Source organism: Chaetodon trifascialis, chromosome 7 (genome assembly GCF_039877785.1).
Source record: "Chaetodon trifascialis isolate fChaTrf1 chromosome 7, fChaTrf1.hap1, whole genome shotgun sequence".
Taxonomy (NCBI): domain Eukaryota; kingdom Metazoa; phylum Chordata; class Actinopteri; order Chaetodontiformes; family Chaetodontidae; genus Chaetodon; species Chaetodon trifascialis.
In genome coordinates, this window is record NC_092062.1 from 11,368,389 (window position 1) to 11,439,098 (window position 70,710).

Sequence of the window (70,710 nt, forward strand, 5' to 3'; positions counted from 1 at the left end):
TACAAGTGTGCGGGATAGTCTGGTTCTGATCATCTAATGTTGCTCCCGTACATTTCAGCACTGCGTCAACATCAACCTCACGCAGGATGGATGAGTTCGCCAGAAGCTAGCGGCACACTGTGTGCATTTACTTGACATATGATTTCATTTATTTTACAAGGATTTATCACTTTTCTATTTTAATCATAGTAGGCCATGAAGCATTATCATGTCATCACTGCACAAACACATACAAGCACAGGCACATACAAACTAAAGCTGCGGTTTAAGTGGAAAGAATTAGAGCCCTCAGAACTCTATTTCCCAGAGGGCCGACTGACTCAGAAGAACTGCAGACTCCTGCACACACTCAAATGACAAGAGACAAGACAGGCTGAGAGATGGGAGGGGAGTGCGATGGACAGAAAGCGAAACCAGACCCACACCGACATAATGAATGGAAGATGCTTCCAGTAAAGACTCAGATGAGGATGAGGACGTCGATTTACTTTCGTTTTCGGAAGTGCTTTGTCTTCAGTATTTGGCTTTGGCGCAATGGAAATGTGTGCCACGGTTGCATGTTATTACAAGAATGTGATTATGTTTGGAAATACGAGAACGCAGTCACAACAGAGCAGAAAGGCCAGCTTCTGTTTACACTTTGTACAGGCTGGATTTACAGTCACCCAGTGCAAACATACTCTGGCAGATGTGGAGCGGTGGGATTTTGGGTCACAATAAGTTATGGAATGAGCTTCTGCCACTTGTCTCTGTATGGACCATAAACCAACCTTCTCCTCTACGGACAGTGAGCCTCCATGTGAGAGAGGAAAGATGTTCAGGGAGAGTGAGACGAGCCTGCCAACAGAAATAAAGATGGAGGACGGGGAGCTCTCTGTAGAAATGTGGAAGCTTTCGAATTATAGAAAGAATAAGATCTGCGCTCCGCTGTGAGTCATCAATCAGTTCAGAGGCCTCTCTCTTTATGCTAGAAGAACAAATGATAATATTTTGATCAGAATAAATTTGATGCTGCACATTACAGACAGCTCTGTTCCTTCCCAGTGACAAACTTGACAGTAAATCTCACAAAATATTTCTGGATAGATCTGCACTTAATCTGGCCTCAAAAAGTCTAGAAGATCCACATCAGAGAGTAAAATAAATTATTGGCTGTGTACAATTTCTCTTTTGCTTCATTGTGTTCCTTATGGGAATCAAAACATCATTTGACATTTTATGTATTATTTTAACAGATTAATTAACAGATTCAAGTGAGTCTCATACAAGTAATCCCTTCATATGTTTTTTTGGACAGTAAAACATTTAATGTAACTTGGAGCAGGAAGATTGAGGCAGCAGAAAAGTCACCGGTGTTTCATCACATAACAGTTAGACACTTTTCAAAGATTAAAACAGTTAAGCAATATAAAGCAAAATTACAATACAATACTTAAAGCATGAGTTTTACGCGTTGTATTTGTCTGCTCACAAACAGGGTTTGAAACCTCCAGAAATTATGGTCTCACAGTTTCAGGGGGAATTACATAGTGCCAGCGTATTTTGAGGAACAACAATTTATCCACATGCCCGGCACTTATGTGGCCACCAACCTTATGGCGATGGCAAAACTCCAGGAAGCCATTGTGCTCAGCCATTTTTCAACACCATGTAGTTACAGCAATTCTCTGTGAAAACCACACGTTTTTACATTTCTGTTTGTGTGCAAATTAAGAAAATGTGATAATTTGTTAATTACTGAGTTTTGATGTGTGGGTAGGAGTATTTTTGAACTTTTAGGGCAAGTGTCCAACTATTATGCTAACTAAGCTAATTCCTGGTGCAAGCTCCTTATTAACACTGTCCTGTCATGTGAACTCAGCAAAAGTGAGAAGTATTACTGAAAAAGTAACTATTCCTTTAATAGCAAGCACAGAGGACTAAGGTGGATTGGTATAGGCCTATAAGCATTTGGTTCTCAGACATTTTTGATAAATCAATTGTTTTAGTTGCCCAACTCCACTCATGACCTATAAAAGCCATTTGCGGGACAGAACTCAGTAGTTTGAGTTGACTTGCAGGCGTTGGTGCAGGATTATCACTGAGGTTTCACAGTGTAGGCTGCTAACAGTTCAAAACAACAACAAGCTGAAAGTGGAAACCGTAGTGGAGGAAAGTTTGTCGTGGGATCCTTCTGGGAACAAATTGGCCGTGTTAGGGGAGTTTCTGCTAAGTGTTTGAGAGTTAAATATACTGTTTAGTGGCAACTGCAGCTGGCTGGTTGTTCTGGAAACAAAGTGAGCGATGCATGACGCGTTTTTTTATCAGCACAATATGTGGTTGAGACAGCAGTTTTTCTACAACAAAAACGGCACATGTGAGCATGGCCGAAGTGCACAGTTACTGTGGGTCAGCCGTGATTTCAGGGAAAGTGCTGATGTATGTTTCTTTGTTTGTTTTGGAAAGCACTTTGTTTTTGCTTTTTGAGTCTTGGCATATAACTACGTGCTACACAATACCTGTACAGCATGTATCAGGAAAGATGCCAGTTTCTGATTTAAAGCCAGTCTAAACCTTTCTAGCCTTTATTTGTGCCTCCAGCAGTAGTGTTCCTGAGGGTGTTGATACTGATTTTCCACATTACTCCTGATATTCTTTATATCTAATTCTGTCATGTCGAGTAGGGAAATGGTGCAAAGGGATCTTGAGGAGGACTTCTGGAGCTCTGCTGTTTTTTTTATGGTGCTGTTCAATGGGACCAGTGCCAAATCTAAACCAGGTTCCTCCCTGTTAAGCTTCTTCTCACATCTAATCCAAAGCGTTTGTCCTGATTGCATCCAACGTTAGATAATCGGTCGCCACCTTTACAGGTGAATAGACATACAGAATAATGTCATGTCAAGCTTGCATGTATGGACAGCTAAAATGCTGATGCCAGGTTCAATTGAACTACAGTTACTACAGCAATGGATTGCATCTGTTTAAAATAAAAAGTGTTCAGGAAAATTCTTTGCTTTGACTGATTGAATGTGATGATTGTTTCCACTCATTATTTTCCCTCAAGGTACATAACTGTAGCACTGAGGTAGTGTAACTTTTACTCTGTACTTCTCCCCGTGTCAGCTCCCAGGCCTGTATTCCTTTCAGCCTTTATTTTTAATCCAAGGCCATATTGTTGCTTTCTCAGTTATCACCAATTATGCTGATCCACAAATCTCCCCGCTACATTTAACTGTGATGTCTAATAGCTTAAACTAACTGCAACAAACTATCCATTTCTCCCTTTGAGGTTGGTTTCAATCGTGAAATATGAAGTTGGAGCATATTTAGTGATGGAAACCACCAGAAGTGCTAAAAATACCTCTGCCAGTCTGGTAGCCACGAGGCTCCATCACACACTCATTACCACACGACCTGAGGTTGGGAGGAGAGGAGAGAAGCGGGGATGTGGTCAGGAGAGAGAGGCACATAGCGTGCGTGTGTGTGTGTGTGTGTGTGTGTGTGTGTGTGTGTGTGTGTGTGTGTGTGTGTGTGTGTGTGTGTGTGTGTGTGTGTGTGTTGAAAGGGTTAGCAGCAGAAAGGAAAGGAGAGAGAAAGTAAGGGATGTGGTAAAAGAGAAGTGGAGAATGAAAGAAAGGAAGAGGGAGAGAGGGCTATGAGGTGTGTGTGTGTGTGTGTGTGTGTGTGTGTGTGTGTGTGTGTGTCTGTCTGTCTGTCTGTCTGTCTGTCTGCGTCTGCACAGAGTCAAGAATGGTTGTGGTCAGATACATTAGTATTATATGATATTTCCTATGGTCTCCTGGCATTTCTGAATGACGGCACATACTGAAGCCTACTGGGCTATTACTGAAATCTTGCATCACATCATTTCTGAAGAATTTGCAGTTTGTTTGTCTGGACAAACCTCTTTTTCTGTGATCCCCCCCCTTCCTCCTCCTCCTCCTCCTCCTCCTCTCCCCTCTCCCTTTCTCTCCGTCCTCCACACTTCCAGCCACCTTCCTTTTCTCCTCTATTTCTCTGATTTATTCCCCTGTTTCTCTCCATCCGTCCGTCCGTCTGTCTGGTGTTCTCTGTTCCAGCTGCCGAGTCCCTCCAGGACCATCAATCCTTCTCCTCAACCCATACCTGGCCCTCATTCAGCACACACACTCTCGCACATGCAAGCGCACGCACACACGCTAGATATCAACACACATGTACAAATACAAAGTTATATGCACGCATGAAGACATGTAGTCGAACAAGCGCTAAAAAACACACGTGTATACACAGATACACACACACATCAGGAAGCCAGAGGGGCAACCTGATCCTTCAGTCAACCTTGAAGTGAATCACACAGATGGAACTTCCAGGTTTGGGTCAGAATCTGAAATCAAGACTAACAAGGTGATCTGTGGCTCAGCGGGCCGAGGCCATGTGCTGGCAACAACGTAAATTTGAGCTCGGCTCATGACCGCTTACTTCGCTGTCCTCTTTCACAGACTAACACTGTTAATGCTGGACAGCAGATAGGAAGATGACAACATTTGGATGAGTAAAAGAAGAGATAGAAACTCAAAGTTCATAAAGTTAAATGGAGCCGTTCCACATTCATTTAATTTCATATATCAATAGACTGGAAAGTAAAATAAAATATGTAAGGATATGAATATAAGTCTGAAGTTAGACCTCTGTTTTATTTTGGGGGGAGTAACTTTTACACAATGTATACATATATTTCCAAATTGATCGTAACTACCAGAAGTGCAGAGTACACACTACGGTCCAAATTGTTGGGGGCCCACTAATTACTGTCCTCCCCCTGGTTCAGGGACCAAACCATACACTTCTTAATTATACAAGCAATTTTAATCAGGCTAGTTGAAGAAATTCACATCATCAGGTTTGTTATTGTTGGTGGTTTAGTGGTAGAAGTCTACACTGGTGGTCAAGGTCTGATTCCTGTCTGACATGACAACCTTGTCAACCTCCATCGTACCAAAGCAGATTGATTTGGTGTGTTTGATGGACGAGGGGAGGCGCATGTCTAAACATGATGGAGAGGAGGCCCCAAGACGCATGACTAATGTGATCGGTTACCATATTTGCCCATGAAAATCAGTTTCTTTGTTGAACATAGATCAGCGGCAGCAGCTGCGCTGAGGAAGCAGCCCTCGTGTGAATTCAAAGCCCTTTGCTGCTCGTGTGCAGCAGTGCAGGATACAGCTGGGAATATGCACGTATACAGGAGGGAAGGAGGTGCGCATCTCTACTCCATCTTCAGAGGTTAAAGGTAACACAAAGGAGGTGGCAGATAATTGTGAATTTGTCGGTTGCTTCAAACAATGCTGCTTCAAGGGCAGAGGGCCGTCTCAGTAGCCACATCTTAGTCTCTGATGCACGTGCTCAGTCCACCAGTCCCGTTCCTCAGGAATTTCAAATTGTGAATTATTGTATTTGGACATTTAAACAGCCAATTAAGGGATATGTCTGGGTAAACATTATCACATGTTTCGGTCCATATATATGGCAGAGAGTGCACAGCAGCCCAATGCAAACACATGACATCAGCTTCGAGAAAGAGAGAGAGACACATAGATATACAGAAACCGGTGTTGAGAGAGACTGAGAGATGAAGTGTGAGGCAAAATGGGCAGAGAGAGAGAGGCAGTAACAATAAATAGGCTGAATTAAGTGAAACAGAAGAAGAGGAGTTGGAAAAGGCGAAAAGAGACAATAATGAGAAAGAGTTAAAAAAAACACACATTTGGAAAACAGGGACAGTATACGGATACATTTCTTGGGTGGCCAACCACTGGACGATGTGTTTAATACACTTAGCAGTCCCTGATTTACTAACTGGCAGACGTGATAGTGACGAGAGCGAGGGAAAGATGAGGAGTGAAACAAAGGAGAGAGGTCACATGCAGGACTGGGTGTTGATGCATGAAGGCGAGGGGAGAAACGAGAGGAGAATAGGATAATAAAGTCAAGGTGTTAAAACTGGAGGTGTTATGGTAGATCCCGATATTGGAAAAAGAGAAGAGACAAAAAGGGCACAAAAAAAGAAAATACAGGGGAGAGAAAAGGAGAAAGTGTAGAGGAAAGGAAAGAGGAGAAGACAGGAACTGCGTTCTGGAGAAAGACTTGACGTAGCAGCTGTTTAAACATCATAGTAGTTCATAGTTTATTGTGTGCATGTATGTGCGTCACTATTCATAACATTTAGTGAATACATTATGACAGATTTATGTCGGTCTTTCTCCAAAATATCTGATGAAATAAAACTTTGTTGATCATCCGAGATGAAGATTAAAATAGGTGCATTTCGTCTTCCACTCAGTCTGAATTAAACGTGTGTTTCATGTTATTAATAGAGATTAAGGGGCAGTTTAAAGATTCGAGAGACTGACCCAATCCAAGAGAAAAACAGAGAACAGAGAATCAATACTACTGTCAAAATCAGTGAAAGCTTGTTGGAGCAGCCCACAGCACAGCAGGACAAAAGAAAAACTGTGATTATGTTTCAATGTGGTGTTGGTAGTTTCCATTATCATCATACAGTATACAGCCCTTGCTTCCATATATATTTGTGGTCTGTAACATGTCATTTGTTTTTACAATATTTTATAATAAGTTTCTATATAACTTTTACTGTTTTCAGCTAAAATAATGCCTAGAAATCAAACGACAGCTCTTCAGGGGAAGATGGGTTGTGCAGAGTGCCTGCTTTTCTTCCTGAGATGGTTTCTTTTATGGAAAAATACAGTAATGCATTTTCCTTGTTTTCAAACAAGCGTTGTTGCATGCAACATTTTAAGAATAAAAGAGAATGCATGATGATGACAACATAGTGTATGGAGTAATTTTAGGGTTTAAGGATCTTAACATAAATGACTTCTAGATGTATGAAACCCTGAAGAAGCGGAGACAAATAACTTTTTTACCAACGTAAAGGCCCAATCTAACATGCTGTTAGAAGTTATATATGGCTTTCACAGGAAAATGTGTATTCTGCATGCCTCTCATTATATGTCAATGAAAGTATGGGGCTGCGTGTAAACAGTATGATAAAACACTAATGAAAATATCAATATTAATTATTAATGCTTCAAACTTTGTTATTGTGTAGCATTAGTCCCTGTTTCAATGGTTTGAGTGGCGATGTTGTATTCACTGTTATGAAACGCTGTAGTTTGGAGCAGGTTATTACTGTCAAATAGTTTTATCTTTAAGGCTGCTACTGCGCTCTGACCAGCTGGTGCCTTACCCTAAATATCCATGTATAAAGAAGGGAGTGAGGCACTCAGTAATGTATGTCGTTTCATAAGTTCTCCGTCTGGCAATACACAAAAGGCTTTCAGTCATCCGGCCTTCATCAGTGTGTGCAGATGCAGGGATACAGTGTCTTCTTAAGGGTGCTGCGTGACTAAACAGGTGACATTTAATATCTGACATAACAAAGCTTTTATGATTGTTATTATTCCAACAATTTTCTTAATTCCTTGCAAATGTCTTATTGCAGTAAGCTCCAGATGTTTTCCTCAAAACATCTGCTTCTCTAAAAGCATCTGGAGGCGTAGCAAGAAATTAAGAGAATTGTTCAAAAAGCTTTGTTATGTTGGTTATTAAATGTGGCTTGGGTTACAAATAAGATGCATTTTGGAAGTTATACTGATCCTTTGTTGGTTCCCAGAATATTTGTGTACCAACTTCTTGTCTGATCTGCTTTATGAACGGTGAGAAACAGTTTATGTATTTTTTGATGCTTGTCATTCAAAATGTCTGAGTGATCAATGGGCTTCAGATGAAAAGAGTTTTAATGTGTAGCAGTGAGTCACGTTGAGGTCGCATTTCCATTTTGGGTGGAGTTACAGTGATCGATGGTCAGGCTCATCTGTCTATGTGAAATCATAGTGAATGATTGATTCCATTCACCTGTTTACTCGCCCGGCACCTTTAAATAAAGACTGTATCCCTGCATTCGCGCACACTGATGAAGGCCGGGTGGCTGAAAACATTTTGCATTTTGCCAGACAGATGACTGAGTGAACAAAGCATCGCTGAGCGCAGCCCGCTCTTCAAGCAGTTTTTACACCTGTTCAGAAATATCTATTAAAGAATTTGCTTTTGTTTCTGTCTCATTAGTAATATGTTGGTTTTGGTCGGCGCTACTCTGGCAAAGAGCGTGTCTGCTGAGCTGATTCCATTTTCTGCGGAGCTGTAAGCTGCTGCTTACTTCTCAGTTTAAAATTAGCAGTTTGAGAGGAGCAGAGTCATTATTTATTGTGGTAAGCGCTTGCTCATCTCTCTGTTTTCTCTTTCTGTGACTCGTTCCCTGCCCCTCTCTCTACCTCGCTCTCTGTTCCTCCAAGAAGGTTTGCTCATCTCTCCGGAGACCCACCTGATGTTTTTGACAGAAGGTGAGCAAAAGAGAAGAGACACGTTGTACTCTCAAGAATGTCATCTTAACCTTGCCATACCACGTCTTACACACACACACGCACACACACTCATCATATTTCTCTCTCTCTCTCTCTCTCTCTCTCTCTCTCACACACACACACACACACACACACACACACACACACACACACACACACACACACATTTGTGAGGACATTCCACTGACTTGCTTCATTCTTTAAATCTTAACACTGACATTCACCCAAACCACCAGATGACTGAACTTTTGCTCTTGTGCTCAATCAAACCGCAACAAGTGGCTGAACACACACACACACACATACACACACACACACACACACACACACACACACACACACACACACACAAAAGACAAAACATAAACTATGTGTAAGCACACGACCTACCCAACTGGAAAACTAGTTAGGTGTTGAACAGGCACTGAAATGCACATCACATATCACACACACACATTTTACCTACAGTGTGTGTGTTTTACCTACAGTGTCTTTGTTGTTAAGCACTTAGAGCTGCAGTTCCCATATGAAAGGTACTATACAAATACAGTTAAATAAAAGTATGCAAACACCGTAGATGACCATCTTCATGCCACAGTTAAATACTGGAGTGGTACCGCTGACTCTACCTGACATAGTCAAAACTGTCTGAATGTCAATGAACAGCATGAAATTGAGTTTCATGGAAGTATAGACAGGAGGAAACTACAGAAAACTGAAGTAGAGCAATATTAAATAGAGATAAAGATGGAAAGAAAGGAAATAGATGCAAGAATCCTAGAGATAAAGAACTGCTTTTATCAAACTATCTTAAGTCTGAACAGCCAAGGCATTGTACTCCTATAACACCATCAGCCTCTCCAGAGGCACTTTTTTACAAAAAGGATCTAAATCAATGCAGCAGAAGCACAGATATTGTCTTGTTTATTCCCGGCATTCTCATTCTTCAGCAAAACCTGGCGCCTACATTAACCACGATGCAACTTGACCCAACAGTACACTCCGAGATTTGAGCATGCTGTGCTAGTGGCAGCTAATGTAGCCTGGAGCTGTTGGCCTGCAGCAGAGATGAGGAGCGGGCTGCAGAGGTCCCATAAGCTCACGTCTCTCTAACTCCAACATCACAACAGGGCATTTGTCAGCTTTCACACAACTTCTCTCACATGCAGTGGTGCTCTGGAGAACCTGGAAACAGTCTTAATGTGTAATATTCCCTTTAATTTCAGTCAGCTCAGGTCACCTCAGTTTAAATCACTGTCCTCATCTCTAGGTACAGCATTCGTACGTCAGAAATTCATAATGAAACCAGAAGAGGGGAAATAAAATGTTGGCACCGAGGGAAGAGATTTTTCAGCTCCATCGTTTTAGCAGAATTATTTTGTAATAAATTTGAATGAACAGTAGACTTTTTTGGCTCAAACGTTCATATTGTGGTTTTGACACTGGAGAGTGTTGTTGCTGCAGTGATTTCTCATACTGTACACCTGCATCTGACCAGCTCCTGACACGCAGCCTAATTCCTGTGCAGGATAAACATTCTTTTCCCACTGCGTATGATTGATAAATTGCTCATTCATGTTCTTTTTATCAGACTGCCAGAATGTCAAATACGTGGCTGTGGCAGCTCGGTGGAATTTGAGAACAGTTTATTGCACAATACCGTGTTTGCCTGCACAGTAAAACCCAGCCAGTGTAAGGAAAGGTTAAAAACTGGCACAGTCCCACACACACTGAGGCTGATTGTAGAGTTATTACAGGCAGTCTATCTCTCAGATAGACAACGCTGTAAGAGGGACTTCATAGTTCAACGTTTCAAAGCCAACAGTGTTTGTAGGAAGCTGCCAAATCCAGGTTGAGGGTTTCAGATCAGATTAACAGACATCCTACTGCAGCCTCCAAGGGAAACAAAACTCTGCAGTGATGAGGTGACACTTCCAGCCCCTCAGTGCCAGGCCAAAGAAAACATGGTGCAGAGGGAGTGGCTGGAGAGGAAGTGGAAGAGATATACAAACGGAGGGGAGACAGGCAGGTAGGAACAGGGGCACGTCCAGGGAGTGGCTAAATGACCGGTTAGGGGTGGGGTAAGAATACCAGAGTCAGCCAATCACAGGCAGAGGAGAAGGGGTCATCTGTTCAGCATCGTAGGGTTTGTAAAGCATTTGCAGCACAGGGTGCCAGCCATTGATTGAAATCTGATTGGCCACCCCATTATCCTATAGTATGATTGGTCATGTACCCAGCGAGAGGCGGGACAAGCACTAAGAATTAAGACTGGAAGCTCTATATTAGATTTGCTTGCTGCCACTCTGTTGTGTATCTGTGCTGTAATTGGTTGGACTATTTATTTTTTTAAATAAAAAAATTAAACTCAAGAATTTCAGAATTGAAGTAGGCTTAAGAAATGATAAATGAATGTTATTCTGAGATCTGTCTGTAAGCTTACTGTGTCATCATAAGAGCACCTCAGACCTATTTGACAGCACTTCACAAACATAATAATTGTGTTAAACACTCATGTTAGCTCTTGATGTTACATGTATTTACTTCACTTTCCAGGATGCCCAAAGATGCTTTACGTGATGAAAATAAGACAGACATTTTTTTTCCAAAGAGACACAAGAATACACAGTATGAGCACAGAGACAAACACTGGAATTCTTAATGAAGAATGACAGATTTGAATGTCAGTGTTTTTTGTACTTAATTCAATCAGGTTTTCCAAACTCAGTTTGAACATTTGGTACTGCTAAAATTACAGGGAAATGTCCTGCCATGTGACATTATAATATTCTTCTAATTTAGTTTAAACGAACATGATATTTGCATTATAATTCAACCTGAGGTCAGCTTTTCACATACTCTTCCCCCCCTCATAACAGGAAACTGATTTAATATGAAAAGCTGCTGTGGTTGCCATCAGCTCACATGAATGCCAACAAGCTCCACCCATGCGCCCATCCCCAAAGCTTTGATTGATTTTCACTTTGGCATCGATGACGCATCCTCCTCTGAAAAACGAATCTTGCACTTCTTCATTCAAACTAACGGCATTACTCTGTAGATCTCTTTGCTGGACATCACAGAAATGTGGCGGCCGTTTGATTTTAATGTGGCCTGGAAAATTCATGTCAGTGAAAAATAGTTCCTCATATTAAAAACTCAATAATTAGAACTGAGTATGAGACAATAAGTGCATAGTGACTAAAAAGCAAAAACAAATAACAATGTCATAATGTATTTCACTTGACTTAAGTGTTTTGTTTTCTTTGAGGCACTTAAAATCTTCCATAAACTGGAGGTAAAACTCCGTCTTCAAGTGCATCTTGATGTTAGCTGTGCAGAGGGGGGCTCATTCACTTCCCTCAGCCAGCCAGGAGCCGTACCTTCAAGCCTTTGGCTATCATTGTCTTCCACCGCTTTCCAGCTATGCCAGGAAGTTTGTAAAAGTATGGAAATGCTGCAGTCCCGGACACACGCTACGTCTCAGTGGTGTCAAGGGTTTCAATCTGACAAAGGATGGCTTTGCTGTATTTTATCCCCTATCCTTCCCATCCTTCCTTTTATTTTCCACTGTATACTTTCTTAAAAGACACATACGCCATAAAAAATAATTGTTCTAATGAATGTTTTAACTTTGGCTAAAACCTGGCGCTCTAGGCCCTCTATCCAGACTTTGTGGTTTACTGATGCTAAGCAGCTCTTTTGGCATGAGTGTAACTCTGCGATTAGTGCCCCTTTAAACACTTATAATTCACAGCCTATGAAAATATTATCAGAGAGGGCCAGCTCTCTGCCTGAGGGGGTCAGGAGGTTGTTTTAATGGTACCATGGGCTCAGTGTGTTGAACTGTTCAAGCTCACAGCATTAGGGTTGTCTTAAATCACTTTCTGTGGATTGAGAATGTGAAGAAAAACTATACGAGATATAATCATACATGTATGGAGTAATGTAAATGTGAAAATTAGGCCTAATGCTCTGGCTATTAAAACCTTGACATGACTGGAACATGTGGAAATTATTTTTAAAGTTTGGATTATAATGACAAATGGTTGTTTTTCCAGTGTTGTGGACGAGGGAAAGGCTGAATTCTCATATGTTCACATCTGCACACACCCCCACACACCTCTGCTCAGACCTAAATTTCCTGTTAAGTAGTAGTAGGAGGTGTATATGAACGTTTTGTCATTTGGCTAGTGGCTCGTTTCAGCTGACAGTTTATATAAGGAAGTTTCAATATCAATAAATACTTTGTTCTGCTGCAAAGGTGCTTTCCGTTCCCAGACATAATCTATGGTGTGGAGCAGAGAAATAATGAAAAAACAAGAAAGGAATAGACTGAAAATATAAGGTTTGCTTTATAACAGATGAGCAAATAAACTAGACGCTGTCTGCAAATGTACTGGCTAAAATTTGACAGAATGGTTACATAACCAACCAGATCATGATGGTTCAATTGTGCAGACTGTGATCTTTTTCTTTTGTCATTTAATGGTAATTCCTCATTGTTCATTGTAATGGATTGTCTGTCCAGGGTGTTTTGTTAATACAGGATGTTTTTCAGCCTGCACACGATGCAGAGACACATAATTCGTCTCTCAAAGCTGAGGTCAAGGTTGCTGCTAAAACAAGACAAACATAATATGCAGAGTTGTAAATGTGGATTAAAAGTCTTTAATACTAAAAAATGTTATGGAAAGGTTGTGATATTGTTATCTGTTAATCTATTTTTTTAAGATTTCCCGACAAACATATTCAATATCCAATACTTTTTGATGACAGTAATTTTCAAAATTTCTAAACTTTGTTCTAAGTAGACCAAACAAAGCACACATGGTTTTACAGGATTTACAGTTTATTCAAATTCATAGATGAGATTAGTCAGTACAGTTAGTTAATACGCTGATTACCTTGACACCTGATAGTTACGTGCATTCATTACGCACTGCTTTATCATCTATATATTCTCATATTTTTTTCAGATAGCAGAAACATTCATTGGATTTAACTGAGAGTGATTAGACACCGACACTGACCCTCAACTGACGCTGCCTCGTCAAACCCTGTTATTGCAAAGGCAAGATCGCCCCCTGATGCACAACAAAGAAACTACAGGGGTCTTGTAATTAAATGATTAAAAATGAATCAGTCTTCAGTTTCATCCTACTGAAATGCCACAGTGCCAGTGATTATGTTGTCATTTGAAAATAAAGAAGACAGAAATGTGGAATATTCTTAAAAATAGATGGACAGATGGACAGACAGTCTTTAAGTGCTGCCTGTCCTGTCCTTTTCAATTTTTCAAAGCTGCTTCACTTTAATCAAGGAAAATGTTTGCTAAGTATAGCTCAACAAGGCTAAAGGCAATAGACAAAGTGATTCTTCTGACCTAACAGCACCCTGGGCCGCCACGGGACATTATGCACATCTGTACGGTCATTGTATCCAATCCAGCATTTACAGTTAACTGTCCCTGCCCTGCTGCCTTTCCACACTTCCCTGCACCATTGCATCTATGACCTTTTCACCTTCCCTCACCTTGTACTGAGCTGTTTAACAACAGGGCCTCGCCATAGTGGTGAGTCCCAGTGAGAGGTCAGACCAAACATAATGATAGGTTTACTGTCCCAACTGCTTTCGCAACAACTTGCCAATTTGAAGACTGTCCACAATTTTTCATGGACAAAATAACGTATTTCCACTGTAGTAAGCACCACAGACACAAGAATTGCACTCCTCCTGAAAACCATCCTAAACCCTCCTGCGTGCTGCATGTAGTTTATTGTCAAAGCTAATCTGAGAGTTAGCAGAAATGTTGGTGTCAAAGAGTGTTAGGACCGTTCGGGAGCTGCCTATGAAACCACCCTGCTCAACATTTCAGCATTTACTTATCTTGATTTTAAATCTAATGTAAACATGATTGCGCAGCACAATGGTGTGCAGAGTACTGGTTTGTCCGGTAGATGGCGCCATAGTTTAACTCCTGTTCCTGAGTGGAACTGACAGACTTCGAAAAATTTGCTCCATCAGAATTGCTACATGCTGTGATTTTATTTTCTGTTGTGGACAACTTTCACAGAACAAGAAAAGAAGAAAGCTAACGCGCAAAAAAAAAAAAAAAAAAAACACACATTTCAATCCAGCATAGGGCACTCAACAAATCATGACCATGACCTGAACTTGATCACGGTGTCTATAAGTGTGTGTATATAGATGTTGTGCATTGATTCTTATGATCAATCTGATAATAATCTATGGAACTACTCATGATTATCTATTATTTACGTGTTATATACGCATAGATAGATAGATAGATAGATAGATAGATAGATAGATAGATAGATAGATAGATAGATAGATAGATAGATAGATAGATAGATAGATAGATAGATAGATAGATAGATAGATAGATAGATAGATACCTCTGAGAAGTTTCTGATAAGTAAATGATATATGTATATATATATATGAGATATCAGATGAAAAGGATTTAATGAAACTATGTGAATGATATCTCGAGATTTTGCACGATCAATGCGAGCAGGGCCATCCTTTTAAAATGTATAATCTAATCTTGCTTTGCAATGCGGAAATCAAACGCCAACCAGAGCTGACGAAACGCAATGTGTGTGTGCTAATCATGTTGGTCAACGAGCATTTCTTCCTCCTTACACTGCAGGGATTTCCCATGTTTCTCTACTGTGCGCACCCTCCCTCACGTAGCCTTATTCTCAGCCTGACACGTGCTGTGACACAAGGAGAGGAGAGGAGAGGAGAGGAGAGGAGAGGAGAGGAGAGGAGAGGAGAAAAACGAGGTCATAAGGATGGATAGAATACAAAGTAATACACTAGAACAATTCAACTTTGGTCTAATTTAAATAAATTCTTATGTTTATTTGAGTCTTCATGTTGTGGTACATGCAAGCATACAATTCATTGACCCAGTCTACAGAAGAACATCCTGTCTCCATGGGATCTTTTCATGTTAGTTTCATGACTTCTTACATAACGGTGTAGCATCTATCCATATGGGAATACACACAACACACACACACACACACACACACACACACACACACACACACACACACACACACACACACACACACACACACTGCATCCATAGGCGACCCAGTGTGCAGTCCTTTGCACATCAATGTGCAGTGGAGGCCTGGTTATAAAACGTTTGCCTGTATAGACCATTCTGTCCAGCAGGACCCTGCCATATGCAAAGCGTGACCAGCCTTAAAGTCAGGTTAATAGTGAGCTATTTGGACTATCTGGCTAGTTTCCTGTCTCGGCCTGTTACATAAAAAGGCTATGTACGTATCAAGCTACGTTTCCCTAGTATTTGGTCACATGCACGTGACCAGCTCTGTAACATGGTGGGAATGAGACAAAAATGCTTCATCATTCCTCACCAGTTCCACGTTGACATGCTGCTGCTCTCTGGCTCTAGCTCTCCTATGTCTTTGTATGTCTTTCTCTCTGATATAAATAATCTTCCATCGTCGACACAGCCCTCGGGCCTATGATATGAGTAAGCTGTGTAAAGAAGACGTTATAAAGACCAGTGTTTCATCACTTCTGCTTGCTGTGGCGGCCGCTCAGAGACCGTGACCAGCCCCTCGTTCCGAATGGATCCCAGCAGCAAAGGATGACATGACGTCACGTCGCTAGGGCGACCGGGCTCCCCGAGGCACGTGTCTTGTATAAAAGCGGAAGGCGGCACTGTGAACTGCGCACACAGACTCAAGAAGCATCGGCCGTGAGGTAAGCTGCAAGACTGATTTACCCTTCGGTGTGTAGAGGCCTGTGTAACAGCTAGACTACATTACTTTCCCTAAGTTATCTAAGTTAAGTACATTTTAAGTATCTATCGTTTCAGCCTTCATCACGGTTTCAAATGTTAGCTTATCTGTCGTTGCACAAATATCGGCTGGCCATACATCAACTTGGTCAAATAGCCTACTTAGTGCAGTTTTAAATGACAAATTTTATTCTTCAACGTTAAATATGTCCTATATTTATCAGAGTCTACTAAAAACTGTAAACGACTTGCGGAAGCCAGTGGCCAGCCTGAAGCCTGTGGGGTGCTTTTTGTGTACCAGCTTTATTTTAATCAGCCACGTATCCGTTCAACGTGGCGCAAATGCACGAGAGGATGCGAGAGCGTTATAGCGCAAATCTCATTTAGCGTTAGGATGTTTAACGCAGCCTCTTTCTCAGGATGCACGCGGTATTGATACAGGAAGAGAAAAGCGAGGATGGGAGGGGATGCGGCCATGGCCTTGTAGTGTGGAGAGAGGCAGGTCGTTGTGTAATGCATTCGTTTTCACACCTAACACATAGCCAAAATCCACTGGAGCTGAAAACAAGCACTGAAATGACAAGGAATATTGCCTTCTTGATAAGAAAATCTGCATATGTATATTATAGTCCATTCATAATGTGTAATTCATTCATCTGAAGTTAAAATGTCCTACTGAGCGGATAACGTGACATTGGCAGCTCCCATTGCTGCATCTTTGCGGAAGTGGATTAGTCTCCATGTTATGTAACCCGATTCAAAAAAAAAAAAAAAAGAAAAGAAAAGAAAAGTACTTAGCGATAGCCTGTATTGAGAAATACTGGAATTGGTTCCCTCTAAAACCTAATGACGTGCCCCGTGTAACGTTACGGGGTGAATGGCTGTACGTGAACGGAGGTGAAGCTACGTGCCTCCCCTGGTCTTCATCATGAAGTCTGTCGTCGTTGCGCAATTAGATTTCACAGATGAATGGTACTCTCGAAATGACGGGAGGCAGAGGTCGTAGTGATGCAATGACCGAAACGAGACCGATGAAAACCCATCGCAGCATTTCACGTCGAAAGATGGGAGTCGTGCAGAAAACCTTCCTGTGATGCGTTTGAAGGGCAGAGAGGCGGTGTGGTGGTGTCGCATGATTCTGCCGCAGTTTGACTCCAACACTCGACAGACCTGTTGATGCGGTTTGCACAGAGGCCTGCGTTTTTAAAGTAACAGCACGACACAGTTAAAGCTCATGTCCCCGTATTATGCTGTCTGACCACCCATACAGTGTACAATTGCAACAAGGGTTTAATAAGAAAACTGAACAGCTGAATTAATCAAGCTCGTTCAGTGGAGGGAAATAATAAGGACAAGGATTTTTGTAAATCCAGCAAAATCAGATATGTGAAAGCCACACAGTCCCATTGTGCAAAAATTGGGGATGCTCATGTCTATTATCTCTTTTAGTATTCACTGTTATTTAGTAATAATACCGTAGGTAATACTGTTATTAATTCTGGCAATCACTGCTTTCTTGCAGTTAATTTAATTCATCTCATGTAGGTCTGGTACATGCAGATGCAGCAGTGTCTGGCCTGGTCTCACTGTTCAAGGTCATCACTCCAGCTGAGGAAGGTCACAATAGGCCCAGAGATGCTGTAGTGGTGTTGACCTGCCGCTAATCTCTATTCCCAAACTTCTCAGCAACTTAAGCATGGCTATTCACATTGTATTAGTGGAGAGGGAGCCACACCTCTTAGCTCAGGCTATGGATGACTGAAGGTCACTCAGAACAGGCCTGGTGCTTGGGCCAGGGAGATGCTAAGTATTGTAGTCAGAGCTGTACATGTTGCCAAACCTCAGGTGCTATGATCATAATTTTAGAGGAGCATTAGCAGCCTTTTGCCATGCATCAGCAGACAATAGTTTGCAGTATATTTAATTAACATGACTTATGATTAGAACCTCCCTCTAGATTAATTGTCCAATGTAATTTTAAAGCGCATCCAGTATTTAACCTTCTTTAGAGCAGGTTCGTGCACAATAGTCAGTATATTAAAAATAACAGTGACTGTGACAAGATCTCAAAACAAAATTAGTGGACTAGCTTCATCAGTGCCTTTGAGGTGGCTATATGCTACACTTAAACATCATAACAAGCCACTATTGGCCAAAGATGTCCCTGTTTTGGGTTATATCATTACTTTATATTTGAGACACATAAAGATTCATTGCATATGAGGAACAAGACTTATTTGCTTGTCATGTAATTACTTAGACATTCATTATGCTCTTGTAGGTGTTGCAGATGAGACAGACAAGTGTCTGAAATGTAAATGTCAGTGACTGCATGACCAACATGTTGCCCCTTGCTGAGCAAGGACTAAATTAATAGCCAGTGAGATTAGCACAACAGCAACACACAGGATGTGTTATGCCAGCCGAAGGTCTGCAGCCATGTTATTAAGCAGATGTACACAACCCACACAAACTGCTCGTGGTGTGTGAAAGTGAGAGTCTGTGGGGTCTCTATGACATGGGTCATAGATGTGGACTGGATTCTCAGGTGTTTGCTTTGAGTACCAACACCTTAGTTTAGTGCATCCTGTGGTTAGTGAATAGTCACTGCTGCTACAGGTCAGTTTTGACGTGAGGCTGATTTACATGCAGCCTTGATTCCATTCTTCACTTTTTTTGCCTTTTTTTTTGTTCCTAAGCAAGTTTTCCACTTAAAGGTTGCATGATCTTGTCTAGCCTGAGGTTAGCATGAGTATCCCTCTTGATTATTCTCTGCAGCTGACTTGTCAACCAGCCATCTTGTCCAGGATGTGTGTAAGAGAGGAGGGACTCTGGAGTGACTCAGCACTCTGCACCTAACCGTTGCCAGTTTGAGGAAATAAACCCGTAGGGAAGGTTATACACAACTGCCAAATAAAAGGTCCTTGTTTTGTTTTATAATGCAGTTATTCAGAGGTGAAGGTATTTGTCTCACTTGCAGAATAGGAGAAAAGTAGCAAACGCAGCATATAACTGTACTACTGTACTGCAGCTTGTGAGAGAGGAGAGGAGGTGAGTGACAGGTCCTGCGCCTTAGGAAGGATATCTGCCTGATGACACAAGCTCATACATTAGGGCTATGGGCAGTGTGTCTGTGTCTGTGTGGTCCAGCATTACGCCTGCTGAGTAGTCATGTTCTCTCCTATTGAATCCTCTGCAGGTTGACACAGAACACCTTTTACTAATTCATGGTGGTTGCTGTGTGCGTGTACATGTGTACTATTGCAGTTCGACACATTCGTGCACACAGCAGTGTTGAACTCTAACAGTGAGTTACTGGATATAAAACCACCATTTTTGCTTAAATGTCTGAGAGAAACAGTGATCTCATTATGTGTCCGTCACCGTCAGCAGGAGACCGCATCTGCTGAGTTGGACACACAGTCTGTGATGTTGTGTGTGCACGTGTCTGACAGGTGATGTGATAGTGTCTACAACACCAAAGTGGCATTGCCTATGTGATGAGACTATAATAAGCAGGTATAGTGCTAAAGAAAAGATGACGAGAAGATAAGTTCAAAAGTTACAGACGACATAGAAAGTTTTACTTTGTTAGTGTGTGCACATGAGGGTGTATGACTGGCATTTATTGTTTAGTCTTTAATGTATTTGATTTATTTGATTCACAGAGAGGCGGGCAAGAAGACGAAACATTACCTAATTGGATAGTCTGACTGGCCTCTAGCCAATCAACGCACTGCAGTGGAAAAATACTGGAGAGAGAGAGAGAGTGTGTGACAGAGGGGTAGAAAGCTGGAGGAAGGCTTGAATAGGCAAGAGACACTGAAAGAAGGGCAGCTGAAGGAGGGAGGCTCGGGGGGAGTGGCATAGTGGGCAGGAAAAGGAAGAGAGAGTCAGTGAGTTCATGCACTCACAGACAAATTTCCAAAAAACTCACAAATGAAGGCAACCAAAACAGCTAGTCTGTACCAAATAAGTAACCCAGTCATCTCGTACCATAGGGAATTATGTGAATGGGTTATTTAGCACATGTTCTGTCTGTATGTGTACCATAATACTGTTGAAAAGATAGTCTATCTGTGCTCCTCCAAACTCAGGTCCATATAAGGCCTAACAGCACGAGTCCACATGCTGTCCACATGCTCTACTCAGAGTGCTGACATATTACAGAGAAAAGAAGAATCAGTGTTTGTTTGGTGAAGTGTTGGTGCTTGACATCAGAGGAGGTGTCATGCCCTCTCCTCTCCCTTGCTCTTTCATTCATCCATCAGTTTTTGCCTAGGTTTTGAGATTTTATCACCTGATGCAGCCTGTTGTCTTTGTTCATCTCTGGTCCACTGGTTATGAGTCATCTTTCCCCTAGCAGTCCCTGTGGTGCACACACCCCCACCACCCGATTAAAATCTGGGTTTGTGCAAAGAAAGTGGGTCGCAGCTTAGAGGGAGGGTAGGGGTGTGCTAAATGAGGGGACTAGACAGACAAAGAGTGGCGAGGGCAGACAAATGGGGAAGTGGAGGGAGAGTGTTGAATTTTAATGATTAGTTTGGGTGGTGGGGAAAAGGGGAGGGGAAATATAATACTCATGGAGCCAAAAACAACGGAGAGACAGAAGTAGAGGGGAGTAGGTGTACAACAAAAGAAGGTGAATAAGCCAAACTGAAGAAAGAAGTGTTAGGATGGAGGACAGATAGATGAAGAGACAGAAAGAGAAGTACTGTAGGTAGACAGTGAGCAGCTGGATGTACTCCCTCATTAAGTAAGATTGAACACTGAAAGCCTCTCTGAGTGGTTGGTTCTTGCCTTTGTCTAACCAATCAGAAGAGGAGGTGGTTGCACCACCCTTGCGTGGTGATTCACTCTCTAGCGGTTTGGTCTGATCTCAAGGAGATGTGAGATTTATGCAGCAGAGAGGTGAGACAGAAATGAAGATGAAGGAAGGAAGGTTGATTTACCTTCTTACTCGCACACAGTGAAGTGTCTCTGATTGGTCTCAGTCCTGCTCTCTGGCCAGCCAATCAACAGAGGAGGAGGGTGCACTGCAAAAATCTGAATCATGTATTTTACCCACATCAGTGTAAGTAGTATAGATAAATCAATTCAGATGCCACTGAAGAGAGCTCACTATGACCACAGTAATATTCACTGTGGTACGCTGCATGACCAACCCTGTTACGGGTTTTTAGTACTTGACTCTGCTAGTCAGTCTGTTTCAGATGTTAATAGAGCTCTTCCTCAGTAACCTTGTGAAACTGCAGTGTTGTAAATCTGCAATGGGCAGTAAGTAGTCAGAAAAATGTTGAAGGAAACGTTCTACATGTTATATGTCTGGCTGTCTGCCTGCCTCCTCTTCCTATGTTTTAACGAGTGTCAGCAGATTGCAAGCTGTAGCTAACATGTAACTTCTTGCTCTGCTCTGCACAATACTGCCTCTGTGAGCTGGGACGTGTCTGTGTGAGGGTTGAAGACCAGATCAGGGCTGATTTATCAACAGTGAAAAGAGGGAGGGCTGTGTGGTGGAGACCTGGGAAGAGCTGCTGGCTATGGAGGAGTTTGGAGATTTTAGTTTAGGATTTTGCCTGGTTATAAATGCTTTGATATGTTGTGTTACAGCATTTTGAGCAAATTTTATGCTAAAACTGTGTGACAATACATAGCTAACACTAAATTTGGGAGCAGAGCAGTGGTGCTACAGGAGGCCATGATGGTGCAGCGTGAGCATTTTCATTGCATTTATTCATTAAATAAAGCTCTATCAAGCAAGAGTATTTCTTAAAAATAAACATGATATTATAAATTTGTTACTACAGACAATGGCTTATGAAGGCTTTTTTGCTGTATAATAAGATCTTAAAAGCGGCACTCACCACTGAGCAGCAAGGGCACCAGAATTAAAGACTGTGTCTGTGTCTCTTTAACCAAACGACAACCCTTACGCACAATCTGGTAACTTTGACTTTTTCCATCAGACTAAAATTTTTTCAACTGTGACTCAGTGGTGAGAATTCACATCCATCTTAAGTAGGTTGGTCTTTTATTGTAGGGCAATGGTGCTGTAACCCCTCCCTCCTCTCCCACACAGTTGCTAGGCAACAGTAACGGACATAGAGGGGGGAGTGTCACAAAGTGTACAGGCAGACTGACAATCACACACTCACACATACCTGCACCATATTTAACTCTACGTCACGTTATTCAGACATACTCACATTTTCATGTTTCATCAAAAGCAACAAATTAAAAACTGAAAATTTTAATGCACATCAAAGACATGTCCACATTTAGAGTCAGACTGATGAGTTTGAGCTCTACCGGATCTTTCTTATGTGGCTCCACTAGTCTTTGTCCAGTCCCATTTCCCAAACTGAATAGCCCACTCTAATAAAAAGTGGCATCATTTGTCAGTAGTGCAGCCATTTTATGTTGGAAAGCCCAAATGGAGATGTTAGTGTAGACAGAGTGAAAGCCAACAAGTGGGACAATTTGTTAAAAAGTGCACAGGCGACAGGGGGAAGCAGAGTTCAAAAGGGAGGAAAGAGTTGTGAATGCACAATGGGGTAATGTTGAGAAGCAAGTATAAAGGAGCGGAAAGACAGAAATGTGAGAACAGCGTGGTCATATTATATGAGCCTCTGTCTCCCTTTTGTCTCTCTCCTTTGGTGACCTTGGATTATAGATCCCAGCAGCAGAACGCAAAATGGCTGCTCTACCCTGAAAGAAAGGTACATAAGCAAACAAGTATAAAGGTGACGTCTGAAAGTGGCAGATCTGAGTTGATCTACCATTGTTCATCTTCGAGAGCGTGTGGGAGAGTGCAACGAGATCATTTATCCTAATCTTGTTGCTCCTTTAGTCTATTTAAAGTCCTCCCACAATGCATTTCACCAGATCATCAGCCTTCCCCACATCCACGCCACTGTGACACACACATGCGCTCGTGCAGATAGAGACACACACATACACACACAAAACAGATTAGGAGATTACAGTAGTCTAAAATGACAACCAACCAGTTTCAAGGACAGTCCGCTTTGCCCTTACGTACTCTACCTGCACCTGTCTCACACACACACACACACACACACACACACACACACACACACACACACACACACACACACACATTGATTTAGCATTTCTGTTCACCTGTATGTGTATCTGTATCTACTGAGTGTGTGTTTGGATGCAGGTTATAGACAGAGATCTCTGTAAATCTGTAGAGCTTTAATAAACCCTAAATGAGCCCATCAAAAACTTCAGGTTTTCAGATTATGAAACATTTCTTCAATCATCGTGTGGGTGTTAAAACATTATGCTAAATTTAGACATTTTAGACCACCTTTAATCCTATATGAACAATATAGTGATTTGGACTACAGTAAATGAACTAAATATGATATTAGGGTTTGTTTTTAGTATAGATGGACCAAGGACAGTAAAAGAGAGGAAGAGACAGAGGTAGTGAGAAAATGACCAGGTGAAGGGGGTGCAACTGGTAGAAAATATGTGGGCCAGGAAAGTGAGAGGGGAGGACAGAGGAGGCGTGCTGAGGAGAGACGGGCAGATGAGTGTGTAGTATGAAAAGGAGCGGAAGTAGAAGAGGTCACATAGTTGAGTCAAGGCCTGAAAGTAGACACCACGTCTCTGTTTCTTGCGTTGCATAAAGTATGTACTACTTTCTCCCCTCTCTCTTATCCCATTGTTTTCTAAACATGTCCCTGCATGATGAAACACCTCCCTACTCCTCCAGCAGATGCACGTAAAACATGGTATTTGAGAACCTGTATTTTTCAGCCACTGACAACAAACAGAGCCACACCCCTGCACAGCTGCAATCTTCAGCCCAAGTAACCAACACATCAGCGTACTGCACCACCTTGGTGTTCTTTAGTGCTTTAGTGCTAATGCGTCACACCGCCTTTACTGTACTGTGCTGTGAGGCTACTGCTGCCAGTCCTTCTCCATGTGTTTTTAGCAGACCTTAATGCTGATGCCGCAGAAGAAAATAACAGCGTACAAAGTAGATGTTAAAATGTAGTCCACAGAGCATTTTTCACTGTTTCACAAGAAGCTACATGAATGCAAAAGGTCTCCTGCTAGCATGTTGTTAGAGGAGGAGAGGACAGATGGTACCAGTGTGACAGCCAATGCCATGTATATGTGACAGTGTGAGAAGCAAAGAAAGCTGACAAATAAAGAGAACATGTGAAATGTATCTGCACACATACACACACACTCAGATACATACAGCTTTTTCAGTGGTTTGTGGATCCTGAAGAACAAAGGCTTCACACTAAAATGCCAGATTGGACATGGTGATATTACAGCAACACACGTGCACGCGCACACACACACACACACACACATTATGTATCACCAACAACTCAACTAACCGGATTAAAGCCACCTCCTGCTGCCAGGGCAGCAGTTTGTCTCAGTCCAAGCAGTCAAGTATACGTGGGGTTTTTGTTGTCAAGCTTACATTGCATGTTTAAACTCAAGGACAAAGAGGAGAGGGCATTTGCGGGCACATTGTTAAGCTGCATTCATGTCTGTTAAGAACAGAAGCATTTTTGTCTCAGTCATCTGACTGGGTGCGTTGCCAGTTAGTGGACATTACTGAGACTGAATAGCCTGCATTTCATGTTATTTTCAGCACTCAGTGGCTGTTGTTGTTGTTCTCTTTCTAATGTCATTGGTTTCTCTGTTTTGTTTTCCCCCCCCAGGTAACTCCCCCAAGCAGCAGCAACCATGTCAGATCTCTGTGTTGGAATCAATGGGTGAGTTTGAAACACACACACTTTATAAACAGGATGCTTCAGACTGATTTTAGGATGTCAGTGAAGCATATTTTGGGGGTGGGTGTTCACCATTAACACAGCAATATCTGATGGTTAGTAAATTGTCATGTAGACGGATGGCCATAGAAAAGCTTTTAATGTAAACTAACAAGCAGAGTGTTCAGCCTACATTAAACATATCGTGCCAGCAGTGGAGCTGCGTGAGTATTGGAGTGGAAGAAGTCATGATTTCATGATATTTCTGCTGCTGGGGATGAATGGGCAGGTCTTCTCTATGGTAGTAAACACTGGAAGTTATATTGGACTCTTTGTGACACTTTGTGACAAGATTCATGTCCCTGGAGTGGCTTGACATCCTGGGGAAGTTTCCCACCATTTTCCCAAAATAACTGCATGAATCTCTCTCTCCCCCAACAGCTTCGGTCGTATTGGCCGTCTGGTCTTGAGGGCTTGCCTTCAGAAAGGCATCAAGGTTGTGGCCATCAATGACCCCTTCATTGACCTGCAGTACATGGTGAGTGAACTTAAATCTGTACACTTGTTTACAGATTGTTAACAACATTTATTTTAATTCCAGTGGAGCGTCGCTTGTGTGAGATTTACATTAGTACTTAAAATATTAGATGGAAAAATAAGCCTTCAGCGTATATTGTTGAAAGAGGAAAAACATGCCTAAACGGGAAAAGAGTTTTGATTTTATTTAATTATTAATTGGCATTTAGTTGTAATTCTTCAGTCATATGAAAATCCAGTGACTACCAAATCTCCCAAATTGTTTTGACACTTGTGTCATGATAGGGTACAGTGTGTGAAATGTCGTGTTCAGGCGAAGTTTAATGGTTGTGATCAAACAACAACCAGAAGCCACTTGCCTCTTCAAATCATGTTCCTCCTGCCCCCCAGGTCTACATGTTCAAGTATGACTCCACCCATGGCCGTTACCGTGGTGATGTCTCCCAAGAGGATGGCAAGCTCGTCGTCGATGGCAACGCCATCTCTGTCTTCCAGTGGTAAGTGATGACGTTTAGTGGTTAAAAAAGGCCAGCTGAAGTGCCACTAAAGTGCAAAATGTATCATAGAGGTCCCTGTGATAGAGAAGCAGCCATCTAAGAGTTCACTTGGAATGACTTATTATTATTTATTTTTCATTTAAGGTGAGGTACTTTGGCCAGTTTGACCTCCTGGTCTTTAATATCCAGAGTGTATTCCAGGCAATGGACTGAGACTTTCTGCCTCTTGGGCCTCACCCATAGCTACCCCTCCACCCATTGTACCGGCTGTTGTTTTAGCCCATTGAATAAAGGGCCTCATCACAGCAATAGGCAACACCAACAAAAAGGAGGGTTAGACATTCCTTTGAGCACTAAGTGTAAATATCGGAGATGTACCCCATTGAGACTCCTGTTCTTACTCTATTAACCCGTGTAGCCTGACATGTTCATGGAAAAATGGTCGTCTGTTCATCACAAGCATTCAAAGAGGCTCAGCACACTAATTTAGAAAGCACAGGATGTCCTTTTATAACAAGATTACCCTTCACTTCTCTCTCGCTGTGTGAAACTTGCTTGCTGTCTCTTGGTTTGTTTCTGTTTTTTGTAGCATTTTGGTGTTACTTGTGCAGTTTAACATTACTAAACAGTAGTGTAAACCATTTCATCTGCGACTGACTCTGTTCTCTCTCTGACTCCAGTATGAAGCCATCAGAGATCCCCTGGGGCAGTGCTGGAGCCAAGTACGTTGTCGAGTCCACGGGTGTCTTCCTCAGTCTGGAGAAGGCCTCTGTATGTACACACACACACACACACACACACACACACACACACACACACACACACATATATGCATTCGTGCAAATATACACAGTCAGCCAGATGGTCCTGTTTCTAACCTATGTCCTCTTTCTCTCTCACAGTCTCACCTTCAGGGTGGGGCTCAGCGTGTGGTTGTGTCTGCCCCCTCACCTGATGCTCCAATGTTTGTCATGGGAGTTAACGAGGACAAATACGACCCCTCTTCCATGACCATCGTCAGGTAACATACCTTTGGTCTTGGTCATGCATTCTCACTGTGCATTTTTTTTTTTTTTTTTTGAACATTCTTTTTATTGAACATTTTCAGAATTATAACAGTCCAGTACAATACATACAGATTATAAGACAGATGTAGCAAATCCAGAATACATCCACAGCAATTATCTCAAAAGTCCTTGTTAGGCCTTGCTCCTTAGGCAGTTGTAGTCTGAGTTTCCAGGTATCTTTGCACTTTGTCAAACTTTGCTGCAAAAAGGTAATTCTGACCATTAATACGAAATCTTAATTTTTCCAGAGAGATATAGTCTGCTATCAAAGATTTCCACAGATGTAGTGATGGGGGTTCCTCTCCTACCCATTTACTCATAACAGCCTTTCGGGCCAACATAAGAAAAAAATGTATAGTATTCTTATGGGATCTGAATGAATCATGGATATATCCCAATAAGCATAATATTGGATTAGGCTGTAGTTGCTGTTTAATTATCACACTAACTCACTGTGCATTTTTAATTTTCACAAACATGTTGTTAGATTTAGGTGGAGCAGTTGTGGTAGTTAGTGACCATGTCTGTCTTTCCGTTGATAGCAATGCCTCCTGCACCACCAACTGCCTGGCCCCCCTGGCTAAAGTCATCCATGATAACTTCGGCATTGAGGAGGCTCTCATGGTAAGTCACTTGCATCATTTTGACTGCAGTTAGCAATATCCAAACGTAACACTGAAAGCTTTAACCACTATTGTGACAAGGGATGTTTCATCACATCATTCCCAGCCTTAAATGGATGCCAGAGTCATTGATGTGTCTTGTAATGTGACCCTTCTTTCTGCAGACTACAGTCCATGCATACACAGCCACCCAGAAGACAGTGGACGGTCCCAGTGCCAAGGCCTGGCGCGATGGCCGCGGTGCACACCAGAACATCATTCCAGCCTCCACAGGTGCTGCCAAGGCAGTGGGCAAAGTCATCCCCGAACTCAACGGGTGAGGACAAGCACAATTATGTTTGAAGGTGAAGAAAAGCCCAAAACAGAAGGTGACACAGGTCCAATATCTCTTTTGTCCATCCTCTTTCTAGTAAGCTGACCGGCATGGCCTTCAGGGTGCCAGTGGCTGATGTGTCAGTGGTGGACCTGACATGCCGTCTGTCCAAGCCTGCATCTTACGCTGAGATTAAGGAAGCCTGCAAGAAGGCCGCACATGGGCCCATGAAGGGAGTGCTGGGTTACACTGAGGACCAGGTAACACAAAAGTTCCTTCTCATGTACTGTAAAGCAGAGACATGGCTAGTTATGATGTCAGAATTAAGATTGCTGCTTAATATGCAGACTGCGTGGTGGGGTAAAGAGGTTCAGGCCAGGATGTGTGCTTTTTTCTACTCGTGCTCTAAATAAATGAGAATATATTTTACTGGAAACATGGACAGACTGTAAAAAGATGACCTCTGTGACTGACTTCTCTGTTTTCCATTAGTTCCATATTGCCTAAGCTCTGCCTGGCTACACGACAGTATATCTGACTTGTAGCGTGGTTTGTGATCTGCAGGTGGTCTCCTCTGACTTCATCGGTGACACCCACTCCTCCATCTTTGATGCTGGCGCCGGAATCTCCCTCAACGACAACTTTGTCAAGCTCATTTCCTGGTTAGTTTTCAAATGTCTCTGTCAGTCCCACATGGAAAACAAGAAGTTAGTGTTAATCTAAAGAGGAAAAGGAAAACACAGTGTCACCTTTTCAAAGCCAAACCATTCATTTCTCTTTCTCCCCCTCTCTCTCTCTCTCTCCAGGTATGATAATGAGTTTGGCTACAGCCACCGTGTCGCTGACCTGCTGCTGTACATGCACTCCAAGGAGTAGACACTTCCTGTCCAGAAAGGAAGTCGAGAAAGGGACCACCCCAACCATCCTCCCACCCCCTCCCTTCTCTTTTACACACAGATCCCACCCATAGCCAAGTCATAGCATCACAGCCCTTAGCTCTACTACAGTATACGTAGGCAGCAGCAACAGTGTGTTTGAGTGTTCTGAGTTTATCTGTTTTTCCTTTAACGACGAGACGATCGGTCGGTGACAGTATTTGTGTCCGTGTGCCCCCTCTCCACCTCCCACTGCCACTTTAGATGTGTCGTTATGGCTCAGTACTATGGTAACTACTGTATCCATCTCCCTGTTGGTGTGTGTTTTAAAGGCTTAACCACCCGTGGAAAGAGGAAGCTGAGAGGCAGAGCTATTGTAACTCCGCTTAAGAGTAAAGAGACAAAGAAATAAAACTTGAAAAACCTCAAGCTGTCAAGTTGTCCTGTTTCATTGTGTTCTTTATCTTTATCTGTGTCCTGTGGAGCCCTGAAACTGACGAAATGTAGAAAAAGGTTATCAGACGAATCAGAAATATAACTGGATACAGCAGTAAATAATATTTTTAGTTTAATCATTAAAATAGAGAGCAAGTACTACAAGCATGCATCTGTATATTTTGCACAGTTTTTTTTTATAGTTCACCGCTTTCATTTTCAGATTTTTAATGTCAACAGACTCATAATCATTTATCTAATACACAGATTTTTTTCCTCACTTTACTCAAATATAAACATATTTTTTCTCACATCCTTTAGTGTCCAGGGGTTACTGTGCTTGTCAGGGTAGAGAGAGAATTACTGTGAAGAAATGGAGGCAGCACTAACCTGTGACTAATGCTGTTAATATACATTTTATATCATCAGTGTTCAGGCCGCAGACACCATAGTAATGCATCTACCAAAAGTGTGCACTGAAATAAGAAAGGAGGCATCCTGATCACATGTTGAAGACAGAGAAAAATGTTAACTATCATGTGCGTGAACAATAAATCAAAATGTGTCTTTTCAGTATGGGTCCTGTTGCACCTCCTGGAGCAGGAGGTGCAACCCAATGAACATCAGCCAAAATGTCCCCTCAGAAAAACCTTCAGAGCCACCTACTGCCCTTCTAGAGTACTGCAGCAAGACTGCAGGCCGCGTCCTAATACAGCAGAAATGTTCCCCTTCTGTTTTTTTCCCGCCTTGACCAAGTTTGGCCCTCAAAAAGGAACTGACACCAAAAGCTTTGAAAATGCTTCGAACAATTTTGCTGCAGTGCCTCCTACTGTTTCACTAAACATACTGCAATGAAAACAGCAAATTTCAAGGGTCAATGAACTGGTTGTGGATGGGGCTGAATACACTATTAACAGCATTACTTTGTGTGTAAAGTCATCTGCATGACAATTTACAGCTGACCCGTTCAAAAATTTTGAAACTGTGTAATGAGGGGACGTTGCGTCTCCATGTCTTTGCTCTTCAGAATTCTGCAGACATCTTCATTTCCGACTGATGTCAGCTGCTCAGCTTTCCGACTGAAGCACAGTGGCACATTTTGTTTGAATGGATGGCATCATGCTGAAACTAAAGCCTGACAGCACAAGGATGTCGTCATCAGCCTGTCCTGACTTATAGGATTCAAATCCGGTCATTTGCCTGCAGCCTGATTTCCCCATCCAAGCATGGAAACTGGACAGTTTTGAATGGCAAAAATTTGAATTTTGCTTTCAGATGCAGGAGCACAGAGGCTTTGACTGCGCCACACATGACTGGATTAGGGTCCACTTTGTTTTTTAACAAAAAAAAAATCTTTTCCTGGCCATTTGTTTCTAAGTCATGAGAAGCAAACTGAAGCCAAGCCACCACTAGGGTTCATTGTGTTTAGTTTTTTACCACTCCAACACTTCTGAGTGTTTCTAACTGCTTGTGAATGTGACTTTTTCAGCTTTAATAAGAGAATGGTGGTTGGTAGGTTTGATCCAGTGATTTCACCTGGAGAAAACACAATGACTGTGATGGATCTGTGGTTGCACATGAATCTTTAGAAGGATCCCGTCACTGTCATGTGACATGTGTCTCCTTTTGTCTTCTTTTCAGTTTGTGTCATCAAGTTTGCATTTGTACTGCTTCCACTTTTTTTCATGAACTCGTCTTCCCACCCTCTTAATTGTAATTCTGGGAGTTAAAGTTATGATCCTTCAACTTTTAATGAAATCAACAAGCTATTTACTGCCCGTATAATACATTCTGTAATTCATTTAAACACAGTATAGTAGTTCTTATCATTGGTGGCGGACTCCATCATTCCTGCCCTGGATTCAATTTGCCTGCCTGCACATTCCTACAATGTGAGTTTGTCTGGCTGCATTGTAAACATACACCAGTTACTCTTCTGTTGTATTTCTGACAGAGTAGCTGCTCACAGAAAGTTCCAGTTTTCTGTAGTATTAAACAGCACCTGGTGTTACCACAGTACCTATTGGAGTCACAGATCAACCAGACTTGAAATCTTAAGGATTACAACTTAAAGGTGATAGGACTGATTCACACCTGAGAGAAACTGAAGCATGTACGGAGAAATCAGCGTATCGTTTGTGGAGGGTTACCGGTTAATGTGGCAAAGAATATCCTAAAGATCATCACACCAGTTTGTGATCCTATGTGTGTTTGTCCTCCTCCTGTTTTCTCTTTCATTCAAAATCATATCAAACAAGCACCCCTGGTTAGGAATCACTGCCCAAAGCTACCTGGAAGATTGGCACAAATATAAGACTAGCATTAATTCAGCAGTTTGGGAAAAAAAACATCTGAAAGTTAGAATTCACAGATAAGTTTAAGTGCCTGTAACACTGGAGTGATGTGGGGAGGTGATACTGGTCAGCTGGATCTGGCGAGGTGTGTCTATGTGGGAGTGACCAGGTTTGTAGTTTTTATAAGAGCAGAGTGAGAGCGCCTCAGCAGCCACTGACCGCACCATAAGGGGTCTGCATCCAGACACACCTTTGACCTGACGTGAAGACAGGACCAGCCATGGGGAACAAGAGCAGGCCCGAGCTCGTACTCTCCCTCCTGCTCATGGCTGCTGTCGGTCTGGAGGCATTCGTAAGCTACACAGTGCACTCTCCAGCTGTGAACTTGACCTGGGCAGAGGCGAGATTGTACTGCCAGGAGAAGTACCTTGACCTGGTTGCTTTGAACACAATTGACAGAGACCTGGTGACTGAGCTTTTGACGACAGCTGATATGGAGCAAATGTGGATCGGTCTACTCAGAGACCCCGAGAATGACGCAGTCTGGAAGTGGATAAGCCAAAAGTGAGTAACCTGTTTGATGTTGTCTTTATTCTGATTTCAATATCTTAAAATATAACAAAGGTAAATACAGTTGTTCAGATGCAGATCTCGCTGGTTTGTTTCAGAACTGAAAATGGGATGACAAGAGATGATGTCTCACAGGGGGGCAGCTGGGCCCGTGGACAGCAGAGCCGTCACTGTGCAGTTGTGTCAGATAAGGATCTAAAGTGGTACAGTGATAAATGTTCAAATAAATACGGCTTTTACTGCTCAGTGGGGGACAAATTTCATTATCACCCAATTGCCGTCAGCTGGCACAATGCTTCTGGCTTCTGTCAGAAAAGCAGTGGTAGGCTAGCCACCATCACCCAAACCAACAGAGCTGATTTAAACCAAACTGGCTGGATTGGACTGTACCGAGTGGCTGGTGAGACCTGGAGCTGGATTGGAAACTTTCCATCTGACTACAGAAACTGGGCACCAGGAGAACCACTCAACGCAGACTGTGCCGCTATAGACTCTGTCACTGGAAAGTACCACAGCAACCCGTGCTCCAAAAAGCTTCGGTTTCTCTGCTACAATGACAACCTGGTGGTGGTGAAGGAGAAAAAGACATGGGAGGATGCCCTGAAGCACTGCCAGGCCATGAAAATGCCATGTGCTGGGCCCTGCCTGTACGAACACTACTTCCTGAGCCTGGAATCTCCAATTTCCAATTACAGCTACAACTATCTCAAAGACAAGATCAAAACAGCCATGACCGATGAGGTTTGAGAATGAGTGACAGGGTTTACACATGAGCTGCTTTCACTGAACACTGTCATGAAGTTAATCATGTGACTAAAAAGATTTCTTCCATACAGTGCTGCCTCGTGACCATTTACAGTGAAGAAATGCATACCAACCACCTAAACTTTAAAAAGGCCTTATTTAATTTTACAACTCAATTATTCATAATTTCATTTTTGAGACAGAATAAGGATGATAGAATTAGTGACTGCCATTTTTATGTTGTTTTTAATGCATAATTTAAATGCAAATTCAACTGATCAAATTATAAATCCTCTTTTAAATGTATTAGCTTATTGATAGATTAAGCATCAAAAGGTGGAAGCTCCAGTTTTGGGGGTAAGTATACATTTTGAATGGAATGAATTGCTTTAGGCAATCCAGACGTGATCATCAGCTGAATACCAGGATGTGGATTTTGTCCAACCTGATTAAAATGGATAACATAGAGAATATTGAGCAGTGCAGGTAGCCACATTAACCAACTCAGTGAATCATTTTCAGGGTAAATGAATGTGGACGAGTCACAGAGTGATCATGCAGGTGCATTTCCTTAATGTTAGACCCTCTGCTCAGCAGTGTATGTCTAAATGTATGTCCAGAGACATTTTTCCACAAGGACAACACGGTTACAATGTGCCAGGGCTGTTTGATAACCCAAATAGACAGGAGGCACTGCCTGCTTCACAATCACTGCATTAAACACATCATTTGATATTTGATTTAGTATTAGTAGTTGACCCTCGTTTGTTCAAAATAATGACTTTAAACTTCAGCATTGGGGTCACTGTGCATGTAGTAGTTAAGTGAGACTCACTCTTTGTCTTTCAAATAAGTGATTTGTTGTCTCAGGAGTCAAAGACTCAATTGAAGTTATATCAAGCTTCCTCAATTGAGCAAGTATGAGGTCAATAAATGAGTGAGCAGTCACAGTAAAACACTGTGCTTGCCTTGTGTTTTTCAGGTTTGGATAGGCCTGCGTTTCCTGGGAGGGGAGTGGTGGTGGGTGAGTGGACAGACGCTGGATGCCAAGGGGAGGCCGCCAAAGTGTCCGTCCCAGTCAAAACACTGTGGGACCCTGTCCAAACACGACACAAACGGCTGGATCACCAGGGACTGCTCAGAAAAAAGAAACTTCGTTTGCCACAGAGTTAAATACTTTGCAAAAATAATAACTTAAACTGGCAATACGGAAAATTAATTGTCTGTCAGTGACCAGAATGAGCTCTCTTTACAATAAGCCTTTTTATTCTATATTAATGTTGTTTTGTAGTAATTATGGTAATTTTTGAAAATAGAGGTAGACATAGTCACAAATGTATGTTACTTGGTTGATTTTATCAAAGAGTGGGGAAGAATATTGTCACACAGAGGGTGCGAGGGTGTCATTTTATTCTTTGACCTTTATTTAAAACATTTTTTGTGGGGTAATAAAAAAAAACTTTTTCCTCTTCTTTTTTGTGATGTTTCACATGTCTGTGGAGTCTATACTGTAGAAATTCAAATGGGTAACATATATAGACTGCTTTTGCTCTCAATGGTCATCATTAACATGAAATCATGTTACTTTAGCTGGATTCCTTCAGTGCTGGTTGCTAGTTGATCAGCTACTGGGTGCTCATGTGATGTATTGTGACATAATTCTGCTGTGAGCAAGATAATGCACATTGTGAATTCTCAAAATCAGCATTATTCTTTAATGTCTATGTTTGTCTGTTTGTCTTGTGGCTTTAATTATTGAACTAACTTAACAATTGTCAGAGCATCCTGAACGCACCACAGGCGGTAGTTCTGAAATGGTAATTCACGAGGATGTATGAGGTTAATGCTAATAACTCACATTTAATCAAACACACTCTGTTTGCCATAAATGCACACATAAAGAGACACACATACACACACATCTGAAGTATGTTAGTTTCTTGATACAGAGCACAGAATCTTGTGGAACGTATTGTTAATTCCTACCGATGACGTTGTCGGAGTCATTTCGAGGTTGAGCCAAGCTTACTTCCGTTCGTCATTCAACGAGACACTTCTACTACATACTGCCTCTTTTCACCTCTTCAGCCCAAGTAAGCACTGCCTCTGAAAGGCTCTGTTTTACAGGTGACGCCATGTGGTTTAAATGCTAACTGAATAAATGCTAACTTTATGGTTAAACTCGACAGACAGAAATGATCCATTCTTGTTAGCTAGATGCTAAACCGGTGACGGGATTGTCCTTTAGCTAGCTAACGTAGAGTATTCATTTCCATAATGACAGTCATGTTACACAGCTTTATAGCTCCGTACATGGAGTAATAAAGAAACCCATGGAGCATGTTACTTGAAACTCAAAACTTGAAATGTTACGTGAAAGACTTGTTATTGCTTATAGTTGTGCTAAAGTTGGTCGAGTATGAAACTGTGATGTTACATCCGGCAAACATCAAAACTGTGACTGACTGTTACTCGGGTGACGTGAACATGTAAAATCATTGGTAACAATTTAGATTATCGGTGAATCATTTAAGCCAGAGAGCAACCTTAATGCACTCTGGTTTTAGCCTCTGAAGTGAGAGGATTTGCTGCTTTCTCTGTTTTGTGTCAAGGTAAATGAAATCTCTTCGATTCTGGGAGCATTAGTCAGACAAAACAGGACATTTCAAGGTGTCACCCTGATCTCTGAAAACTTTCAAGGAGCATTTTTTCACCAGTTTGAGACATATTGCATGTCAAAAATGGGTTGGTGTTAAAACAATCTGCTAAAAGTTTGGCCTGTTGTGTCAATGGTTGGCAAAGTCTTAACTTCTTTGTGTCTCTTTCTCTCCAGGGAGCTGAATTTTGTGACCAGACATCATGACACTATTTCACTTCGGGAACTGCTTCGCCCTGGCGTATTTCCCTTACTTCATAACATACAAGTGCAGTGGCCTGTAAGTGTCTGTGTGAATCAGAGATCTGGTCTGATGTCTGTCAGTGCAGTCATGGCCAGTGAAGTGTATTTGGAGTGAACAATTGAAAGTAAAATACTGAGTTGTACCACATTGGAAAATGACTGTTGTGACTAATTTTAGCTTCATTATTAGGTGGTGTCTCGTGTATTCATCTGTTGTAGCAACATATGCTCAGACACTAAGAGGTCTGTTAATAATCTGCTTAGGTTTGGGAGGGGGTCCACATAATCCTCTTAAAACAGTGTGGCCTTGACTTTGGTAGTGCTTTTATTCTGCTGGTATTATTGTACTCAAGTCTTAAAACGAGGCATCCCAAACTGCCAGTTTCTGCCTGGGCTGCGTTGTCTGACAGTAGCTTATGTTACTGTGCGCTCTTGTTTTACAGTTCCACCATTTCACGCTGTGTTTGTGTGTTCAATCTCTAGTTCAGAGTACAATGCCTTCTGGAGATGTGTCCAGGCTGGAGCGACCTACCTGTTTGTCCAGCTGTGTAAAGTGAGTGAGCTGTCATCTTTTTTGAAAGCACTGGAAGAAAAAGCACACATGATGCTGTCATTGGCTTCCTTGTGTTTTGGGGTGTATCAGCAGAGTTTGCTTATCTTTTGGTGTCACAGATGCTGTTCTTGGCTACATTTTTCCCCACGTGGGAAGGGGGAGCTGGAGTTTATGACTTCGTTGGGGTGAGTGTGAAACTTTTGTTAACTCTTACCAATCCCAGCTTGTGTAGGAGGCTGTAATGTGTGTGTGTCTGTGTGTGTTTGCTTTCCAGGAATTTATGAAGGCAACAGTGGACCTGGCAGACCTGTTGGGCCTCCACCTTGTGATGTCTCGTAATGCTGGTAAAGGAGAATACAAGATCATGGTGGCTGCCATGGGCTGGGCCACAGCAGAACTTGTGATGTCAAGGTAAGCAGTAACGTTGTTCCTGCAGGGAACAAGAGCTCTTCTTTGTCAAATTATGTCAACACTGGACCTCACTGTTTGTGTCCTGCTGCGGCCCTGCAGGTGTCTTCCTCTGTGGGTGGGAGCCAGAGGGATTGAGTTTGACTGGAAATACATCCAGATGAGCTTTGACTCTAACATTAGTTTGGTGAGTGCTCTTGCTGTCCTCCTCTGCTGTCTGCTCCTGTATGTCCTCTGGCCTTGGCTTTCAGTTCATCTGTTGTCTTTGGAACATTTTCCCATCTCACCTCCTTCCTGTAAAAATGATCAGACCTGGATATGTCAAAAAAGTAACTTAAATCCATTAATTATGTCTGTGTGGTTATAGGTCCATTACATCGCTATGGCAGCAGTGGTGTGGATGTTTACACGATATGACCTTCCTAAGAGCTTCAGGCTTCCTGTTACCGTGCTGCTGGCTCTCTGTGTCTACAAGGCCTTCTTAATGGAGTAAGTCTGACTTTACACACACACACACACACACACACACACACACACACACACACGCGCTCAACACAAACATTTACACACCCTCAGACATACAACATACAGTACACAGCAGGACATTGAAATAGTTTCTTTGTCTTGAGTGACATTTGCTGTTATTGTTGAAAAGTACTCAAATTGAGCAGGCAACTCGATAGTAGAAACAAAGATATGTGTTAGTAAGTGAGCTTTAGAGGCGTTAGAAGGCAGCGTCTGTTTCCTTTGAACAGAGCCAGGGCCGTTACCCCTCTGTTTCCAGTCTTTATGCTAAGCTAGGCTAACCACAGCGTAGCTCCAGCTCCATACTTAATTGAGAGGTGTGACATTGGTATCAGTCTTGTCATCTAAGTTCTGACAAGAAAGTGTGTAAGTATGTCTCCAAAAAGCCAAACTGTTTGTTGAAGGGAAAATTGACCTCCTGTGTGGTGGCTGCACTTTCCTTTGTAAACCACAGGATGGTACTAGTCACCAGCAACAACACCAACAGTGAGAATACATACATTTTATATACAGGGAACTTAATTTATTAGCAATTAAAGGGATTTTTAAAATCAAAAATAGTAAACTACAAAGAGAAATTTACTTCCAGTAAAACAATAACCACATATGAATACCATCACTTAATTTAGTTAAAATCTATTTTTTTTCTGTTTTGCGTTATTATTAATAGCAAACATTGCTCATAAGCCCTTGAAAAACTCTAAAGGTTGTTGATTTTTTGCATAAAGAAGAGACCAACGAGAGGAGCAGCAGATCAGTTTATTAAATTTCCATTTTGTAAAATGTTGTGTTGTCAGCGTTGGTGGTTGCAGCTGACTTCGGGTAATAAACAGAGTGTCACCGCCGAACACATACCTGTTCCCTTGTGTGGTTTATTTACCTGGAAGAATTTTAAAGCTCTAAATGCATGAAGTGAGAGAGATTGTTTTATGTTTCATGATATGTGGGCTGATCAAATATCTGAAATCTCTTGTATAAACTTAGTATTTATCTCTAACTTGCGTTGTGTTCCTCTTCGTTGTGTCCTCAGGTTGTTTGTCCATGTCTTCCTGCTGGGCAGTTGGACAGTGCTGTTGGTGAAAGCTGTGCTGACTGGTGCCATCTCTCTCTGCTCACTGTTTCTCTTCGTCACTCTCGTCCACAGCAACTAAGTAAAAACCAGCACCCTGGGATAAGCCTTCAACAGTCAGTCTCTCTGGTCCAGTTTAGACCGGGGTTGTCATAACTCAGGAGCTGACTCCTGACGCCATGTCAGTCTCTCTATCACACCAAAACTGACTGAAAAATGCTGGTTGGACTGGTCTGATGTACAAAACAGGCTGAAGGCACAAGCTTACCAGCTGGTAAGATAACCAGTTTGTCCAGTTTGTTTAAACTGGCCTGTATGAACCGCTGAGATTGAAAACACGCACTCAGGGCGAGGCTTGGTTTGCTGTGAGGCCACCAATGAAAACTGCTGGATGAGTTGTGACATCAGGAGGCTTCCGTATATGATTGGCTTACCTAAGATGTGTTGGTTTTGTTCAAGGGTGAATTTTCTATCAGTAAGATCATAAATTAATCAAGACTTTGTACAAATAGCATTTTTTTAATGTGTTTTCCAATGAGCCAGTGTAAATGCCTAGATTGCATAGTAAAGTGAATTTCTAACAAACGAAAAACAGCGATGTTTCCTCGATGGTTCTTTGTGTTGTCACACATCCGTCAATTTATTTATATACAAGTAAATATTACAAGTCGTTAAAACATCTAATTATTGAATAAATTGTCTTAAAGACTTAGAGTTTAGCCTGAAGCCCCTGAATGCAGCCTGCAGTATGAAAACACGCAGCAGGTCCACTCAGCATTATGACCACATTATGTTGAATTGTAAGCATCTGTGATTTTGACATTAAAGTGATGGGTTTTTTTTGTCTTATCCAGATTTCTCGTGGCTTTTTAATTTTCCCCTAAATTTGCTCTAGATATTCACTTTGCAGATGGTGCATTTAACACTGCTGTAGCCACCCGTGAAATGTCAGGAGATGCACGTTTAATAACAGTTGGTAAGTTTCTGAGGTGGTTGGCAGCAGCAGGAAATGATGTAAGGTCTAATTTCAGCTAAAAGACATTCACAGTAGGGACCGTGGGGGTGACAGCCATTGAATCCCTCATGAAAATGATCTGAAAAGCACCGGCCTTACACCGTGGCAACTAGTGTGGCTAAGCTAAAGCCTGCATTGTTTGCATGTAGCACGGCGAAACCTCTCAACAGCCGGCTCCGAGCAATTTGTACGTGCTCGTGGTCTGCTCTGCTGATTTCTTCTACCATCCTGTCACACAACACACCTTCAGTTATTACACCTCGTGTTTTCCCCTGTCACGTTACTTTAGCTCACTGCCTGCATTTTTTTGCCCCTCTCGTTCTCCTCTCTCAGCTGGGGCCTCTGGAGTCCAACAAAGCTCGCATTATTGACATGCCACAATGGGCTTGGCTGTTACCTAGTACACATACACACTACTTTCTGTTCATGCACTGTTGCTACTTGTGTGTGTGGTTGCTACACAAAATCGAGCTTACTTGTTCGAGAGAGAAGGCTCCAGTGACACTGACATTAGCCTGACCTTGTGACTTCCAATGAGAATTAGAGGGCTGTGACTCCAGGATCAGGGTGGTACAAATCCTGACTGCAGGTTAATGCACACGTTGCAAGATCAAGAGTATGGACTTGATCACCGTTCCTGCCAGCGAGAGGGGAAAATAAAGAGGAGCTCAGGGAAAAGGCACTGTAACAGGAGAAACTCCCACTACTGTGTGAGAGAGAGGAGCTCGGTGTAGACTACAGGAAGACCCAACTGCACAGCTTTAAACTCCTGAGGCAGACACAATCATCATGTCCTCCTGCGAGTACATTCAGTACCGTGGCATTGACCTGCCCCCTGTGGCTCACAGCATGGAAAGCTTGGAATATGCCCAAAATTTCTCTGTGGAAGACACCGATGTGTTTGCTGTGACTTACCCCAAATCAGGTACAGTGAATCAACTCTCATATCTGTTAATCACCTCTTTTCAGCCATCACATTTTGTGTGTGTGTGTGGGGGGGGGGGGGGGTGCGTTTCCACATGCAGGCCGCATACACGTGAGTACATGTAAACTCACAGTGATGCAATATCAAAGCCGGCGAAGGCTGTTTGTGAAAAATAGCTCAATAACCAGTGGCCATGTTTTTGGTGCCCTAAAGCACCAGACGTAGGGACTATAAATCAGGTGCTTAGAGACACCTACTTCCAACTGTCTTTTTGTCATTTCTGTGAGGGCCAGCCTGAAAGTCTCTTTCAACACTGCATTCTACATGGAAATCTCCTTCTTTGGTGTTCTCCAAATCTTATTTAGCTCTTCTGTGCAACAGCAGGCAGACCATGTTCAGCACTTAACAGTAAAATCTTTGTCAGTGACCAGATGGGAGGCCATGCCCTCTCAGTGCAGAAGAGGGGACTCAGACAATGTCCACTGCAGTCAGCACAAAGGATGAACTCGAGACATGGAGACTGCACTGATCACCATTATCGGGTTCAACATCTTCTATCAGATCAAGCACGACAGCAAAATTCTGTAGAGGCCGAGCGTTTGAAACACTTCAGAGAGAAAGAGGTGAAGTGTGTCTGGATCATTTCAGGGAAGGTGGACTTGAGCTGCCTGCCAAACCAATGCTAGAGAGACTAACAGGACATTTCCTGAGAAAAGACGTCTGAAAACAACCTGCCAGGACCTGTCTATGGGCAGCAAAGAAATGCAATGCGCTCCAGATGTAACAAGATTATCTGTCCAGAGGGGACAGATTTTCAAAACTGGAAGATATTTATGTCCTTTTATGTTAGCAAAAGAAAACATGTCAGACATTATGCTACTTCAGGGTGGCAAACTTTGAGACAACCAAGAGAAACTGGAGAAAATACTGCACAACATAGATTCTGAAGACTTGGTTCTGGAGGTCAGGACTGCTGTTCCCAGCTCCCCTGATCGGGTATCTTCCTCTCCATTTACAAAGAACAGCCTCTGGATCTCCATGGACACCTCAGCATTGTCCTTTGTCTGCTGTTATCTCTTGCATTCACTGCTGCCTCCAGAGAGAGAAGCTTCCCTGCATTAAAACTCGTGAAAACCTATCTGAGGTCAACCTTGTCCCAGGAGAGGCTTTCAAGACTGGCTCCTCTTTCAATAGCGCGCAGTGTGCAAAGGTCTTTTGATGTGAGGACAGGAGCAGCATCTGCAAAATCAATGCCTTATGTGTTGATGAGCGCTGGCCAGAATCACCACTGCATAAGCTCTCAGCCAGTCTAAGTAGAAACTGGAAAAAGACAGAAAAAGACAAAAAAAAAAAAAAAAAAAGTCCTTGCCAACTTTTATCATTCAGTCAGCTCGTTTTGCTTGGATATAATAATAAGGAAACGGACGCAATACTAATCAGCGATTTAATGAAAGAGAGCACCAAAATAACGGAGAACGATAATAATAATAATAATAATAATAATAAGTTTCGTTATCTAGTTTGCTCTTTTGTGCGCCCCACATGTTCTAGTTCCATATTTTCCCACACGACTAGAACGCAGCAGGTCGAAGCAGGTGGGGACGCCCCTCGCCGTGATTTCCTGACTCAGAAGTCAACACAATGTCCTCTGTAGAGATGTATATGCTGTATCATGGACTTATACTTCCCAAAGAGACTCACTGCACAGAGAGCTTGAAGTTTGTGCAGGAATTCACGTTTAAAGACGAGGACGTCGTGGCGGTCACGTATCCAAAGTCAGGTCAGTGTTACCAAGTCAGACTCAAGTGGTTTTTAGTTTAGCGAAGAATCTGGATACAGACTTCAAATTATTTGTATATTTTGCCTCGCTGCCGGCTCATCCCCTGGGGGGCAGAGGACTGTCCGCTTGACCCACACAACAAGCGTTCCGGGGAGATTTTCGGGAAAGTCTTCCTGACGTTCCTCGAACCGAAAAATGTTTGCCAGTACTGATGCTGTGTATCGGGCCGCACAGAGAGACTGAACAAAAAATATTTTATTGATCATCAGAGTCTAAAAAAAGTTTTATTTTGATAATCAGGTGCATCCGCCTGTGCTTCTGTACACATGTCAAACACACAGAGCAGCTAAGATTAGACTAATGTGCTCTCTAATGGTTCATTGTTGAGCTGCAGCGTTTTGAATAAGCTTAAGTCTCAGTGTCTTTTCTTCTGGTGCTCAGTACCCCGGGCCGACCCGGGATCTGACCCGGGATCCGATCTGATACACACACACACACACACACACACACACACACACACACACACACACACACACACACACACACACACAAAAGATAATAATGGTAATAATGATAATCATAATAATAATACTACTAATAAAAATAACAACAACAACCCAGGCCGGGATTCCAGACCTGTAATCTGACCCGGGACTCACACACACACTAATGATAATAATAATAATAATGATAATAATAATAATAATAATAATAATAATAATAATAATAATAACAACCCGACACCAGTCACCACTTCAGCTGCATTAAACAGAGAAAAACATGCATACTCATACACACATGCAAAACCAATGTAGTGTGATTGAAATGATGATGATTAAAAATGTCTAACTTATCATATGAGACAAACTTAAAAGGACAGGAAAAGTGCAATGGAACGGTCGCTCATGTCAGATTTCCAAGTGGGGTTAAGTCTGCAAACTCAGGCAAGATGGATCCTGCCTGAGTTTGCAGACAAACACACTGGCATGGCAGCAGTGTGGAGGCGCACACAGTGTACAGTAAGTAGAATGACTTAGTAGTTGCCATTTCCATTCAGTTAATTTCTCCATCCATCCATCCATCCATCCATCCATCCATCCATCCATCCATCCATCCATCCATCCATCCATCTTCTCCCACTTATCTGGGGCCGGGTCGCGGGGGGAGCAGTCTGAGCAGGGACGCCCAGACTTCCCTCTCCCTGGACACTTCCCCCAGCTCTTCCAGAGGGATCCCGAGGCGTTCCCAGGCCAGCCGAGTGACATAGTCACCCCAGCGTGTCCTGGGTCTTCCCCGGGGCCTCCTCCCGGTGGGACATGCCTGCAACACCTCCCTAGGGAGGCGTCCAGGGGGCATCCGATAGAGATGCCCGAGCCACCTCAGCTGACTCCTCTCGATGTGGAGGAGCAGCGACTCTACTCTGAGCTCCTCCCGGGTGACAGAGCTCCTCACCCTATCTCTAAGGGAGGGCCCCGCCACCCTGCGAGGCCACTTGTATCCGAGACCTCGTTCTTTTCGGTCATGACCCAAAGTTCATGACCATAGGTGAGGGTAGGAACGTAGATTGACCGGTAAATCGAGAGCTTCGCCTTTCGGCTCAGCTCCTTCTTCGCACCGATCCGCCTGTCAATCTCATGCTCCATCCTTCCCTCACTCGTGAACAGGATCCCAAGATACTTAAACTCCCCCACTTGAGGCAGGAACTCTCCCCCAACCTGAAGGGAGCAAGCCACCTTTTTCCGGTCGAGAACCATGGCCTCGGACTTGGAAGTGCTGACTCTCATCCCAGCTGCTTCACACTCGGCTGCGAACCGCACCAGTGCATGCTGAAGGTCCTGGCTCGAGGGAGCCAACAAGACAACATCATCCGCAAAAAGCAGAGGCGAAATCTGGCGGCTCCCGAACCGAACCCCGAACCGGTTCGGGAGCCGCCAGTTCATTTCTGTTTGACAGAAGTCTTTTCGAGCATGCAGTACGAGCCTGTTCCTCCTATCTCTTTTAAAATCCTGCTAATATGCTACAAACATTAGTTTGCTACAGGTGTCCGTGTTTCCCTGAGCAGATGCGGGAAGACAGACAGAACAAGCTGCAGACTGAGAGCTGTTTCCATACGGCATAACCTTGTTAGGGTGATGCTAGCACATGGTGTCATGTGGCCCATGAGCCCATGATGTATGCTTGAAACAGAATGTGCTCTTGGTTCATTCATTCATAGCTTCACTTTCCATAGCTTTTTATGCCTATCCAGGACCATGGGAACTGAGGCTATCCCAGCATGCGGCGGGTTGAAAAGTGACAGTTGTCTGTGCATCTGTGGGTACATTGCAAATTGGAACTACTAATAGCCAACTTACTGTAGCATAATTTTAATGGTACCAGTTTGCCGACATGTAAACAAATATAAGCCAAAAAACAGGGTTCAAGTGGGGGTTGTTGGCAGGTCTGTTTGTTTCAGCTTTGTCTGGAGGGGGACCCACAGTGTCAGACTTTGAAGACCACTGACCATGTCATTTGGACCATATAATGCTGCTTTATCGCTCTGTTGGTGTCTTTTCCTTATTGTAGACATTAGTTCTGGCAGGCCTGTTACTTGTTACTATTCTCCTCTGCAGGTACAATCTGGATGCAGGAGATCCTCCCGCTGGTGCTGAATGGTGGGGATCTGACTCCGATTCACACCATTCCTAACTGGGACAGAGTCCCCTGGCTGGAGGAGAAGAGGTTAGCAATGGTCGTGGATCAGCTGACTTCTCCACGAGCGCTGGTCACACATTTTCCTTACCACCTCATGCCCCCCTCCTTCCACGCATCCAAAGCCAAGGTAAATGTGTGGATGCTTCCTGTGTGAACGTCTCTTCTGTGCAGGTGTGTCATCAGCAGCCCTGAGAGCTTGAGTTATTGCACATGAGAAAACACTGACAGATTCTCCCTTAACATCTGGGTTCATATCTCCTGGAACATAATCCAGGAGCTTATTGTCTGTTTCGTTCTAGCAACATCTATCATGGTTATTTGTAACCACCACAGGTGGTCTACGTCATGAGGAACCCTAAGGACGTCATGGTGTCTTCATACTACTTCCACCAGATGGCCGGATTCCTCAATGATCCTGGAACCTTTGATGAGTTCATGGCCAAATTCCTGGAGGGCAAAGGTCAGAGCATGTGAACAGATTTTGGATGTTGGCAGCCTGTGAAAGACAAAGCCATCGTTGTTTGTCATCACTGCCAACATAGAGTCTTGGTTGACTGCTTTTATACTGTGGTCCAATGTCCGTGTTGTCTGCAGTGCTGTTTGGAAAATGGACAGACCATGTGAAGAGCTGGAGACACACCGAGCTGGGAGACAGAATAATGTACATCACATATGAAGAAATGGTTCAGGTAAAACACTGTAACCAGAAGGCCAGACTTGCTGGTTGACTCCATCCATTAAATGTCTTGTTGAACAAACAAATTGTCTCTTCCAGCAGCAGGCATGTGGTGCATAGTTCTGCTATAGTTCCAAGAGACAGACAGTATTATCCATTTGTTATTTCTGTCTTTTTTTAACTTTAGGGCTACAACTGGAAAACATGTTACCACAGACCAAACTACAGTCTTGAAATTGCTTTTTTGCAGCAGCAATCCCCAAACCCAAAGGTGTTCAAGTTACATAATATGAAACAGCAGAGTCCAACATGCAATCACTGTGGTTACACAGAGAAAACAGAGCAAAACAGGCCGAGTAAATGTGATCCATTGTGCAATATGTGCAGAAAACTGTATAAATTAACATAGAAACTGTCTGTTCTGTCACACACGACGAACGACGACAAGCACATCTTAAATGCCTCTTGTGTAGTCAAACTGTAAATAAAGCAGTGCAGTACAAGCAATGCAGAACGTTCTTCGTGTGAGAACGGCCCTCATAGGAGAAAGGCCTGATGCTTCGCATAAATGAGTGAATGTCAATGTGCCCTCTTTTAGGACCTCCCTGCAGCTCTCAGGAGTTTGTCAGATTTCCTGGGTAGTAATCTGAGTGAGGAAGTCATCCAGAAAATTGCAGAGCATTGCTCCTTCAAGACCATGAAGGTCAACAGCATGTCCAACTTCAGCCTGGTCCCCAAGGTTCTGATGGACAGCGATAAATCTCCGTTCCTCAGGAAAGGTGAGATACTCTGTGTGTCCATGAGCAGTTCCTCTGCTGTGACTGGATTGGAATGTCACCCCGCTTGAAGCAGATCAGGTCGGGTTAGTACAACCTTGGTGGACTGTGGTGTAATCCAGTGGTTTTCAAAGTGGGGGGCCGCCAGGGGGCGCTAGGGGGGCCTCAGAAAATTGGAGGGAAGTTAAGAAAAAAGCAAAAAAGCAAAACATGTTCGTTAATAATATTCTTATGCTAAACAAATGAAATAATTATTGAATAGTGAACACACACACAGTTGAGAGGTTTGATTTCTTTTGTTCTGTTCTTGTCTGTCAACAGTTTGTTGAAAAGTTCATTATTCAGTGGGAATATAATACAGTGTTGAAAACATGTTCGTTGATATTCTTATGCTAAACAAATGTAATAATTATTGAATCGTGAATAAAAGTAAGGAAATCATTCTAAAAGTTGATGTTTCTTTACATATTTTGTAGCATTGTCGGTGGGTTTGCAAAGGGGGTCCCCGGCCAGAAGCTAATGCTGTCTGGGGGGCCATGGCATGGAAAAGTTTGGGAACCCCTGGTGTAATCAGATATGCCCCCATGAAAATATCAGACTTTTTTTAGTTTTTTCCTAAATGGATTCCTTTCATATCAGAGATGTATTGTGGTCATGTGACTGTCTCTGTGTATGTATGTGTGTGTTTTTATGTTAGGTGTTGTGGGAGACTGGAAAAATCATTTCAGCTCAGAGCAGCTGGCCAGATTCACATCAGTTATTCGCCAAGAGCTGGAGAACGAGAGCTTCCCTCTGCCTTGGAGCCTGGACTGAAACACCGCAGAGAGGGAGAGAGCTGTAGAAATAAAACCAAGGCCTACCAAGCATGTAGGAGTTTGGTGCAAAATTCTCAGTTACTTTTGGTTTTAATATTAGTCATATGACTAAACACTTTTCATTGACTGTTATATAACAACTGACTTCTTTAAAATGGATAATTAGATAAATATCTTGTCAATAAAATCTATCTAGGATGTAAATGCTGCATCTACAGAAGGTCACCCTCTGCAGGAAGCATGTGCTTGTATCTCATTTGTGTTAAACCGCCAACAAGGAAGTGCTGTTACACCACCAGTCATTTGGTTCCCACAGCAGAGCTTATTGCACCTTTATGCTCCAGGCTCACATTGTTGTTTTTGTGTCACTCAGCATGATTAAAACAGCCATGATGCACATTGCCGACTGTTTGCTAGCTTGCATGTTATCCTAACATAATGTCACTTTTGTACTGTAAATGTTTTTGTGCTAATTACTGCATACTTACTGTATGTACTGCATACTTTTTTGTCCCTACTTATGAGTGCGTAATTACTACTTTGGTATGAATATGACATATTGTTTTTTGGTAATAACTGCAAGTACAATTCTACACAGGGTGGTCTTGCATAATTACCTAGTAAATGTTTATTTACTTTCTAATTATTTGCTTCATTAAATTAGTTATTTTATAATAACATTGACTCAGTTTTCCCACCAGTTTCAATCTGCTAAATTCCTTACACAAGATAATGAAAGGAGCAGGAATGTAGTTTGTCAATTTATCGTTAGGTGTTAATGATTTATTTACTTTAATAACTATCATGTTATTTTACACATCTGTTCAGTTGCTGTTAGTTTGTTTATCAGACACATTTCTCCTTTTGTTATGGGATTATTATTGTAATTTAACAATTTGATAATTTTTTATTGCGTAATTAAAATGTTTAGAATTATTATGATCATTATTATTATTAGTATTATTATTATGGTCTTTCAGCTTTTGATTGATTATTATTGAATTGTTACTGGATTGACATTCATTTCCTCAGTGTCTCACTGTCTTTAAGTACACGCGCTGTACTTGATAATCTTTTTCTTTCATTCTTAAAGGTCCGGTGTTTAGGATTTAGTGGCATCAAGCGGTGATGTTGCTGATTGCAACCATATGAATACCCCTCGCCTCACCCTTCCCTTTCCAAAGCATCCACAAAACAGCCAGTGTTTGGTTTGTCCATTCTGGGCTACTGTAGAAACATGGTGGTGCAACATGGCGGACCCCATGGAAGAGGACCTGCTCCCTCTGTAGACATACATGTAAAGAGCTCGTTCTAAGGTAACAAAGACACAGCTATACTTATTATCAGGTGGTTGTACGCTGATGAAAACATGCTCATGCATGTTATATTCCATTTCTGCCTGTTGATCCTTTGAAATCCTACACACTGGGCTATTTAAAGTGTTCACTGTAAGGGATATGTGTGTAGAGGTTGGTGTGTTTCGGTTTCTCAGCAAACCAAGGAATAAACATTAACCTGAAGGCACAACCTTTCTACCAAGCTGAGCCAGTGGACCCAGCTAATGGCACAAATTTGAGATTTAACTTTCTAAATATGTGACAAGCCTGGTTCATTTGAAAAGAAAGTCTTTCCAGGTAAATGTCAGTGACAAAGGTAAATAAAGCATGAATATTTAACATTTTAATGCTTCATTGAGCACCATATTCAGTCATTAGAGGTAAATACCATAAGGATATAACCTGCACTGTGCAGCTCTTTCTCCAGCCTGCACATGCTATGGAACGTATGGTTGAGTCTTACTGCTCTGCTCACTGCTCACACATGCGTGGTACAACCATCCCTGTATGTTTTCAGACAAGACGAGTGAGCACGACCTGGTATGAAGCCACAAAGCTGATGCAAAGGAGTGGTAGATTTACAAAAAATGTCAAGCTTCTAGCAAGTCGAAGGCAAAAATGAAGTTTATGGACAAAATAGAGCAGAAAGGCTTTAAACACAACTCAACACACAACTGTTTATTAATGCTTTCATTAAAAACTTCATATCAGAAGTAAGTAAAGTGTAATTAATAGTTTTCTAGAGCAGACATTACAAAATGTTTTTACATACAGTAAAACCAATTAATACCAGTTCAGCTGACAGTTCATACTCGGCTTTAGATGGCATCTCTGCAGACCTTTGTAATATCATATTTATCAATATTGTGTTCTTGGATTTCTGAATATTTGTGACTTTAAAAGTGTATGATTTGCCCACTGTTCTTACCTCTCCAGCTGCATGTTAACATGTTGTGGTGGAAATACAGCAGCGCAGTTGCTTACAATGTTTCGCTGAGCTTGTCTCATTAAACACACCTGGAGACCGAAGGCAACCGTGTCCAAACATGTCTCAACTCTGCAGGCAACAACAGAGCGAGAGGCACAAAGGGCCCGAGGGAGACGCTCCTCCTTCCGAGTATCAGTCATCGAGGTGATTATTAAACATAAATGATAGAAAGCATAATTTCGCTGACACTGAGCACTGATTTACTTTATTTGACTCAACCTGTAGATGGCAGCAAAATATCACCACTTTTTCTGCAGACTCTCAGGAGTCCGTCCCACACAGAATACAAGTACTGTCACCCAAGAAGAGACCACAGCAATGACAGTCCGGCAGATACGGACTGACAGATCCAGAGACACACACACAGTCATAAGAGTAGGAAAACTTTATTCATAAAGAGTCTGTGCACACTCTGAGTAGTGCTACTGTTTGAAACTTAGGCTGTATTGGCACATTTAAATTTAAATTAAAAAAATTTGAAAAGGTACTCTTTATTTTTAGGGGAAACATGCACTAAACAGTATCACAACACAGAAAGAGGATGTGACAAGAAATCTAAAATCTGCTTTGTTTCCCAAACATTGAGTTGTGAATCACATCATTGCAGCACGGTGGAATTATTCAAGACACAAATTTAGCAGAGTTGTCAGTGATCTCATCTCTCATACCTTTATTAAATACATGTTTACACAAAATAGCCAGACTCTTTTCTTGTGCTCATGTTATTTCTATGCAGTCATGAATGTGCAGACACACCCCTCTACCAGCACAGTGCGACAGCCTCAGCAGTGGCCATCAATAAGAGTACATTTTACATAATAACATGATGAGAAATTAATTCACAAATTGTGAATTTACACTTATTCAGTCCCATCTGGACAATGCTGACACAGCTGTAATGAGAAACACCACTGCTCTTATACTGCATTTTAAATAAACTCTCTTCTGTCATGTTTGGTTTCTGAAGGCACACAAATTGCATTTCAATCATTTGTATGTCAATAATCGTTAATTTGACTAAAACTGCTGAAAAGTGTTAATGCACACTCCTCAGTCGTTATTTTTGTCCTTAATTTGAGTTTTAAACTGTATATAGGAGGAATCAGCCGAGTTAAAGAGGTCAATGCAGTAGAATAGCTCCTCTGAGTGTGTGCTTGTGTTTGTGTGTCCCTCCCATCTCTCCGTCCCTTGAGTTCTGACACTACCTCAATTACATGGTGGCCTTTTGTGCCCGGGAGGGGGATTGTGTGTGTGTGTGTGTGTGTGTGTGTGTGTGTGTGTGTGTGTGTGTGTGTGTGTGTGTGTGTGTGTGTGGAGGCAGACGGTGTGGTGCCTGCTCCAGGACACCCACCTCGCTGCCGCCTTGTGCCCACTGGTCCTGCCCTGGGCTGCCCACAGGATGTTAGCCTGCTTTGATGCCCTCTTCTCATCAACATACTGCAGACATACACACTTACACAAGATAGCCAATAACTCCTCAGAAGATCCTGTAATCTTTGCAAAGTCTCTAACATTCAGTCAGCCGTCGTCTAAAGTCTGTTGACTTCCTCCGCCTGGAGCAATGTTCACATTTATCCGATGAAAGTCCAGTCGAGGACAACCAAAAGTTTTTGAACACTTACAGTGTTTGGAATACGGTTCTTAGGTCCAAGGGTTACAAACTTCACACTGTTCATGTCTGAGGTCACATGAATCTCGATCCCAATCAGCTTATCGTGTAATCTGCGAAAGTTGTTGGGACGAAGTTGCTTTTACAACTTGGATCCTAATAAATTGTTGAAAAGTTATCTTTGTTTAGCACAAAGACTGGAAACGGGGAAACAGCTAGCCTGTCTCTGTCCAAAAGTGACTAAATCAGCTCTTCAGCACCTCTGAAGTGCAATAATTAACACATTATATTTTGCTCAGTCTGTACAAAAACCAAAGTCTAGACAGTCTGTGTTTTCTGCAGAGTAATGTGCTGGAGTATTTTCTGGCTGTGAGCGGTAACTTCCTGGAGTCTCCACTCTCAGCCAAGTAGGCTAATTGTTTGGCACATAATCCCCGGTAAAATGGCAAATTGTCATTTTTACAGTCCAGTTTTTGTACGGATTAAACAAAGAAGATACGTGTAAAGTCATTCCACATTTTGTTATTGTTGGACAAAGCCAGGCTACCTGTTTCCCCTTCTGCACTGTTTAAGCTAGGCTAAGCTAACTAGCCACTCACTCAGATTACACATACTCTACAGATATGGAGGCATCTGCACAATATTGATGTGTGAGATCAATCTTCTCATCTAACTCTGAGCAGGAGATTGAATTAGGCTATTTCTCAAAATGCCAAATTATTTCCTTTTAGTTATGAAGACATTTGTGCCCCACACGTTACACACGCCACCCTAAAGGGTTGAAACTTAACCACAAACCTTGTAATGGGAAAATAGGCTACTTAGATTTCTTTTTCAATAAACCTGCATGCCCTGAAGCTGAACAATTTTATGCATTATGTTTCTGTATAATTTGAATAGCTAAATTGTCCGTGCTTGATGTCCTTGTTAGATACATACAGCCCGCTGCCACCCTCCCCAGGGTCATATCTACATGCTGTAGACATCTGCAGATAGACCGGCGATAACATACAGTTACATCTAAACATCCTCTCCTCCCTTTTTGTATGACACAGGAAAGGAGCACTGATGCACCGTCACCCTTGTATACCCTCTTGTTATACAGCCTACAGTACATGGCAGCATGGTGTATAACACTGGGTCTGTGTTTGTCAAGATCCTCCTAATAGATACCCCGATATATACTGTTTATTTTTTTCTTTCATAACGCTTGCTTTGTCCTAAATTCCTTTTTAAAAAAACAAAAAAAAACGAATACCTCTGTGTGACATCTATCCACGTAATGTGTTTACTGTACATTCTTGAACACATCCAGGTCCCTAGAATGCAACTGATTTTTAAATATTTTAATTCACCTCAACCAGCTCAGAGCTGTGAAGCCAGTTTCCATTATGGTCCTTCCAGCATCTTCTTTGTGACAGACGTAGACAACATACGCATCCTGTCTGGCTGCTATCTTTCCCATCCTCCCCTCCATTGTCTGCAAACCCTTCATCCTCTCTTCCGTTTACTATGAATGCACCAGCAATACTGACAACACATCAACCACATTTCTCCAGGACAGGGGACATATACAGTGATACATTCTGCCATGTGAATAGGTAGGAAGCATTTGCAGACATGGGAATAACTTAAATTTGTAAAACACACACACAGGCATACACACTCCTCAGTCACGCCCCACCCAGGGTGTCTGCACAGTTCCGGGCCGTGGGGCAATTAGCAGTAATGGCAGGAAGCTAGTTAGCGTTATCTGCTGCCATGGCGGCCTCCACTGGCACTGACAGACCCTGGACCAGTCACGTAGAGACTCGGAGTCTGACATAGAGCCTAGGAGGGGGAGGAGGAGGAAGTGGACGGGTGGTGTCTGTCATTTTTCCAACCTACTTTCAATGAAACCACGCCCTTTTCTGTATAACCAATGCCTCGACAGCATATGACAGCTAGAGCTGCTCGGGAAAAAGCAATATGTGTGTTTTCATCTACATTTAGTAAGCTGTTAATAAGCAACAAATTAACCGGCTAAGATGATTCCTCAAATTTACAGCATCGGTTCATATACTTTGGGTAACCAAAATGACATAGTGTCCCATACACCTCCTGCCTGCAGTCACTCGTGTCTCTCCATTGTTCCCGCTGCACGTCTCTCTTCCTGTATGCATGACACCACACACATGCCTGGGAGTGGGTGTGTTCTAGGGGGGCGACAGGGATGACGGTATGAGTCGCATTGTAGAGCGCAAAAGGATGTGGTCAGGCCCCAAAAAAACCTAAACAAAATAAACAGCAGAAATCCCTGAATGAACCTCAGACAGTCACGTAGGTTTGACCAGCTCCAAGTCACATCAACAGAACGGCAGGCATACACGGGTGTTAGCGTTCAGGGTCACTGTGGTTGTATTTTATTCAATTTGAGATTTGAACATTTAGGTTCACTTTGAGCATCAGACACAGACACAGACATCTCAGTACAAACTTAAAGGATGGGTTCAGATTCTTTGTCAAGTCACACTCACATGTCCATACTGTATGTACATTACATATATATAAGTTTTGGTCCCTGTAATTATCCCTCCTGTCTGTACTGGCCGTGCAGAGATCCCCTCCTTATGCTATTCCAATGATACTGATGGTGGATGAAATCCACAATTCACATTCTGTACAAAAATACATTTCAAAATTCAACCAGACTTTACAGGTGGCTTCATCAATTTGAGTTACTCCAATAAAGCTGATTTATTCCAAACGTTCTGTGTTCTTAATACAAAGTATTCGTCTTTGTGTTGCTATTGATGTGTCACTAGGCAAGGAAACACTTTCCTGAGAAATACAAGGGAATTTTGTATTTAAAAGATTGGAAGATTGGAAAGCACCCACTTATTTTGACCAACTCAGGCTCACATTAACTTCATCTTCTAAAGGGTTTTTATACAAAATGAGGACTTTGGAAGCACAGCCAGTGTGGACAGGAGGAATGATTACAGCGACCAACATCTCTTTCAACAGGTTTTGGAGGACCAGACTTGGCCCAATGGTTGCTATTTCCCCATTTGTGAGAGTGCTAAACAGAGAGAGGATTTACTGTACGTGTTTACTTATGAAATCTTCCTTTTTCCCCTCATCAACTCCCCAAGGCAACTGCTCAACAAAAGAAAAAGGTCTCAGTTAACACTAGAGGCCAAGATAAGACCCACTAACAAATAGCTTAGAGTAATACAGCATGGAGAGCTTACGTGCCAGTTCGCCCAACACTGTGTTACTGAACATCTACCTCATCTGCATGAGCGCTGCTGTTCCCGTTTTGACTGACATGTGAGTCCTGTACTCACAAGCTCTTTACCAGATCAGCATTCATTCATTCATTCACGCAGAAATTTCCTCTTTCCCTCAACATTAGACAACTAAAAATCCAAAGCACAGCGGCCATTCAAGACAGCCAGTTTTAATGATGTCTGCTAAATGAGAGGCTGCATGTGTTTGGAAGAAAACATCCTTAACGGAAGTTCTAGTAAAATATCAGCTGCTGGAAAACCGCTCACAGCCTGCTGCAGTGTTTGGATTCAAATTCATTCACTCATGTGATGGCATGCAAAATAAACTATAAGTCAAATAAACAGGCCTCCATTCTGGTAAGATATTGTTTGTATTGCTAAGCTGGGAATGGGTCAACAACTTCCCCTTCATTTCAAAATGTCAATGGAAACTTTAACTGAAGAGCCCCATCGTAACAGAAGCATGTTATATGTCATTTTTTAGTAAATGAACTGATGGAATCTGATTTGAATCCTGTCTGAACAAGTTAATGGGTTTAAATTCAGAAAAAGAAAATGTGTCAACATCTAAATCAAAGACGTTAGTGCAGAGATGCAGGAACAGCTTGTAGGTACTCGGCCTCATTAGGTACAAACCCTTTTCCAAAAAAGTTGGGACATTGTATAAAACATGAAAAATCTCTTCTAAAACACATAATCATATTTTTATTCCTTGGCTTTTAATACTTCTTAATTTATTTTGACTGGCATCCCCCTGAAACAGCACCTGCCGTGAGCCCATCTGTCTGTTTTCTGTTTTCTGTTTTAAGTGTTTTATATTTGCCTGACTTTTATCTATTCTTTTTATTCTTCTCAATTTTTATTTTATTTTTTGAATAATTTTGTGTACAGCACTTTGGCTGCCTTTGTGGTTTTAAATGTGCTATACAAATAAAGTTGTTATGTTATGAAGAAAACAGAATGCAATCACTTGTAAACAAATTGTGTTTACCAACAACAGTTTTACAAAGTGTTAAGTAATATCCTTCATCCAATCATGTGTTCACAAAGTGGTGAACCTCTCTTCAACCACGCTTGTGAAGGACTGAGCCTGTCCAGGATGCCCCTTTCATACCCAACCATGATACTATCACCTGTTACCAATGAACCTGTTTACCTGTGGAATGTTCCAAACAGGTGTTTTTGGAACATTCCATAACTTTCTTTTTAACTGAGTATATGTCACAAAGGATTAGCAAGGTGTCACCTTCTGTTTTATTTCTGTTTTACACAGCGTCACAGGTTTCTTGGGATCAGGGCTGTAGCTGTTTTGTTTGTCTACTAAAGATAGTTGATTAGTCTAAGCATGCATGTAAAGATGCTTAGTTTCTAGACAAGCTGACTGCACCCCAGCCTACCATCTGTCTTCCTTCTATTGTTGCTGCTGATTGTATTTTGAATTTCAGTGATGCACAGTAACACTGACAGAGCCCGTCTATAGTCTGACTGAACCACGCAGAGTGGCTTCAGATGACAGATTGATGGTGGACTGAATGAGTGAAGAATTAAGGGCACTTCTTTGCTAATTTTAGGACTTTTCTCCTCCTCATTTCAATCAGAAAACAGACCTGAAATGCTTTCACACATTAGACATGTCAAAAAAAGATTTGAGGATAGGGACTTAGCGGCAAACAGCTCTACATGTAAGCAACATTCTGTCAAGATATCCAGATCCTCAAACTTTGCGGATGTCTCAGTAGCATTTCCCTCAGTTCTTCCACTTGATATAAAATAATGTGCGCTCTGTCGTCAGCTCTCACGATCTGATGTGGCAGGCTGCATTTTAATTGGCATGATGGAACATCAAGAGCACATCTGCAGCTGCATCTGCCGGAGTGGGTTTAGATGTTCTAAATGTTCAGATGAAAGATCTGATGAGGGACTTAATTGCAACATTTGGGATTGTTTAGACTGCCCAGCTGTTTGATGACTGACATGGCTAGTACCATAACAGCACTTAGTACCACTCTTAGCCGCCACAGTGTCTTATGACGATCACGGATGCCCAGAGCAAACCTAGCAGACAGATGTGAGAAGACCATGTCTGTCACCTGTCTATCTTCATAGTACGAATCCACTATGAGGTTCCTTTCTGGCAGAGAGGTCAGGAAGAGGGAGCACAGAGCAGGAAATGGTCCTGGTCGCTCCCATTATCAGCTGAAGAAATGTGGAGGTGCAGGGGTCTGGCTAAGTGCCGGACCGGTCCAGAATAGACGTGACACACACACGTACGGTGCACAGGAGAACACACTCTAGTGTTTGTTTATTAGCTGTTTATGTGACAACAATGGTTGGCGTACACAGAGGTTTTGATGACCTCAAGACGACTCCTTTATTGTCTTCTGTGTGTATAAATATAAGCTGGATAAATATAGCGAGCAGCAGTCACTTTCACACTGATGACAACAGAGAAAAGGAAGTGTGTCTTTTGTTTTTAAAGCCAGTCTGCAGCTATTTTAGTAATGCTGATAATGTTACTGAGCACAAAGCGCGGCTCTGCGTGCAAGGCGTAAGCACTACTTGGATTACTGTGACTGTGATAATTAATAAATTAGTGAAGTAAATAGTAAATTCAGATATAGATAGATAGATCTGAGCATTAGCCATGCTGGGGGTCTACATACATTCATAAGATGAGTGAATTGGAGCATCATATATTTTACACCCAGGCTTTATAAACTGTTATGTACTCTCTGTCTTTTTAAATACTCACCCTAACCAAGTTATTATAACACAGCTGCAGCATAATGATTTATGTATGATTGCTCCTCATTTTGACTTATTTAGTATTTCAATTTTTAATACAGTTTTCCTATCAGCAGTGGAAATTTGATTTCAATTGTTAGTTGTAATTCATTTCTGTGGAAGAGTCGGCATATGTGAAGGTTAATCTCTGTGTTTAGTCTCAACAAATATGAGTTTACGCTTGCCATATGAAATGTGCTATACAAATGAAATTGACATTGACATATGTTAAACTCTGTGACTCACACTGAGACTGTGAATCTGCATCCATCCATATGATGTCCAGTCGTCCATACACAATATTGCAAACAAAACTGATGAGCCACTCACTTGGCTCGAGACGTCATTACAGCACTTGTTGCATTTTGCATGTATGTCTCATGCTCGTACAATCATGCCAGGATTGTCCATGATGTTTGGTGATTATACTTTCCAGAATGGACAAACAATTGTTGACATTTTTCTCAGCTGTTTATGAAAGATGTTCGTGGTCTTGACCGCCAAAGACAGCATGTCATGAGGTGAGGAAAAAGTGCGTGATGTTTAGTCTTCCTTCACTACCTGGCTTGTGAAAGGTACGGCTTTAGACCGCACTGTTTACTGTGGTTCTAATTATATAACCCACTGAGCCGAGCTTATCTGTGAAGTAAAGATACTTGAGGAAATGCACATACACACACACAGGTCTGTTCTGTTCGCACAAAGCGGAGAGCGAGGGTGTGTTTTCTCCAGTCACGAGAGTCTGTCTGTCTGTCTGTCTGTCTGTCTCTCTCCTTCCTGCCTGTCTCGTCCTCATGTCTTCAGCTGTCACATCATTGTTTCTGTCAGTCTGTGTGTTACATGAGGCTGGCTTGTGCATACACTGTTTTTGTATGTGCGCAGACACAAAAATGTGTTACGTAAATGGATTCCATTTTTACTGTATACAGTGTATTTCGTGTATTGTCTGTGTGTTTGTGGACAGAATTGAAAACAGACATGCCAGCACATGGTACATGTGCGCTGTCCACAAGCAGACGCCCTGCTGATGTGTCCTTTAGCAAGTCACTAAGCTCAGCTACTGTGTTAACATGTCAGCATAGGTTTAGAAGAGTTTTCATAAAAGCTCTGTTCAAAAGTAAATATCCTCCTGAGACCCAGCCTATTCATTTGTGTCCTCTGTAATGGACATTTGCTTTTGGTCTATATCTTTTGACTCATTTAAGCTACCCTACTAAGTCCTGGTGTGCTCAGTAGAGGACATCCTGGCCTTTCCAATGATATCTCATGTGTTTGGGTGGGATGAGGGGAACTTTGTTTTCATGCTGAGACAAAATGGAAAATGGACTGCAGCAAAAAAAGAGAACAGATAAATGTTCCAAATGTTCAGTTTCATTTAAAAAATGGATTGACATTCTTGTTTTCTTGTCAGCTGAGTATGGTTTCGTTGTGTTATGTTAAAATCGTTCTGTTAGTCCACCACAGTGGACATGCTGTAAAATCTGAAATAAAATGTTTTTACAAAATTAAATATTGTGAGTTGCTGTTTTAGCTCCAAAGATGCAGGAAATCACAAAATAAATAAATAAGATTAATTGAAAGATACTTTTTTCCTTGGTTCTCAGGAGGATATGCCACCTCTGGTCACTGGACAAATTAGATTGTTTTCCAAAATCTACCCTCCTTATCCACTTAGCCACCCGACATAGAGTTGAGAATGGCTCTGTTCCAGGCTCTCATCTGTAGCTAATTAACACCTGTCAAATGTCAAACTGCAATTAACAAAATAAACAACAAACACCACACAGCCTTGTTGTGTTGACTTGGTGATTTATATTCGGTTGAGTTTTTGGGCCCTTCAACATGAGATTAAGCGTAGGTTAGTCAGTTAAATCAGAGACTATGTTTACGTACACACTAATATTCCACTATTATATCTAATATGACAATATTCCAAATTTTATAGGCCTTATTCTGAATGGTGCATTTTCCAAGTACGCCATTATTAAGGTTTAGGAGCACAGAAGTTGAAGTTTTAACCACAGATGGAGACACACAGCCTCTGCCCCATTTACAGTCAGCTCCGTGCGTTGCCTCGCCAACAGTTTGCAAGGCTGCTGTAGAGGTGTATGCACAAAAGAAAAGTCTGCATTTCCTGTCAGAAGGACAAACACACCTGCTTTTAAACATTATGAAATACTTGGACATTAACAGGTTTTTGGATATGAGCCAGAAGAAAACATGGTCTCTGTGTCACCACATGAAGATGTTCATGTATCTTCACACTTTGTTGTTGACTCCTGGGCCTGCTCAAAACCAATGCGGACATGAATTTCACCAATTTTATTAATTATCAGAGTTAGCGAGAAAAAAACGCAGCTAAATTGACAGTGATGTGGAGCAGCTGTCAGTGTGTGCCCACCCTTGTTAATGGCCCTCGTTAACAGCCCTCATTACGAGCACACTCCATTCTAATGAGCCATAATAGCGCCTCCTGATAATCAACCTGATAGGTGGCCCCTTTGGACTCTATGTCCTTTGATTGGCTTGGTGGACGGCGGCGTGGAGACACTGATAGGCTATCAGGGGAGAGGTGGGAGGGGCAGGCTGGCTGCTGGCCAATAGAAGTGATAGGACCCAGAGGAACAAAACTTGACTGGCAGCAGGCAGGTAGATGAAAGGGCAGTGACGTCAGCCGTGTGAGAGTTTACGTTCCGTTTGGTTGACTCTTTAATTCCAGGCCTGTTGGAACATGATGCAGCAAATGTCGGGGGATGACCAAAATTGACGAAAGAGTTTGTTATAATGAACCCACAATGTGATTTTTGCAGGCTGAGACATTTTGACACTTTCTCACACTTTCTTAGTGATTTTAACCAATACTATGCAACCAAAAAACCATAAAAACACGGTGCGTGTGTGTGTGTGTGTGTGTGTGTGTGTGTGTGTGTGTGTGTGTGCGTGCGTGTGTGTGTGTGTGTGTGTGTGTGTGTGTGTAAGCTTGATGCTGACAGGGTCCAGGATGCTCACCATCAAAGCCCTCAGCTGCCGTCAGATCATGGGTTTGTTGAGCTTTGACAGATGACTGATTAGACAAAGCTACATTGTGTGTTTGTGTGTGTTCCCAGTGAAGCTCTAATCATGATCAGTGACCACATCCTGAAGTGAATCAGGACTGTGCAAGAGCACACACACATATCAATCTGCTGGTCGCTATCAGAAGTCAGTAACTGTCTCTCATTGTGACATCTGGTCAAATGCATTTCATTTAGCTGCTGGGGCCTTTACTTCACAGCAGTCATGACAGTACTAGTACAGTACTACAGGACCAGGACCTAAAACTGGAGCAGCTACATGGAATTCAGATATTATTAATTTTATTATTTGCACCTGTATTTTGTCTCCTATGAGAAAAAGTCAGCCTCTTGCTCAGTGGTAACATTACTTGGTATGAGCCATCATTACTCTTGTTAGTAACACCTGTGCTTTCCATGTAATGACAAGCTGAATGGTTATTAACAATAAGATTAATATTAATAATGATAATAATAGGGCTGCACGGTGGCGCAGCAGGTAGTGCGCGTGCCTCACAGCAAGAAGGTTGCCGGTTCGATCCCCGGGTCAGACGGGGCCCTTCTGTGTGAAGTTTGCATGTTCTTCCCGTGCATGTGTGGGTTCTCTCCAGGTACTCCGGCTTTCTCCCACAGACCAAAAACATGCTCATTAGGATAATTGGTGACTCTAAATTGTCCGTAGGTGTGAGTGTGAATGTTTGTTTGTCCTTGCATGTGGCCCTGCAATCGGCTGGCGACCGGTTCAGGGTGTACCCCGCCTCTCGCCCATTGTAGCTGGGATAGGCTCCAGCCCCCCGCAACCCCGAAAGGGATAGGCGGTATAGAAAATGGATGCAAATAATAATAATTATAATGCATGTGCCCTGTCATGCCAATTCAAAAGCCTTGAGTTCATTTCTGCACACCACTCTCTTTATTGTCTTAAATTAAAGTCTTTGAAGTCTATTTTGATTTGACTTTGACTTGGCCGCTTAAACAAAAGCTTGTGCTTGAATAAGATTTGGAAAAGATAAAAGTCGCTTGCTAGAGACGATCAAATTCAGTTCCTTTTGCAATCACAGAATATGGGCTGTTTCTCAAAGTTAAGGATATGCTTCCTTTGTAGTAGAGGGGGTGTCACTGGGGTTTGTTAAGGTCGACGTCTTGAAGGAAGCACATTTTCAGCACGTGAACGATGGCAGTGCAGTGATTTTGGCATACGTGTTTGTGCTCAAAAACAATGTCACCCTTTTCAAATGAGAGAGGAAAAAAACGATGGAATGATAAAAATATCTTTCCCCATCTCTTCTTCCCCTGGGGTGCTGCCTCCCCTGCTTTCATCCGGTAGCTTGGAGGGAGAGAGAGAGTGATAGAGAGAGAGAGAGAAGTAAAAATATAGAAACATAGAGGCAGACAAAGCATAGGTCGGGACAAACGTGAGACATAGGAAAGGAAAGAGAGGGACAGACGTCATTCAGTCACCTCCCATTTGTCTTCATGAATGACCAACAGTAACCCTGTGGGATTAAAAGATGAGAGAGCAATGCTTCCTCTCTCCCCCTTCCTCCACCCTTTTCTTGTTTCCTCTCATCTCTGCTGTGGCCCTATATAACCCCTGACACAGACCCTCTCCCCATCATAGCTATGTTGGGTGAATAGGAAGCAGCAGGTGTCTGCACGTCAGCGGGAGACTGAGTTACCGATATTTGAAGTTCCTTTTTATCATAGCAGATTTTTAGTTGATGTTGTAAACTCTATCAGACAAGCCATTGAGCGTCTCCAGCTGGGTTGACTGCACAGCTTTGATTTGAAGTCACACAGGACTGGTAATCATCCACCAGGTGAACATGAAGAACCAATCAGCTCTCATCCTGAGGACAGCCGTGCTGCTGCTGCTGCTGCTGCTGATGTACGGCACAGGTAAGATCTATAGACGTTGTTGTGATGAGATGTTTTGATATATGCTGCATGGCTGAGATATTGAGACTGAGAGTAAAAGCAAGTTTATGCTGGCATTTTAAAGTGCATGCAGTCAGTAACTGAGGAAATATCTGAAAGCTTTCCTCACAAATCTGTACAAACAGGGAAAATCTGGATTTTGTTCTGTTTGAGTGTTCTGTCAACGTAAAAGCTTAAGATCTAAGGTCTATTTTTGTGGGCTATAAAATGTGATAAAGCAGAATAATATTCCAACAAAAATATCAGAATTTTAATTTCTAATTAAAGTTGCCATCTACATTTTAGTTTATCAGTTTTGGTTCATATATTCACTTCTGATGCCCTACATGTCAGTTGCTTCAGACCACATCTGTCTTTTCAGACCTAGACGGATAAACTCACACTCGAAAAGCACAAAATACATGTGTTACATCAATCTGTTTTTTAGATTACAAAGGACAAATAGTAATAATCACCTTGACTCTAAAATGGGTATTTCTGCTGTGATGTTGGTGTTGCATCGATGTGTTTTGTCATCAGTTTAATCTGGCCAGAACTATCAGTTCTACAAGCATTGTTCTTCTCTCCTCCTCTAGATGCAAAGATGGAAATCATTACCAGTAATCCAGATGTTCTGGTCGGAAACGAGATCTTACTGTTGTGTAAAGGTGAGTCTTCGTTTGATGGGTCATTAATCTTGTCCTTGTGAGTGAAATGTTTCAGTTCGAACCTCTTAAAGGAAATGAGCCTCCACGTTTATTTTCACTCTGTCTCTCTTCCTCCTGTCCTAGCTGGAGGAGATGGAGACATAACGTGGCAGAAGGATGGAGAAGAAATCGATGATGAAGAAAAGGTGTCCAAGGTGGATGAGACCTCCTCTAAACTGATCATTAAGAAGGCTACGATACAGGATGCGGGCAGTTACACCTGTCTGTGTGAGTTCGACAGTGGACACCATGATAACGTTATGGTGCAGCTGTATGTTCATGGTACGTAACACCTGACTGCACACACATACGTGAACGCTGAACATGTCCATCGAAATCTTCAAGTTGCTTATTTTCAGCGTATGAGGTCTTGTTTAATGAACCAAACCCTGTTTATTTTGATGATGTTAGCACTCGTTTTGTTGCTTTATTGTGTACAAAATCAGCATGATACTGTAAGCTTCTCCTCTTTTGGCAGAGGGTCCATCATTTGGCCGTACCACCACCTACCATGAGTTTCTGGAGGGCACAGATGGTGTGGTGCCCTGCCTGGTGACCGGACAGCCAGCGGTGGTTGTTCACTGGCTCAGAGACAAGCAAGAAATCCCTTATGGTATGACCAGCACCTTGATCTGTAGATGTAGCTCTTGTCAATACTCCCATTAGGTCACCCTTACAGCGATATGCTTTGTTTTTGAGTGAGCACTTGCTTTGTACATCATTTTGACACCCTACAGAAATATCTTTTAGATTTGTGTCTGCTATAACTAACATTAAGGCTCTACAAGCATTCTGAATGTTTTAGATGCACACAGAGTTCAGCGATACTTTTGCTAAATAGCATAAAGAGCTCTGCAGTGTGCTTTGTCCAGCTGCACTTTTATGGCTGAATAACAGACTTTCACCCAGAAATATAACTGTCTTTTTCATGTTTTTGCCTCTGCCTTTGCTTCTTTCCATCACGCTCTGCATTTTCTCTCACTTCAGGGGGAAGGCGTGTGCGTCAGCTGCTTGATAACACGCTCTTCATTGAAAAAGTGAAAAGAGAGGATGCTGGGACATACCTGTGTCAGGCCCAGATCAGAGGAAGGCCCGTCTATCAGCACCTCTCCGTCTCTGTTGTAGTCAACGGTCAGTGTCTTTAGTGTGGGGGTAATCAATGACACAAAGATCCTTCCTGACTCTTGTGTAACACAGCGCTGAGTGTCAGGGACTCTACTCATGAGCACATTTTGTATTTGAAGTAAATGAAATGTAATGTTTGCTTCAAATATAATTCCCCCCCGCAGCTCCTCCTACTGTGCATCTGAAGGAAGAGGAGAAAAAAGTGCTGGCTGGACCAGAAACCAACGTTTCCTTGCTGTGTTTGGTGGACGGTCTACCAAAACCCAACATCACCTGGACCATGTAAGTCCTGACTTGTCGAGAGTTGGTTACTCTTTGGTGTCTCCATAAATGTTGTTCAGAGAGGTACATTATGCATCATTATGCTGACAATGTACAAGTTTAGTGTGGAATTGATTTAGATCTAAACCTGTTTCTCTCTACTTCTTTTACATCACAACAGAAGTCTAATGACGGACAGTATGTGTTATTTTTCAGTTGGCTTTTTCACTGCAGTTCATTGCTTTCCTTCGTTTCAGCTGACTTACATTTTTATGATTTTTCTAAATATTAAGTTGTTTTTATTTTCAACCTTTGGACAATCTGTCATCAGCAATAAAACTGTGTCACTGTGTTGATATACAGACAAGCGCCCTTGACTCTCAGCCGGCCTGTTGCTGTTGTTGCATAGCATCTTATCTGTGTGTCAGAGGGTGAACAGAGACAAATTTCCTCATCAGTTTCTGAAGCATCGTCTCTCCCTCTGCCGGCCTCGATCTTTCCCTTATCCTCCATTAAGTTGTGTCTGCAAACATCTGGATGACATAACACTGTCTTTTGAGTACTCAAAGTGTATTTTGCTCTCCACTTCCTGTCCACAGGCCAATTACGATTGACCCTTCACACCATCACTTTAACTCAGACCGCAGCCAGCTGACCATCAGGTCTGTTGCCAGGGCCGACTACGGAGAGTACATCTGCACTGCCGCCAACAAGATAGCTGAGAGCAGTGCCACCATCATGCTTCATGTTTTTGGTTAGTTGAGTTTTCTATCATTTTTCATGTTAATTGTCAGCATGACAGTGATTTTCAATTGATTTACTTTATCCAGTTGTACTATAATGACACTTGGACATGTGTTTCTCAGCGTTTCTTTAAATTCTAGCGAGCTGGTTACTGTTATGATAAGAGACATGTTGTATTTCAGAGGCCCCAGAGGTGTTTGTGTCAGCAGAGCAGCAGAGTGTGTCAGTGGGTCAGCGTGTGTCTGTGTCCTGTAACGTCTCTGGCCATCCTCAGCCTGAGCTACACTGGCTCAACAAGCACAATGGATACACACTGGTAAGAGTGTATAGACACATACACACACACACACACATGCAGTTTTGAGCAGCCCCAGAGATGCATGAGCTATATGACAAACAGCACTCCAGTCAGCTCCATGTTAGAGCCTCAGTGACCTTTAGCACTGTCCAGCTCCTCCAACAACATGAAATCTGAGCATTACAGATTTGTGTTTGATCTGATTGGAGGTTTCCTTTTGTGCCTCCCGCTGTCAGGACTCTACCTCTGCTCGCGTCCATGTTGTTGATGGTGCTTTGGTGATTGAGGAGGTGATGCCCTCTGATGGTGGACTGTATTCCTGCATGGCTGTCAGCGCCTCTGGAAATGCATCAAGAGATGTTGCAATACACAGTAAGAGTCTATGTCTGTTTTTGTGTTTGGGAAAAAAGTCGTAGATTTCATCTTCACTTATGATCATGCATCTGACTTACAATTCTAATATTTGTTTTTCCTTCTTCCCTCCTCCCCTCCCTCCTCTCTGCCCTCCTGACTCACAGCCGAGCCCAGTCTGCCTCACTACCTGTCAGTGTCACCTGGACCAACCTCAGTCCTCTTCGCCCTCAAAACCCTGCCCATCAGTGGAGGAACACCAATCACAAGTTTCATTCTACAGTGGAGGCAAAGTGCAGCAGAACAGTGGAAGGAGATCGCAGTCCCAGTTTCAGGTGAGAAATCTGCTCCTCAAAGAGGCTTTGCAGCGGTTCATCATGACTCTCAGGAGAAAATCAGTCAGTTAATCTTTTCTGCATTACAGTGCCTAAACCATAAAATCTGTCCTGCCATAAATACCGAAATAACATTTAATCATGCACATCAGCTGATGTTGTGTCTTTCTGTGTGTGTGTGTGTGTGTGTGTGTGTGTGTGTGTGTTTGCTATTGTAGGTCCTCTAGCTATCACGAACCTGAAGCAGTACACGACGTACACAGTGCGTATGGCTGCCTCAAATGCAGTGGGAGTGGGACAGTTCTCAGACACAAAGACAGTCCGCACCCAGGGAATACGTAAGTGTTACACACACTAAACCCATATTTCATGCAATGTGTGGAGCACAGACATTCACACATGCATGTGGTGCACAGTACATATCTAGCAAGCAAGGCTTTTCCTCCTCATCTGCCATCACTAATTTATCTTTTTTCATCTCCCGTGCTAACATTTCCATGACATCATCATCATCATCATCATCATCATCCACCTGATGTTCTTTCATGCTACTGATGACACCATGTAATCCGCTGTCATCCATTCTCAGAGGGTAAATTATACTGTCATCTACTCAACTGTGAAACAATAAACTATACTACCAAAAACAACAGCCTGTATAAATAGATACCTCTGAATCCGAAGATGAGGTGTTGATTGTTATTTATGACTGTTGAATTTGAATGCATTGTCATCAGCTCTTTCCTTCCTTTCTGCCTCCTGTATCCTGTAGGTGAACCAGACAGTCCAGTTGTGTCACTTGATCGGATGAAAATCGAGAGCAACTCCTTCTCAGTCCCTCTTAAACAGACTGATGATGGTGGATCTCCTCTGCAGCACTTCAACATACGATACAGACAGGTAAGAGGCAATGTGATTTTGTATATGAATGGCTCTTTTTTCGTGCTTTTGTTTCCTTCAGTGATCTCCTATGCTTTCTCTGTATGCTCTCTCAGGATAAAGAGGGCACGGAGTGGAAAGAGATGGAGCTGCCGTCCAATAGTGACTCTATCTCCCTTCAAGACCTGTCTTTCAGCTCTGACTATCAACTGGAAGTGACAGCAGTAAATGCTAATGGTACCTCTGTCCCTGCCACATTCAACTTCACCATTGGAGAACAGCCTGGTATGTGACCCCCCCCCCACCCCACCCCCAGCCCAACAAGTCCCCACAACATGCTCTTTAGTCAGGACATGTGGCTTAAACTGTGAACTGGGAGTGCTGACAAAAATGTGTTTCTTGCCACAGTGAGGATATTTTCCATACTTTCAGTTAGGTCATCTTGACTCTCTCATGTCTCCCTCCAAAGTGAGCCGCAGCATGACCAAAGGCAGCGTGGTTGCCATCGTCATGGTGATTTTCCTGCTGGTTTTCCTGGTGGTGGACGTGACCTGCTGCTACAGAAATCACTGTGGCCTGCTCATGTCCATCTCTGTGAAGCTCTTTGGACAGAAAGTCCCAGGCATGAAAACACTTGAAGATGGAGAGGGAACCACTAATGGGTAAGTAGAGGTTGGAAAATATTTCCACAAAATAGATTTTTTTTTTTTTTTTTTTTTGTAGATCGCCAAGTTGTCATTATCATATTTGAAATCTTTGTGTGTGTGCAGAGAAGTGAAGCTAAAGGGTATATCCACTTCTAGAGGCAGTATACAACTGGCGGGGGTTCACACGTTGACTAAGGAGGGGGGGCAGCTCACAGAGGTCACCTGCGACAAAGCCTCCCTGACAAAACACGAGTATGTTCATTCACTCCCACAGACATCAAACCATCTCATTTCTGCTTATCTAGACAGTCACACAAAGACTATATACTAGAGAAAATGATTAAATAACTCCACTTTTAACTGATAATTATTTTCTATACAGTTATACATCTTTATATCAATATCTCACTGATGAATTATGTCTTTCCCACAGGAAAATACAGCCAGGTAGAGACCTGCCCAATGCCGATGCATGAGGCCAAAAAACTGGAGAAACAACGAATAAGAACACACTTCTCATAAACAAGTAGATAATCTAATAAAAGTCTAGACAACAAGAGAAGAAATCAACCAATCACTCAGTCTCAATGACTGACTCAGAGCAGCCAGCCATCTCTACATTGGATACAACTGCCATGGGAAGGTTCAAACACACCTGACAGACTGCAGGGAAAACACTCACTCACTGGGCTGTTTCAGACGTCTGAGCTGTTGGAGTGAGAGGACAGTGGGTCCGTGTTCAGCCTCTCCCGACAACACTGTCCTCTCCTCTGCTTGAAAACCTCCCAGCCTCCAGATGACATGAAGGCTGACAGAGGCTGCAGGAGATTGTGCTATTTAATAGTCTTTTTGTCCAAGACAGAGAAGGCACAATCTCCTTCCACAGGGTAATCTTGATGTCTGTGTTTTACAGGGTAAAATGATCGCTAATATAGATAAATCCTCAAATTGCTCTATTCTCGCAACACGTTTACTGCATTTTGAATGTTGTACACGGACACAAGGTCTTATTTTATTTTTTCTCATTCTGAATCATATCATGGAAATCCTGTTAAATGCAGAGGGTTTATTTGGCATTTAAATATATGTGTTTATATTAATGATGTTTTTTCATATGTCTTTTAATTATTATTAACTTTTTAATAACAGTGCATTGTGGCTGCTCCTCTGATTGTTATGTAAGCCTGAACATCTTATTTTCTGAGTTTGAATAACACTGTATGCTAATACTGAGCAGTATTTTAAAGGGCGTTTCAACTTAAACTAACTAACTAACCTTAATGTACTTATTATTCACTGATATTTATTGTTTTTAAACCATAAATGAGAGATATTTATCATGAGAGGCTTTGAACTTGAAGCCATGTTTGACTTTGTAGCCAGCTTTACTGTTAAGCACTTTTTCATGAAAGGATTTTCATATCGTTGGCAACTAACACTGGCCGCATAGGGGACCTGTAATTAAAAGCAACTTTTATTATGAGAGCCTCCTTTAACGTACCTGTAATAATAGGCAACATGTATGAAACATTACTACACCTAACAAACTGACTAATGTTCTAAGTTATTTTGTATTTATAGTCAAATTAATACTTACGATAATCAAATATGCTACAGTAAGTGCAAAAAGCTTCAACTCTGATATTCTTTTCCTGACCGTATTAATGAAGTGTTTTGACATTATTGTAACATTGTATTGAACACTGTACATGGTTGTATATACATATTTGCATTTGATATAAAAGCATAGACTGTAACAGCTTTATGTGTTTTGTGCTCACCAAGTGAATGTAGGTTTTCTCATGTTAGTAGCATCTCATTGTCACATACAGTAAAAGTACAAAAACTACAAAAAAAAACCAAAACTACAGCCAGCGCCTTTTTTTTGCTTTTTTGCTTTTATGAATCCGATATTGTATTTAATTATAATTTCTTCTCTTTCAAACAATTAGGCCTACCTTTTAGTTGTATGTCATACAATCACTGGAGTTAGGTTATATATAGATATAAGAGGTTTCATTGAGTGCTGCAGATTTATTATAGATTTCTAGACTTTGTTAGATAGATATGAATGTTTTGTTGAGTTGTGCTGACTGGAAAACAAAATCAGTCAAGCCCAACAGGCCAACTGTGGAGTTATGATTTATGTTTCAGCTGCTATTGGTGTCCAGCACGGGTAAGAGCTACCAAGTATTTAGATTTCAGCAGGTAAGACAGTGTTGGAAGTCTATGTTCTGATATATACTACATAAATATTGAGACTCTGAGTGATCATTCCTGCCTCGGTGAGCTTATGTTGGTCTTTTGAAGTGTAAACACTGGATTTCCTCAGGATATAACTGATACTTAGTTCTTTTTTTGTACCTAAACTAAAATTTCCATGTCAGCATAAACAAGGAAAATGCTGGATTCAGTCTGTTTCTGCCTGTTTAAACAGTAAAATACAAAAATAAAACCAGTGTTATAAACACTTGCTCGTTAACAGCACATCAGAACCAGAAAACAAAAAGCCAAAATTCAAGACGTGAAGCCGACGGCCTCCAGATGCAGCTCTGTGGAATGATGACTGTGATGAATGAAAGTGATAAACGTCAAAAACTCACCACCTAAAGGAGTCCAAGGTGGCTGATAAGTTGATTTTTCCTTCACATGGTCATCTTGAAGAAATAGTCACAGAGTGTTCTTCACAATGAGACACTGTTTCTGGAGAGTGTTTCTGCTGAATATTTTAAAATGTAATTCTTCAGTGCTGTGAGCAGTAAAGATTTAAATTCCATTTATTAGTATTATGCTGGCTCTTCTACACAGCTTACCAACCACCACTTAAAAAAGCAGATGGACATTAATGAACTGGGAGCTGATTGTTCTTTTGTTTGTTGTCTTAAATTAGAAGACAAAAACTATTAATGATCAAATGACTGCAACTAACACAGATTTTTGCGAGAGCAAAATTTTATCCAAAGTTGAAAGAATGAACTGACTGGGGGTGAGGGTCCTGATTCTGCTCACCAAATCTTTTTTTTTTCCCCTTTATCAGCCTCTTCATAGAACTTTGTTTTTGCTCTTTTCTAAATAAGATATATTTATATTTATACCCAGGAACTAAATCATGACTTCTCTAATTTCAGATATTTTGGCAATGCAGTCCAAAAGCTGTTTTATTGGCTGTCAGTGCATTTTTTTTTGTCAGGTTATGTAAATGCCCCGATTGACTCAATGTGAACTTGAAGTCAAAGTTTCTAGAATACCTACAGTAGCATGCTGTCATCTGCACCAGACATCTCACATAAACCTACACATATTTTGGGTCCCTGTCAGCTGCTCTGG

The 70,710-nt window shown here is 42.1% G+C and overlaps 4 protein-coding genes across 7 annotated transcripts; all 4 read left to right on the forward strand.

Moving 5' to 3' along the window:
• Positions 1 to 15,779: 15,779 nt before the first annotated feature.
• On the forward strand, positions 15,780 to 29,327 carry gapdhs (glyceraldehyde-3-phosphate dehydrogenase, spermatogenic). The gene is made up of 11 exons (XM_070965532.1): positions 15,780 to 16,175; positions 24,936 to 24,989; positions 25,428 to 25,524; positions 25,914 to 26,020; positions 26,701 to 26,791; positions 26,923 to 27,041; positions 27,630 to 27,711; positions 27,875 to 28,026; positions 28,121 to 28,283; positions 28,588 to 28,685; positions 28,830 to 29,327. The coding sequence occupies exons 2-11, from the start codon at positions 24,961 to 24,963 to the stop codon at positions 28,897 to 28,899; spliced, it is 1,008 nt and encodes a 335-aa protein (XP_070821633.1). The 5' UTR covers positions 15,780 to 16,175; positions 24,936 to 24,960; the 3' UTR covers positions 28,900 to 29,327.
• A 5,613-nt stretch (positions 29,328 to 34,940) lies between these two features.
• tmem147 (transmembrane protein 147) lies at positions 34,941 to 39,238 on the forward strand. The gene is made up of 8 exons (XM_070966417.1): positions 34,941 to 35,034; positions 35,775 to 35,877; positions 36,324 to 36,393; positions 36,513 to 36,578; positions 36,668 to 36,804; positions 36,904 to 36,988; positions 37,169 to 37,290; positions 38,357 to 39,238. Exons 2-8 carry the CDS (start codon positions 35,801 to 35,803, stop codon positions 38,475 to 38,477), a joined length of 678 nt encoding a protein of 225 aa, XP_070822518.1. The 5' UTR covers positions 34,941 to 35,034; positions 35,775 to 35,800; the 3' UTR covers positions 38,478 to 39,238.
• A 646-nt stretch (positions 39,239 to 39,884) lies between these two features.
• Positions 39,885 to 48,614, forward strand: sult2st3 (sulfotransferase family 2, cytosolic sulfotransferase 3). 4 transcript variants are annotated; one of them, XM_070966433.1, is made up of 6 exons: positions 39,885 to 40,335; positions 44,728 to 44,936; positions 45,143 to 45,269; positions 45,404 to 45,498; positions 46,084 to 46,264; positions 46,959 to 48,016. In XM_070966433.1, exons 1-6 carry the CDS (start codon positions 40,200 to 40,202, stop codon positions 47,072 to 47,074), a joined length of 864 nt encoding a protein of 287 aa, XP_070822534.1. In that variant the 5' UTR covers positions 39,885 to 40,199; the 3' UTR covers positions 47,075 to 48,016. The 4 variants fall into 4 exon arrangements, with proteins under 4 accessions (XP_070822534.1, XP_070822535.1, XP_070822533.1 ...); XM_070966434.1 differs by having other exon boundaries at positions 40,196 to 40,335; positions 45,203 to 45,269; XM_070966432.1 differs by lacking the exon at positions 39,885 to 40,335 and adding an exon at positions 41,973 to 42,115.
• A 13,272-nt stretch (positions 48,615 to 61,886) lies between these two features.
• Positions 61,887 to 67,882, forward strand: ncam3 (neural cell adhesion molecule 3). The gene is made up of 17 exons (XM_070966819.1): positions 61,887 to 62,018; positions 62,633 to 62,704; positions 62,828 to 63,025; positions 63,222 to 63,356; positions 63,731 to 63,874; positions 64,033 to 64,150; positions 64,729 to 64,883; positions 65,056 to 65,189; positions 65,408 to 65,543; positions 65,690 to 65,857; positions 66,076 to 66,195; positions 66,447 to 66,449; positions 66,630 to 66,757; positions 66,853 to 67,021; positions 67,206 to 67,398; positions 67,507 to 67,635; positions 67,817 to 67,882. Exons 1-17 carry the CDS (start codon positions 61,946 to 61,948, stop codon positions 67,857 to 67,859), a joined length of 2,118 nt encoding a protein of 705 aa, XP_070822920.1. The 5' UTR covers positions 61,887 to 61,945; the 3' UTR covers positions 67,860 to 67,882.
• The last annotated feature ends 2,828 nt before the right edge of the window (positions 67,883 to 70,710 follow it).

What these genes read in the sequence shown, in the direction of transcription:
- ncam3 (XM_070966819.1), top strand. Translation starts at nt 61,946, where the DNA reads ATGAAGAACCAATCAGCTCTCATCCTGAGGACAGCCGTGCTGCTGCTG. An exon ending in CGTCTCTGTTGTAGTCAACG is followed by an intron (nt 63,875 to 64,032) that starts GTCAGTGTCTTT and finishes TCCCCCCCGCAG; the next exon opens with CTCCTCCTACTGTGCATCTG. An exon ending in GGAGAGGGAACCACTAATGG is followed by an intron (nt 67,399 to 67,506) that starts GTAAGTAGAGGT and finishes GTGTGTGTGCAG; the next exon opens with AGAAGTGAAGCTAAAGGGTA.
- sult2st3 (XM_070966432.1), top strand. Translation starts at nt 41,977, where the DNA reads ATGTCCTCTGTAGAGATGTATATGCTGTATCATGGACTTATACTTCCC. An exon ending in TCCACGCATCCAAAGCCAAG is followed by an intron (nt 44,937 to 45,142) that starts GTAAATGTGTGG and finishes TAACCACCACAG; the next exon opens with GTGGTCTACGTCATGAGGAA. An exon ending in CATATGAAGAAATGGTTCAG is followed by an intron (nt 45,499 to 46,083) that starts GTAAAACACTGT and finishes GCCCTCTTTTAG; the next exon opens with GACCTCCCTGCAGCTCTCAG.
- tmem147 (XM_070966417.1), top strand. Translation starts at nt 35,801, where the DNA reads ATGACACTATTTCACTTCGGGAACTGCTTCGCCCTGGCGTATTTCCCT. An exon ending in GCAGAACTTGTGATGTCAAG is followed by an intron (nt 36,805 to 36,903) that starts GTAAGCAGTAAC and finishes GCGGCCCTGCAG; the next exon opens with GTGTCTTCCTCTGTGGGTGG. An exon ending in TACAAGGCCTTCTTAATGGA is followed by an intron (nt 37,291 to 38,356) that starts GTAAGTCTGACT and finishes TTGTGTCCTCAG; the next exon opens with GTTGTTTGTCCATGTCTTCC.
- gapdhs (XM_070965532.1), top strand. Translation starts at nt 24,961, where the DNA reads ATGTCAGATCTCTGTGTTGGAATCAATGG. An exon ending in CTCTGTGTTGGAATCAATGG is followed by an intron (nt 24,990 to 25,427) that starts GTGAGTTTGAAA and finishes CTCCCCCAACAG; the next exon opens with CTTCGGTCGTATTGGCCGTC. An exon ending in TTTGTCAAGCTCATTTCCTG is followed by an intron (nt 28,686 to 28,829) that starts GTTAGTTTTCAA and finishes CTCTCTCTCCAG; the next exon opens with GTATGATAATGAGTTTGGCT.